This window comes from Galendromus occidentalis, unplaced genomic scaffold, assembly GCF_000255335.2.
Source record: "Galendromus occidentalis unplaced genomic scaffold, Mocc_1.1 scf7180000076820, whole genome shotgun sequence".
Taxonomy (NCBI): Eukaryota; Metazoa; Arthropoda; class Arachnida; order Mesostigmata; family Phytoseiidae; genus Galendromus; species Galendromus occidentalis.
Window position 1 is genome coordinate 48,357 of NW_003804809.1, and position 69,101 is coordinate 117,457.

At 50.9% G+C, this 69,101-nt stretch overlaps 9 protein-coding genes across 9 annotated transcripts in view; 7 read left to right on the forward strand and 2 right to left on the reverse strand.

The window, feature by feature from the left end:
* The window catches only part of dtn (transmembrane protein 132C dtn), a 3,312-nt gene extending 2,126 nt beyond the window's left edge, over positions 1–1,186 (forward strand). Inside the window, exon 1 of the mRNA XM_018638261.1 lies at positions 1–1,186. This exon is cut by the window's left edge and continues 2,126 nt beyond it. Coding sequence (XP_018493777.1) covers positions 1–1,186 — 1,186 coding nt within the window.
* A 7,435-nt stretch (positions 1,187–8,621) lies between these two features.
* LOC100900765 (cAMP-dependent protein kinase catalytic subunit 3-like) lies at positions 8,622–9,677 on the forward strand. The gene has a single exon (XM_003740189.1). It carries the CDS (start codon positions 8,622–8,624, stop codon positions 9,675–9,677), a length of 1,056 nt encoding a protein of 351 aa, XP_003740237.1.
* A 2,166-nt stretch (positions 9,678–11,843) lies between these two features.
* Positions 11,844–12,905, forward strand: LOC100900913 (cAMP-dependent protein kinase catalytic subunit gamma-like). Its single transcript, XM_003740190.1, has one exon. It carries the CDS (start codon positions 11,844–11,846, stop codon positions 12,903–12,905), a length of 1,062 nt encoding a protein of 353 aa, XP_003740238.1.
* Positions 12,906–14,315: 1,410 nt separating this feature from the next.
* On the forward strand, positions 14,316–15,236 carry LOC100901057 (spermatozoon-associated protein kinase-like). Its single transcript, XM_003740191.1, has one exon. The coding sequence runs from the start codon at positions 14,316–14,318 to the stop codon at positions 15,234–15,236; it is 921 nt and encodes a 306-aa protein (XP_003740239.1).
* A 12,364-nt stretch (positions 15,237–27,600) lies between these two features.
* RpS23 (ribosomal protein S23) lies at positions 27,601–28,640 on the reverse strand. The gene is made up of 3 exons (XM_018638263.1): positions 28,608–28,640; positions 28,018–28,175; positions 27,601–27,909 (listed from the first exon to the last, which is right to left on the reverse strand). Exons 1-3 carry the CDS (start codon positions 28,609–28,611, stop codon positions 27,640–27,642), a joined length of 432 nt encoding a protein of 143 aa, XP_018493779.1. The 5' UTR covers positions 28,612–28,640; the 3' UTR covers positions 27,601–27,639.
* A 1,447-nt stretch (positions 28,641–30,087) lies between these two features.
* On the forward strand, positions 30,088–47,206 carry Frl (formin-like protein). Its single transcript, XM_029110577.1, has 15 exons — positions 30,088–30,204; positions 40,157–40,240; positions 40,856–41,014; positions 41,311–41,382; positions 41,822–41,901; positions 42,005–42,088; positions 42,205–42,333; positions 43,124–43,253; positions 43,401–43,649; positions 43,860–44,003; positions 44,091–44,297; positions 44,426–44,849; positions 44,966–45,297; positions 45,440–45,604; positions 45,742–47,206. Exons 1-15 carry the CDS (start codon positions 30,088–30,090, stop codon positions 46,606–46,608), a joined length of 3,243 nt encoding a protein of 1,080 aa, XP_028966410.1. The 3' UTR covers positions 46,609–47,206.
* Positions 47,207–48,876: 1,670 nt separating this feature from the next.
* On the forward strand, positions 48,877–50,015 carry LOC100901339 (blood vessel epicardial substance-like). The gene has a single exon (XM_003740193.2). It carries the CDS (start codon positions 48,915–48,917, stop codon positions 49,698–49,700), a length of 786 nt encoding a protein of 261 aa, XP_003740241.1. The 5' UTR covers positions 48,877–48,914; the 3' UTR covers positions 49,701–50,015.
* LOC100901481 (uncharacterized) lies at positions 50,016–56,081 on the reverse strand. The gene is made up of 10 exons (XM_003740194.3): positions 55,917–56,081; positions 55,660–55,773; positions 55,353–55,566; positions 54,942–55,192; positions 54,333–54,824; positions 53,783–54,238; positions 52,232–53,635; positions 51,803–52,122; positions 51,355–51,563; positions 50,016–50,666 (listed from the first exon to the last, which is right to left on the reverse strand). Exons 1-10 carry the CDS (start codon positions 56,079–56,081, stop codon positions 50,479–50,481), a joined length of 3,813 nt encoding a protein of 1,270 aa, XP_003740242.2. The 3' UTR covers positions 50,016–50,478.
* A 5,067-nt stretch (positions 56,082–61,148) lies between these two features.
* On the forward strand, positions 61,149–61,631 carry LOC100900481 (nidogen-1). Its single transcript, XM_003740187.1, has 2 exons — positions 61,149–61,235; positions 61,323–61,631. Exons 1-2 carry the CDS (start codon positions 61,206–61,208, stop codon positions 61,557–61,559), a joined length of 267 nt encoding a protein of 88 aa, XP_003740235.1. The 5' UTR covers positions 61,149–61,205; the 3' UTR covers positions 61,560–61,631.
* Positions 61,632–69,101: the final 7,470 nt, after the last annotated feature.

Consider the following 69,101-nt stretch of genomic DNA (forward strand, 5'->3'; position numbering starts at 1 on the left):
CGACCTGTGCGTCAAGCGAGGAGGAGCCATCCAGGACGCTGCTGTCTACGTATCCTGCATGCCCAGCAATCCCGATAACTACCTGTACCAGGACGCTCAAGTTCCCCGTAAATACAGCGCCGCCGTCACATTCGAATTGCAGCCGCAAAGCCATAAGAACCCGCACTATCCACTGGTGAACCATCACCTGAACCATTTGAACGGAGGTCCGCTCCAAGTGGGTCTCTACACCCTGTTCGGCGTTTTCTGTATGGCGCTCCTCGCATTCGTGGCTTCGTGCAGTGTTTTCGCCGTGCACATCAAGAACACGCGTCAGCAAAACACAAAAGATAACTCTCAGGACTGGGTCTGGCTCTCCAAAGAAACCCTCGAACAGGCCGTTCGGCCGAAGAACGTCTCCAAGTTCGCGAACATCGTCGTCAATCCCATGGGCGACCTGGAAACGTCCAGGAATCTCGGCAGTTTCGTGTGCAGCGATGGCTTCGGCGCCAACATCTGCCAGAACGGAGACCTCGCTCGCAACATCGGCAACAGCAATAACGCGGGCGGTAATCTACGTCAGGAGAGCCGCATCGTGCTGCCTGGCAGGGCTCGTCCGCTGCCCAGCGAGCCGATCGACGTTCGCAACAATAACGTTCCCGCAGATAACAATAACGATCACACGAACATCGACATGAATCACCACGTTCTGGGGGGACACGCCGCCCGCAACCCCGCTGTCGATTCACTCTCGTTCAACCAGATCTTCGGTAGCGGCGCGGAAGGCACGGACAAGGCTTCCCCGTCCACCGATAGTGGGCTCGTCCAATCGCCCGGTTCGGAATCCGTCAACGAAGTTACTGTGCGCTCGAACCTGCTGGCCGAAGTCGAAGAGCTCGGCTCGGCCCGGTTTTCGGCCGGTTCACCAAGTGCCGCCAGCTGCGCTAGCGGCATCATCCCCGCCCCGGCCGTCGTGGGCAGAACCGGCAGCGGTGGTGGCAGCAGCAGCAGCAGTGCGTCTCGAAGCATCATCGTAAACCCCATCGACGAGTTGGGTGAAGACGAATTGGAACCTCCACCCGTGCCTCCGCACCGTCAGCCAGGAAGTAACGATACCCTCAACTGGCGGCGCCTCGAACGGCAATACAATAACAACAGGGAGAAACTTGCCGAATACCTCGACTCGCTACAGGAGTCGATCGCCTAAGGCAGTTCGCGTGCGTTAATGGGTCGAAGCCTCCGTCTGATTAGTCCGCCGCCATCGTCGCTGTCCGAGTGACCCACGATTTCCCTCTCCCCGCTCCCCTCTCTCTTTAGAGCATGCTCGACGTCCCGCCGAGGATATCGAACAATTTCTCGACCGTCTCCGATCATTGTCGTGTCCTCTCCAAATATCTCGGAGTATTTTCCCTCTCGAGAATATCCCTCAGACTGTGTGTCTCGCTCTCGGGGGATTCTCACAAAGGATACGATTCGATAGCTCCGAGCAATCGATTAGTTCTCTGTCCCTTCGGCGGGAAGCAGCGATGGCGGTCGGAAAGAAGGAGGCGGGAACGGAGGCACTTAGGAACTTAGGATTGGAAGTGGTCGTTTCCTCCCAAGAAACCACTGCAATATCAACGAACACGTCGACCTCGTCGTAATTAACATCCGTGAAGCACATGCAGCCACTCCCGGGCTTATTTCTCCTCACCACAATAGCACGTCCTCAGTTTGACGTACGTGTCGCGTGTACATCTTGTATTTCTTCTGTTGGCCGTCAAGTCGCTGATTCAGATATCTGTTTTTGCGTCGCCTTCATCCGGACGGGGTCTCTGTTGATATTAATATTATTTACCCTCTGAAGGACTGTACTTCTGAGTTTCGCTCTCCGTATTATCAGCCGTACATTGAGGCGTTCGGATGAGTCAGGACAATTAACCTCAATTTTTATCCGGGCTCCGACGAACTCGGGTCGAATGTGTGCACCATTCGCGTTGTATTTATCGATTTCACTCGGGTCTGAAGCCTCTGTAAATGGGACCTATGTTCATCATCACCCGAGCGGAGAGCGGCTCTTACTGATAATTTAATAGAGCGGATGAAAATTGCCATAAATGGTCAGGGTCGGGGATTATCTAGTTTGGAAGAAGATGTTGGTGAGGGGGTTTCATTCGATCATCGAAAACCGAATCAAAAGTGTTGCGAGGCGGCCCGTTCACTGTGTCCTTGTACCTCAGGTGTTTGTGGGTTTTCGACGCGCGGATCCAGTTCCGAGCTGTGGGTGAATTTTGCCCTCGACGGTTTCTGAGTTGAAGCCTTGTTCAAGTGATCCTTAGTTACGACCGATCGATGTTATGTAATATTCCGGAGCATCGACATCTTTCGATTCAATGGCAATGTCAGTCCTATTTTGGAAGGAAGAACGAAAGTCATCACGAGAAAAAAAACAGGCTGCTGTACCTCACTCGGTTTACCTAAATCACAATGTTAAGCAGTACCTACCACCCGCCTACAATTACAGTACCACGCCATGATACATAATCACAATTGTCTCACGATTTAAAGTCAGTTGTCACAACCCCCATGGATTCGATATCGAGGCATCGAGCTCCCCGCACTCCTGGTCTTCGATCCCCTTAGCCTAATTCATTCTCCACTTGGACCCTCACACAGGGTCATGAGTTGTTCCTTCACGGGGAATTTCGAACGACCCGGCGCCACGGCCGCGGTCGGACTAGGACTCGATACGGAGCTCGACGCGCCGATTCGCACGCCGCAGTTGATCGTTTTTGCGAATATATCCGTGCGTACCCAGTGCAAAACTATTCCCATGTTCCTATAAGTCACATAGTTTATTTCCTCTCAGCCAAGAGGGCGCTGTAAATATTGCTCTGGGCGGTCAGGACAGAAGCCCAGCAAGCTTCACGTCGGACAAGTCCACTCCGTCACGCGTGTAGTGCCATAGAGTCGCCCTTCGGCCGTCACCCTCCCCCGAACTGCCCCTCCCCCTGTCCGGGTTTTCTGGTTCGAGTCGCGAGATCCTCTCCAGAGATCAAGGACCTAAGCCCGGACCTGTTTCATAGGGGAGAAAACTCACCTGCTCCCTTCCCCGATTCCTATACCCAGCTCTTCTAGAGCCGTAAGCCCTCGATGACAGGAGCCGTATTCCTTGTGTGAAAACCAAGTATCCCGTTCCCATGTCGCTTCTAGAGTCTCAAGGTTAACAACAACATCCGCTGCAATAAGACTAATAATCATCATCCAAAAAAAACGAAGAGACAACGATAAGCAGAAACTATGCCGATAGAGAATTCTCTCAAGCAGAGGGACACGACGGAAAAAATGACCGGAGAATACTACGCGTCATCCGAGGCAAACATCCGGTCTTCGCCACACTAGGAAACCGGCGTCGTTTCCAGAATTTCCATCTACTCACAGGAGGACATGGAAATGTGAGCATCGACAGATGCGAGAAGTAGAAAAAGAAGAGAAAGACCTGGGAAACGAATTCCCGGGAATTTGCTGAATCGCTGCGGGCAGTCTTGAGGTAAACGTGATACATCGTGAGAAACAAATATCCAGGAGGATACATACAATACATAAATAGGCAAGTGGTGAACTGACGAAGGAGGTAAAGAATAACGACTGATAATAGTGTCCATGATCGTGATCACGTTTCTGACTCGACGGATTTGATGAAATTGTAAGAGTTGAAGGGAAAACTTCTAATTCGGATCAATATATTCCATCAGTTGTGATTATCGCTCATTGACTGTAATTGGATCATTGATGATAATGATAATATCATTTCAATGCCATGATGTCGAATCGAAAATAAACCCAGTGAACGTTTTGATCAATGAAGTGAAACAGAGCTGTCCTGCTTGTAGGTACAGACATACCGTAGAATCTCGTTTCAGCGAATCTCACGGGACCAATCGAATCTGTTCGTTTCCGTTTTATGTCTAAGGCAAGCCAGCTAACGGACAGGAAAAAAAGTTCGTCGTACTGGAAATTCACTTCAAGGCGTCTCGTTGCTACGAGCTACGAGGTCACACAGTGAAATGCGAAGCAATCATGTGGCTCCCTTGTTGATCCTCCATAATTCATATTCCCAGTTTGCAGCTGCGAGGAAGGCTATTTCCCGTGATCGGGCATTCTGTACACCTCATCTCATGAGGCTGCGGAGACCGGAAGCACGAAAAGTTATGGTCGCGGAGTTTGATGGCGCCAGGACCACTATGAGCTTCAATTCCCAGCTACTGTATGCTTGCTCGAGGGACGCAAATCTAGATAGAATGACTCATTCATGAAGGACGTGAGCGAAGCGTATCCTCTGGGGAACTTTCGGTGGAAAGTTTCACCGCGCTCTGGCTAACTCTCCAAACTTCGGGCCTGTTCCAAAGACGCAAGTCTGCTCCGGAGATTGGCTGAGCGGGGGACATCTTACGGCCGAGCACCTACAATCTCCAAGCGGATCGAGACGCCGACCGAGGATCACTGGAGGGAAGCGTGTAAGAACGCAAGCCACGGGAGGAGTTTCGATATTAAACTAGCGGTTCCTCCGCTACTCATTTGTTGGATTCCCGTTCAATGTTAGATAGACTTTCCAGAATCCGATGTGGAGCCGTATGAGCACAGTAGCGCTCCCGTGTCGACCGGAGCAGAATATTCGGAAAATTCGCTCTGGCGAGAGAACTGTATTGGAGGTCGATGGTACTCCCCGCTATCGAAGAATCGGCGATGAAGTTCCCACGCGGGTCGCTCGGCCGATCCCATACGTGCTCAAGCTGCCTAATGGCATTCCGCCGAAGATATCGAGTTATCGGCGTCTTATCTCAGCTCTAGCTTAGTCCATACCCTCGTTTGCGAAGAGACTCGAAACACGAGGCGCCAAATCCAACGCCTCCGGAGTTGGTCTCTAATCGCTGTCTGCTCCGGCATCTCGGCTCGTATCATCCGATGAATTATCTGTTCGGCCTCCACGGGTTGCCGGATCGAGCAGTCGGGACTTCGGTTGCGTAGTAACAATACTAAAATGCGAGATAGCTCTGCGGCGTTGCTCGACGACAACGGCAGATGAGGAATTCGATTCAATCGGCGACGTCTGTCCTTGTCGGGACTTGTCCGGCCGGCCACTCTATTCCTCCCAATTGATTCGAGCATCTTTCCGTACCCTATGGGAGAGAGAGCACATTTCTTTGGATCTGAGGTCGACCGCTCCCTCGAAGTTGAGGGCGGCCACGTCGCGTGTCTCTTTGCCTTCCAGCTCTGAATTGTCGCCACCGGGAAAGGCAAGCTCACCCACGAACTTCAGGGCAACCGCATCGACCCGGCTCTTCGAAGTTGTCGGCGGGAGAGGAAAGTAAGGTCGCAGGCGGTGATGGAGTTCTTGAGGTTCCGGCATCGTTGCCATGGAATAATTTCATGTGACTATTCGGTCATCACATCCGATGACGGCATCAAGAGGAGTCAAAGAAATGCCTCCTCGTCAAGATCCCAAATTCTTCTCTCGAAAGAGCCCAGATAGCACCATCCCCGAGTTCTGGGCATCGGAGGCTCTCGCAATGCAAGCGAATAGAGAGCACACTTGGTCTTCGCTTGGCGTGGCCATCCAGCAGCCAGGTCCAAGGGGGGATGCTTTGCATGGGCTTCATAGGTTCGCGTCGGAGATCATGCCGCAAATACCTCGTTTCATTCGAGTTGATGAAGGGACTCACGCTCCTGGATCTCTCCGTGAATGAACCCTGATTTCTCCATGCGGTGTCCATGCGATAGGGCAGCGAATCCTGTTGGTTTGACGCAGGGTGCCCTAATATATCTTCACTCAGCCCTACCTCCCAGCGATGAAATCAGTTCAGAACTGGAAATCGACGGGCACCCCCCCCTCCCCCCCTCCGCCGAGATCTTCTCGTGCCCCGTGGATAATTGGAGTCGGGGGTTGGATATTGCAGAAAACATAAGCAGTCCGAAATCAGGCTCCCGGGAGCCCGCATGTCTGCACGGAGGCGCTCTTTTCGTTACGTGTCTCGTCGAGGGAATGAGTATCGGGCCATCGTGGAAGGACGGGGATTTCCCGGGCAGGGAATCTATGCTCCGAAGCCCGGAGATCGGAAAACGCGGATCGGAAGTAGGCTGGGATATCTGCGAGATTTTGGGCTTCCTCGTCATTATTTATTCGTCCGAGAGGATGAGGGCCTCCGAAACCCTCATGTTTCCCTCGCATCGCGATGGTCCCGGTACAATGAAGGCGATGGGAACCCCCGAAAGAGCTGCGGTGAATCACAAAAAATTGACAATACCTCTTCATTCTATCAGAACCGTTATCTCTTCCTTAGTCCATCGAGGCTCCTCACGGAGTCCACCCCAACGACGTCGACGATACCGCCGTGCTGCGCTTCGCCGAGAGCAAAAAACAATCAGAGCGAATAAGAGGTAAGGTCGAGCAGTAGAGACAGTATCGAGAGACATCTGAGTCGCGAAGAGTCCATGGGGAGAGGTCAGAAAAAGTGTTCGCTACGAGGAAAAGATACAGGGGATCCTTGCCATAGTCCCTATGTGTCCACATTCGGAAGCGGTCCAGTCGGGCGCGAGTGACTCGTCCGCCGTGCCGGTCTCTCGGAGCGCGAGTCGTCACGCGCGGGAACCAGCCCGGCGAGACCCTTCGTTGTCAACGTAACGATCCCCGCCTGCTTCCAAGGAATCGTGCATTCTACTGAAAGGTGTCGCGAGAGTTCTTCTTCGCGAGAGTCTTCTTGGCTCCCGAACGAACGACTGAACGACCAGATGTGCGAAAATACGATAGAGCTTGAAAGCGGTAGAGTCTTCCGTCCGAATCGATTTTCGTTCTGCTCCTCGTGGAGTGGGTCAATTCGGAAAAACACATTCGCCAACGGGTTTGATCGGAGGAAGGTCGCCATCCGGAATCAATCAGATCGGTGTCTCAAACATCTTCCTCCCGTGGCACCGGGAAGGGATTGGCTTCCGGACCTTGGGGCAAGCACTCCAGACAAGCAGCGCGAAAATACGCGCGCAAGCTCCAGAGGTTCGCGGCAGAACGAAGTTGCAGCTCTCGGGACACGGATGACGAGTACAATCTATCCATATGCTCGACAAACTATACGACACGTTTCCGTCCGGAGTTCCCTTCCGGAGCTTCTCTGACTAGCTCGAGCGATCTGGCTCAGTGCTAGGATCATTCACCGCCTTAGAGTTGTCGCCTCTCTTCAGAACTAATTTCTCAAGGTGCTGCAGGTCCCGGAATCGAAACCTCAAGACGCGGGCTGTAGTCCTTTAATCCTCGCACAGCAGAGATTTGCGTCAAAAGGCTCCCGAATGACTCGCCTATGAGGAGCGAGCCTGCAGACAAGAATTTCGAATCCAGACTCGAATGGTGAGAATAAGTCGCAACTGGCTTGCGTCCTCCTGGGTCAATGGAATTCTGAGGCTCGGAGCCCGGGGGGGGAGGTCCGCAATATGTGGATGGGAATGGGTATGTACCATGCTAGATCATGGGCCTGAAGACCCTCGAGGCTCGATTCCGTTGACGACTTCTACGGGCGCTTCTGCTTCGACGAGATCGACCATGAAGAATAAGAGCGAGGAGCACAACGGGAACCAACCTCCAAAGACGCTCGCTTACCTTTATCCCCAAGATTTGGGGGGCAGCATTGAAATTCCCGAATCGAATCTACGAAGGGGTCCCAAGACTCGTGGAACTCGCAAAGGAGGAGAACATGATTCGTTCGATCACTAATACGGTCTTGGAAGCGTCTTCGCGCTGGGGAGAGCACCCGACTACTGGACACAAGAAAAGTTCAAATAACGCGTCGGGTAATGTCTTCATTTGATTGATAAGTATTTTGTTACCAGTATTGTTACCAGTTTTATTTTGAGATAGTCCTAAGAATATTTGTGAGTGAGCACGTAACGATGGAAATCGATCAAGCTTCGGACCAGTCGAAGTCTTCCCTGGCCGGGCTGGCGAACAGGTGGTATTCCGCACACTCGAGTCCCCAAAGAACGCACCGACAGCTCGACGTGATTTCGTGATATCTATCCCTTGATCCTGGAGTCTTCTAAAAGATGCCCCGGAACGAAGAAGGACGCTCAGCATGATTGTGCGGTTGACTGCCGTTTCGTCTCCTCGAGAAGGTCGAGGGGCTGCTCGGCATCGAAGATCAAGAAGAATTGGCGACGATTTGGTGCTCCGGAAAGATCGGAAGCAGAGGAAAGACACTATCGGGTCAGCGATACGATCATTTCGCCATAAGGGCTTCAGACACATCACGAAAAATTACCTAGATTCAGATTCAGACGGTCCTTCGAGAGACGAGTATTTTTGAGTTCCTGCTCAGACAATAGGAAAAATGATGCAGATATCCAGTGACCCCTGGATCCTGAACTCCAGACGGTATTTGATCAAACTACGTCCTCGATTCCAAGGAGCACTCTGGATTTCTGAAAAAGAAACGATTCTCAGGTTCCAGATGTGATGCTCATTTCTACCCAAATCCCAGAGTCGTTCCCAAATGGCTCACCCTTCACCCTACTCTCATCAAATCGAAGAGCTGCCTGTCGAGGGCGCTGAGTTCGTTAGGTTCGGGGTTTCGATGAAGTTCACCAAGCTCAATACCACATGACGCTCACCTGAAACAACGATGTCCCGCGATGGCGATGAAGACGCAATCTTCGCCTATAGGAATTCGATTCTTCACGCCGAAACCAATTTCAAGGCTAGAGTCGCAGCCAATGATTGTCCATCAACAGATGTCAAGAGCTACGAGATTCTGACGAGAGCCGCTGCTGGGAAGTACAACATCATATACAAAGCTAGGAAAGATGGCAAAATCTGCGTCATCAGACAACAGCTCAAGAAACCGTTGGGTGAAACCTCGATGATCGACCCGACGCGAATAGTTCAGGAGAAGAAATTCCTGTACGCCATGAACAGCAAGTTCATCGTGAGAATATTCGCTAAAGACAAAGACGAAATGTTCGTCTACACCATCATGGAGTACACACCTTGGGGGGACTTGAGAAGATACCTGAAGAATAGAGCCCAACCTGAGGCTCTCGCCGTCAAGATGATCGGCCAAGTTGTTCTGGCTCTTGAGTACATCCACGCATGCAACATTATTTACCGCGATTTGAAGCCAGATAATATTCTGATCTTCCCCGGCGGTCGCTTGAAAATCACCGATTTCAAGCGTGCGTGCCTGGGCAAATACTGCGGGGACAAATTCGGGGCGAATTGCCTATACGCGCCTCCGGAAATCATAAACCAGGCTCTGTACACCTGCGCGGCCGACTGGTGGGCCTGCGGTATTCTATTGTATCTCATCTTGCTCAACTCCCATCCCTTTGTTACGACCGAAATCGAGAGGAAAGCAATCTTCGACCGCGTCCTGAAGAAACGCTTGCAGGTACCCGAGGGGGATGCCATCAGTGCGGAGGCGAAAGACCTAATCAAGGCCCTCCTCGTGAAGGATCATACGAAGAGACTAGGCTCTGAGAAATTCGGTGTGGATATTGTCAAGAGGCAAGACTGGTTCAAAGACCTCGATTTCATGGCTCTTATATCCGCCGATGAGATATTCCCCCTCAATCCTCGGAGAAATCACGAGAGCAGAGAGGAACCTGCTTCGGCGGACGTATTCCAAAACACCAAGCCCGATTCTTTCGATGAAGAGCGGGAGCTATTTAAGGAATTCTGAACACTGCGAATTATCGGCGAACCGTCGAAGATGTCGATCGATGCCGTATCTGATTGAAGCTATTTGATCGAATTGATTCCAAGCGATTCCTTAGTAGAAGGACAGCACGGGAGCTGATGTTTCCCATGGCCTCCATGATCTCTAGAGAAGGTTTCCGGACGAACTTTAGGAAATACCGGGGATATTCTTATTGGAGTGCATGTCCGTCTATTCATCGATAATCCAGGAGCTGCTCATTCATCAGAGACTGCTGGTCTATTTCTTCACACCCTTGAATCACCCCATTCATCGGAGACTCCCAATCTATAATATTAGAGACCGCCCGTCTGTCCCATCTTTCCCCCGAAACCTGTCCGTCCATAGAGGACTGCTTGTGTGTATTATATATCAGTGCCAGAGGCAGCTCTCCTGCTAGATTATGTACGGTAATTGGATCAGATTAATTAATATTTGATTAGATCAGCGCCCGCCACACAAAGATCACGGCACAATATTCTCCTCTTCGTCAGTCCCGGGGAATAGGACTAGGCAGCGGTCTTCCATAGGTTCGTCGCCGCACAGTGGGCCAAATGGCCAAATTAGGTGGAAAAAATTATTTTACACTTCGAATCCCTCGCTGCTTGTCTAATTCGATGTTCCGAAGCTCGAGATACACGAATTCGAAGCTCCGCTCATTACAAACCCCGCGTATCACGGAACCGGAGCTCGTGAAACGGAATCATGCGGATGGAATACTCCCTCTCCCCCCCTTGACAAACTTCTCATATGATCTAGCTCTCGTGTTCGATGACTTGGGTCGGAGCTCGGAATTTCTCAAAAGGGAAGCCAGGAGCTGGTCTGGCGCCTTTTCGAGAAAGAGACAACAAGACACTACTGTCTGTCTCTTTTTCTATCACAACGATGAGATGCTTGCCCGGATTCATTGATGCTAAAGTATCAACGAAACAAACGAACGAGTTCATCGCGGCCTCGACGGCATTTCTTGTGCTTCTTGCGAAGCTTCGAAATAATACGACTGACTTCATGCCTCAAATCTCGTCGGTTGATCAAATGGCACTCTTCCACGCTGTCCACGCATTGCGAAAAAATTCATCGTATAAGTGAATCTGGACCGTCGTCATCCGGACACTGACGCCAAAGTGGAAATTGGAAAAATTGAACCCGCGGCACAGAAATCTCGATTCCTGAAAACAGCAAGTTAGTCTCGAAGGTCTTACGATCCCCCTGTTTGGGGCATTAGAACTCGAGAAGCGCTACGAAGCGCGGTCTCTCAACAACTTTTGTGGGAAGTTTAGAGCCGGAACTTTAAAAAAAATATATTTCAGCGAGGGGACACGGGGCGCATGTCTCGTATTGAATAATCTACTTCCTCCTGATTCTATGGAAATTAGGTTTCGAAGAAACACTCTATTTAAGACCGTAAACATCGATCGTCCGCTCTCATATCGTCTTGAATGCGGACTTAAGAAGTACTTCAACTCACGGCGTGTTCCTTTTTCCATTCCGATATCTTTGTCGATACTCTTTCGAAGCAACAAAACACAAATGAGAAAAATCGCGGGAACAAGCTCCTCTGGAATCGTATGAATCATCGACTTTGGCTGTCTCTCCACTTCATTTTGATCGAAGCGGAGTCGGAAAGGATTGTTGCCCGCGTCTTCCCATGTTCCGACGAGATTCCGACGCTATGTGGGGTGTCTCGAGCTCGACTTTTGTCCGCCTAATCCGGCCATTTGGCCCACTGTGCGCCGGCCGCCTGCAACGGAGATCCGCGTTGAGTGGCCGAAATAATCTAGGTAACCCGGCATTTTCGGAATGCGTATTTGGAGATGCAAATCTACTCCTCTAGAAAAGACACAGCGGACAAATAGCAGCGTCGTATAGGTGTGGTGAAGAGTGAAGAGCCCACATCACGGGAGGAATAAGGAGTCTCGATCCAGAGGAGAGGCACCGAAACTAAGCGCCATGCAGCATTGTGAGATCGAGGGGAGCCCTGTCCTTTTTTACTTTTGAGGGTCGGATCAGTTCGATCACGGTCGGCTTCGATTCATGGTCGGGAAGAGCTCACCGGAGGGGAACTCCTTTGCCAGGATCCAAGGAAACCAGGCTTGCTCTTCTGCCAGATCCGAATCGACGTGATGATAGAGTTCCTCGTCAAAGATAACGATGCCAACCGAAGCTGAAAAAAATCAAGCGCTCGATGAGTATTACGAAAAACTCGAAAATGCTCGCGCTGAACTACAGAGTGGGTTCGACAGAAACGAACGCAGAGTAGCCGATATCAAATCTTTTACCCCGGTGAGCGTCATCGGAAGTGGGGGATTCGGGGCAGTTCTGAAAGTTTTCCATCAAGGCCAAGGTCCTTACGCCGTGAAGGTACAGAGGAAGTCTTTCATTCGGAAGTACAAGTACCAACAAGACATTATACTCGAAAGGAAACTCTTGGCTTATATGAACAGTCCGTTCGTAGTGAGCTTATTGTCTCACTGTAAAGATGCTGTCAATGTATACTTGGTCGTGCCGTACGCCCGCTACGGGGATCTTTCGAGAATGCTGAAAAGAGCTGGTCCCGTCCCCGAAGCACGAGCCGTCAAAATTATAATTCAAGTCGTCTTGGCGCTCGAGTACATTCACGCATGCAACGTAATATACCGCGACCTGAAACCGCACAATATCTTGATTTTCGATAAGGGTCGCGTGAAGATAGGCGATTTCGGATGTTCCGCACGTTGTGATGGCGAAATTATCGGAAAGACCGGTACAACTGTCTATCGAGCACCAGAGATGATTCTTGGGGAATATTATTCTGAAGCCGTCGATTGGTGGGCGCTGGGAGTAGTCATACATGAAGTGCTACTCAATGAGTACCCTTTCTGTGGGAAGAAGGACGCCAAAGCTACACTGTATAAGAATGTGATTCTAGGATACTATCGAAACCTTAAATCACCTAATTTTAGCGAGGTGGCAGAAAATCTCGTGAAGTCACTCCTCGTAAAGCAGCCCTCCAATCGTTTGGGGGGGTCGGAGAAGCCCGGCGCTTCAGCTGTAAAAAAACATGAGTGGTTCAAGGACATCGATTTGTATAACGTGATTTTCGGAGAAGAACAGTTTCACCTTGACAACACGGAGCTTATCGCTGTGGACGAGGTTTGGGTCCCCAGAGATAAATTCATGTCATCTAGACCCGAAGCGCAAGATCCTCTACGAGCTGACTTGGAAGAATTCTGAGCCGGAGGAGCTTGAAGAGTCGAATGATGTGGCTCACCATCGGATTCGACCTCCTGATACCGAAAAATGACGGATACATGACGAATAAATTTTGAGGACTCTGAAAAGAAAGACGCGGCAGGATCCCGAGCATTATTATAATTCCTCGGAGGGGGAAGCCCCTCCGGGTATCAGGGATCAGATTCTCACAAGTCAATCGCGACAAGTATCAGTACCGATGACTCATCATCCGAGACGATACGAGATCGGGCGAGTCGATATGTCGCACTCGGGGAATTCCGCTCCAGCCGTTCGGCCACGACCGAGGAGTGGAGACGGGAGCGCTTACCGGCGATGTCCATCGACGTATTATTCGCCGAGATGGTGACGATCTCCGTCGCGTCAACGTTCCGCGCTGCCTACGGAGTGGAGTACGCAAGGAGCGCTTGTTCGCTGATCGAGCTCGACTCGGCTCTGATTTTCGCGTAAAAAATACACGACCCGTATATCCCAAAGCCTGAGCGCGGAGGGTAGCGCCTTGACAGGCATCACTTCCTTCCCTTCAGCGGTTACGCATTGGCGCTTCAATCTGTCAGCGCCCACGAGATTCCCAGACAGAGGTTTGCCTCCATCGAGTCAGCTAGACGACATTCGTAGAAAGATCATCTGATACCCTTGCGTTCAATTGCAACTTCGGTACAAGGTGAGCTTGAGGGTTAGGCACGAAACTCTCGAAGCATCCGGAGCAAAAGGGGAAAAATTATCCACATCTGGTGATTTGATTGGGCCCTCGGACTGAGTGTTCCCCGTACCGCGGCCGACCGATCTTACCTTCGATCGGTAGTACAATATTATACGATGAGGCGGGAGCGACATTCCGTTTCCCGTGAGCCTGCTCCCTCATCGAGGATCGTCTCAACATTCATGTGACTCTGCGGTGGTCTAGAGCTCTCCTGCAGGCCTCTACCGGACCAGATCTCCACCTTAGTGGAGTCAAGTGAATTCGTTCATCGCCATCTTGTCCACGTCGCGTATTATCATGCATACGAACGACCGTCCCTCTCCGAATTTCTTCGAGTTTATTTTTCTCAATCGGGTCCTCTTCATGCCCGAACTTTGGGTTGCTCGTTGCTCTTGGGTTGATCGTGGCACGGGCCACATGGCTACAGAATCGCTCATGATTGGGATGTCTAAATGAGTGATGAGTGTGTTATGGAATATCACCGCCGGTGAGCAATGGCTCTGAGGAGTGCTCCGAGTCACTCAGGACCATGTCCGCTCTCTTTAGCTGACCATCTCGAGGAGCATAGGTATCTTGGTCGAACGGATCTCAATGAATGAATGAGTTTAGCCACCCATTTCTTTCTCAGATTTCTGGATGTAGGTATTTCCGAATCAGCATGCTTACGAAATCTCATTCCAAAGATAACGATGCCCTCCGAAGCTGAAAAAGAGCTAGCGCTCGCAGAGTATTACGAGAAAATTAGGAATGCTCGAGTCAGATTACAGACCGAGTTCGATAAAAACGAACGCAAGGAAGTAGATATCAAGAATTTCACCGCGCTGAGCGTCATTGGTAGTGGAGGATTCGGGTCAGTCTATAAAGCTAGCACGAACGGCCAGGGTCCTTACGCAGTGAAAGTACAGAAGAAGTCTTTCATCCGAAAGTACGGACTCCAAAAGGAGATAATCCTCGAGCGAAAATTGATGGCTTATATGGATAGTCCGTTCGTAATGGAACTATTGTCTCACTTCAAAGACGCTGACAATCTATACTTGGTCATGCCGCTCGCCCGCTACGGGGACCTCTATAAAATGCTGAAGAGAAGTGGTGCCGTCCCCGAAGCGCGAGCAGTCAAAATCATTATTCAAGTGGTTCTGGCGCTCGAGTACTGTCACGCTTGCAGCCTCATCCACCGTGACCTGAAACCGCACAACATCTTGATTTTCGAGAGGGGTCGCGTGAAAATATCTGATTTCGGGTGTTGTGTACGCAGTGATGGTCAAGTATTCGGGATGGCGGGCACGAGTCTCTATCGAGCACCGGAGATGTTGAAAGGAGATTATTATACCGAAGCCGTCGATTGGTGGTCTTTAGGCGTTATTATACATCAAGTGCTCCTCTTGGAACTCCCTTTCTGTGGGAAGTACGACCCCAAACCTTTGGTGATTTCGAGTATACTGAACGCGTCGATTCGGACCTTCAAATCTCCGAACTATAGCGAAACGGCGGAAAATCTCGTCAGATCTCTTCTCGAGAAGAATCAAGCAAACCGTTTGGGAGCCATAAAGCCCGGCGCTTCATTTGTGAAGAACCATGACTGGTTCAAAAACGTCGATTGTACGAGCTGATTTTCGGAGAGGAACAGCTCTCCCTGGTAGACGCGGACTCCAGCGATCAGAGCGAGGTTGAAGTCGCGGGGGATAAATTCATGACATCCAGACCTGAAGAAGAAGATCCTCTACGAGGAGATTTTGCAGACTTCTGAGTCGAAAAGACTCGTAGACTCGAACGGGGTAGATTATCATCGGATCAAACTTATTTACAAAGGAAAGCGACACATGACGAATAAACTTCAGGACCCTGAAGAGACAGGTGTTCCAGGATCTCGAGGGGTCTCATCATTCCCCAAGAGGGACTCCCCCGTCCCATCTCGGGGTTGAGGTTCTTGCGAGTCGATCGCGCCGAGCATCAGAACGGGTGAGTCATCGGTGAGTCGAGCCGAGGTAATATGGAACTCGATCTAGAATACTAGTTAGTAAATATATTTTGATGAATCTCAAGTATATGCTGGCTGAAGATATGCTGGTAGATACATTGAATCGATATAGACATTTTGCTGCAGAAAAAGCACTCTGAACCTCGCATTCTAGGCTTGCAGACTACTGATCGCATCAGCACCGTTCTTTCCCAACAGATGAGGACGATCCTCCTGTGAAACGTCGCGCGGATCGGAGCCGAATCGACTCGGCTCATTTCGTGAGAATATGGTAAGTGCCGGATATTTCATAGCCTGAACGCGGAGAGTCGTTATTTTTTGCAAGCATTAAATTATTCGCTTCAGCGGTGATGCATCAGCTCTACAATCTCCCATTCTGTCAGCGCTCCGAGCTGTCCCCAACAGGAGTCCGCCTCAATTGAGTTCTCCGGGATTCGAGAATGGATCCTTTGCTACTCGGCGTGGTGTTCGGCAAGATGCAACCCGATCTTCTGAATTCTCAGTAGCATGTGTATCCCTCTGGCGATCCAGGCTCGCCCGAACCCGGCGGTGCAGGAGATCTTTCTGTGCCTCGTCTCCTCGTTTGGCCTATTCCACCTCTTGTCGTAATTTCAAAGAGGGATGATGGATCGTGGGCGACTACGGATATCGGCTTCGAAAGCCAAGGGATGAAGGAGTTCCTTAGAGGCGCCGCTTGTCTCTGCTTGGAAATCTCTCGTCAATCCCGGAATACAGCAGAATCTCCGATGTCGGGCGAGAATCCTCAGCGTCCGGGATCCCAATGCCCTCCTCCGCTGCTATGTCTCAGGGAGGAAGCGTAGGATCGAGCGACGCCCGGCTGTGCTCCCTTCTGCCAGGTGCCATTGTTTGCCGTCACGATCCCCCAGTCATCAAACATACAGACGTGGAAATTGTTCAATATCAAGACGCTGCTGATTGTAGGCTTCATGGATACATGCGCAGTGGAATTGCTCCCAGGTCGAGTTTTCGGAATCGCTGCAAGCGAATCGCATGTGATGCATTGATGCCGGGATATCCGTGAATAATAATAGAGGGGCAGAACCATTTCGACTTAAAGACATACCTGAGGAAAAGAAAGTACGAGACAACACCCACACGCGTCGAGTCGCTGTTGCCATGAAGGTCAGTGCGTAGTGGGGAGATGATTCTCTACGTGGAAAACTATGCCCCGTGAGTGAGGAATAATTCAACCCATCCCCCGTGACTCCGGCTGATTCGAAAGACAGATTCGTAACCGGTGATAGCCCCGTAATCGCTTTCGTTGCCGAGAGAAATTAGGCCGCTCAAATTTCTCGTTGACGGCGAGTCGCACGACCGAGGAGTCGTGGCGATGTCTGTTGCCCAAGTCACGGGAAGGAATGTATTTTCCAACATTTGCGATCATGTTCCTTCCCCGTAGCCGCCAACTCGATCGCATCGCTGACTGAGATATCGTGAGGAGGACACATCCTCTCAGAACGACTTGAAGGATAGAAGGATAGACCATAAAAGTATGAGATCTCCTACGATGGGAGCGCGCTCGGCTCCTCGTGTAGGCTCATAAGTCCGTCTTCTAGAAAGTTGTCAGCTTGTGATATCTGTCATATGTTTTTTAAAACATTATTATACATGATATGCTCCCAGTGCCCGTCCCATTTGAGTCAGAAGTTCGAGGGGAGGCTATCGAAATTCGTGATATTGTTCTCTTTGTTGATATTCAGTCTAGAATGAGCTCGACAAAATTGTAACCGGGAGTCTCCCCTCGCTCTCACGAAGAAGAGAGCCCGTCCAAACAGAGCCTAACTCATCTGCGACTCAGTCAGCCAAGCTCATCTGAGGGATAGCATAGATTTACCAGGCAGATGGTATCCTCACGTTACCTGACAAGCTCGACCGATCAGGAAATTGACAGAGGCGCAACGACGAGGTTTTCGGGTAGACGACGGAGGGAAGGTCGTGAGAGCATGGGAGCGCGCTGTTGCGGTCGCGAGACGCTCTGATGATCTTCACGATATACTCTCACTCTTCCTTCGGAGGCTTCGGTATCGAATAGGTTGTCAGAAAGAGGTTCGTCTATTTCCGCTCAATTTTTCGCTCCGGTTGGGTTACATCTCCAACCATGAATGACTGTGCTGCCTCATTTCTCACCCGAGGAGCTACTTCGGAGAAGACAGGTCAAATCATCCAGCATCGGGAAAATCGGCATCGAGGTAGAGGGACTCTTCGATTCCCGCCGCCGCGCCGTTTTGATCTTGAATCTCCGCATTTGATACCTCTGTTAGGAGTTGCCGGGAGCGAAGAGCAGGCGAGCGGAAAGTGCCGCGAAAAGCTCCGAAGTCACACTGAGCAGAGATCTCAAATAGATTCGATACCGCCTCGGGGCGTACAGCGGCTCACTCGTGTAAGGAGCATTATTGAATTCGCTCGATCCGACTCGGATCTGAAATTCGGAGCGAGTCTGCTACGATATTTGAACAAGTGATCATCCGGAAGCTCGAGCCGTGGCCGAGCGCTGACCGCAAATAGTAGACATCTTCCTTCTCGACCAGGCTATTTGCCCCAGAGTATTCTTCTTCCCGGCCCGCGGGATCGTTCCCTGTGTTTCGTTCCATGATCTGATTCGACTACGAGCTGAAACTAAGTCTTCGAACGTCATATTCATACAGAGCCCGTTGTCGATCCACGTCAGGGCCGGCGGAATTCCTGCGCAGAAGCTCGAGGTCTGCGGTATCGTCGATTTGTCGAGCCAGTGATGTTGAATTCATTTTTCGACGCTCGTCCTTTTCGAGGATCTCGCGCGAACGGGATGTGGCATCGAGAAATATCAATTTCCATTCCAGAAGACATCCGCTGCTCAAGAAAATAACAGATCGCATGCCGACTGAGGGTGACACGGACGTCAAGCCTGAAATTGACGGAGTCGAGTGATTCGGAGGCTTCAGAAATCCAAAGACTCCCCTGAGCGTCGATGGAATTTCTTTTCTGGATACATCGATGTCGTCTTCGTGAACCAAGTCACTCCCCTCGCGAAGTTTCACGATTTCTCTCAGCAACAATAGCGGAGGCCTTTGCGCTCCGTTTCCCTCGGATTTTCTATCCTTGACTCTCGCCAGTTCTGGGTGTGTTCTGTCAGATGGTTTGTTGGAGCGCGCAAGTCGGGCTCCTCTGGAGCGACAGCAAGAGCGCTCCGAGATATTTCACAATGTGCCCTTCTCGGTGTATCCGAATGATTCCGACCGTAGTGTCGAAGGCACTAAACCGAGGTCGCGGATATCCCCGACAGTTTTGACCTCGATATTCTCTTTCTCGAGTTCTTTCAACATGTTGACAAAATGTCTATACGCCAAAGTAAAGAGGCTCTGCTGCGTGTTCGGATCGTCTCCAAGCTCCCCGACCTTGGGACAGACGGAGCAAGTTGCCAACATCTACCTGTCAACACCTCGCTCGAGTCGAGCAGCCAGCAGCTGCCTGCTCTGGCAGCGTCGGAATTGAGATCAGGTGTATGCTTAGGTATGTCGCTCCTGTCGTGTCCGCTGATGAGCCTACAACTTCCCCCAGGGTCCCCAGGGGAGAAGTTAATATGACGTGGGCGGCTCCTGAAGTTTATCCAAAGAAGACGTCCCGTTCGGCATTCGTCTTCACGATACTATTGCGTTTCGTCCGCATCGAATCACAATAATTGTGATTATTATGTTACAATTATTGTTAGTAGACCGCAGTTCAGAGCAATGGATAGGGCTTCTCTAATCTTTTGACCTGGAACGAGATTCGAGGCAGATTTGGGGGGGGGGAGCGGTCGAAGAGGACTCTATGTCCCTGTTCACCCGGGGAGGGATTTCCTCTCATACTTTCCACGAAAAACGATCGGTACAGGTGGATCGAGGTTGTGACCCCCAACGATCGCCAGTCCTGGCTTAACTATCAATCCGCGACAGCCCCGCCGAACGTGATCATTGGTTTCGGTGAATTCCCTGCTCCGAGTTTTCCGTTGATACTGGTCGACTCGCACTCGGCGGGGTTCAGCACTGCTGCGCCGGAGGCGGGGGAAGTATCTTCGCTCGATCGGTCAGGAGGAGCATGAATTCCTCGGCTCAGCTCGAGTCCTGACTTCTGACCGATTGCTGGCCAGTTCCGCCACTCGTTGAGATATCGACTTGATTTTGCGCAGGGTTCATCGCGATGTCATTTCATATGAAATTCCCCATCGATCTCGTTCAGCCAAAGCGAGAAATACTTGGAGTTCCTTAGAGGGGAATGTCTCCTTCTGCTCTCCGAACCCGTGTCGCATATTTGTGAATTAGGTCGATCCTGAAAGGGAAACTTTCATAAGGATCCATGGATTGCTCAGCGGACACGCAGGGGTTTAAGAAGTCGAACGGGGGAAATTCCTCTTCAAATACGAACAGGAAAAGGCAGATAAGAATCAGAATACAGGAGCCCGAGACACAGTAAAATTAAAACCCTGGGAATCACTTGTAGTTTTGCCGAGAGCATCGAGACTCGATGAGATTCTCAGAGTTCACAGCCAGATCTTCCTTCGAGAGATTTCACGAATCCATGCCAGAACCAGATTCGCAAGTGCGGTCTGCTTCCGTGCAGCTCCAATTTGCTGCGTGATTTCGGGTTTTGGCTCCTTGTCACGAGTCTTTTCCAGCTCCTTGGCTCGTTTAGCGGGTGTTGAACGGGCTTGACAAGCTCGTTCCGGCTTGGGACCGCGAGGGATAATCGGGAATGATGTAGAGCCCCACCACGAGATGGAAGTGCCTTTTCAATTTCTTTTCACGATTTTTCCGAATCTCTCGTATTCGGGATTTCGGTATTGGCTGCCGGTGAGCCTCACTTTTCGTTCCTTTTCCCTTCCGACGGCTGTCAGTGTCGGCGCCGAGCAGTATTTGGACGACGACAATTCGAAACATGCGCAGACCGAGAAGAAATTCTCGATTCACCGTCTCCCTCTTTGTGCTCTGAATAGTAAAACGCGGACAGACGGGCAACTTATCGAGCCTCACAGGTTTTGTTCCCAGAGAAAATTGCCGTGGGTTGCTCGGCTCCATTTATTTGGTACCTATTTACATATCGCTCCTGCCTGGTAAGACGGCGAGGTCGGAGCGAACAATAAGCGTCAACGATAAGTTCGCAGCCATGAGGAAGATTACGTCAAAATAGCTGGGAGGGGAAAGATGAATAGGCTAGCAGCAAGGACTGTCTCCGGTATGCCATATCAAACGAAGAAGAATGCCGTTCGCGTGCCCTGGGCGACGTGATGGATTGAGATAGACTTGACTGTCCCGTTTGCGACTAGTTAACAATCCTCGGAATCGGATGATGCCGGCAGTAGAGACGAATGCCTTTCCATACGGTCATTCGCGTATCTTCTCCGAATGAGCTGACCAATAGATTTCGTTCTCTTCGTCGGATCCGCCTCAACCGATCGTATACGATTGAGTACTTTGCATCTAGCGATTCGCAAAGCCGGCCCGCCTTCTGGATGCTCGGCCCATCTGCAGAAATGTTTATCCTGGTCGACCTTCACGAAGTCCCAGTACTGTGGAACCCGCTCAAAGAGCCGATCCGGTACCGATGCGAGCTCGACGAGCCTTCAAGAGAGAGCCTCCAGGGGACGTCACAGAAGTGAGCGGGCCTTCATCCAGCGATTTTCCGTCACTGGAACGTTCGTGTGCGGTTCGGAGATTGCAGATCCCTTTAACAAGCCACAGAAGCATGAATCCCGATGGTGATCGATGATTGGGAATCAGCTAGTACTCGCATCAAGCATAGTTCGATCGCGAACGTAGAGTCTTCCATCTCACGGGATACCTGTCCGGATTTCGATTCTGCGGTGGGCGGGAAGCCTAGCCGGAGAAATAATAAATTGCTTTCTCCTCGAAAACTGTTCGGGAGCACACAAAAGAGATTCCGGTTTTCTTTTTCGCGGTGTAAGCTTGCCGGCCGACACCGGCAGCTGTATGGGTTCTCTATATGAAACTGCGTTTTTTTCTTCTTTTCAAGAAAATGATGTGTCTTGCGCCGTAGCTTACGCAGTCAGGGCCTTTCCCTCGTCCGCTTGCTATCTCCATTGTGAAAGAGGGGACTTTGTATAGATCTGGCTGGCAAAAGAATAGAATGTCCAAGTTGCGATCGCAAGCGAATCGATTTTCGCTTCGGTATGGGAGGAAGTACGAGCGAGCAGATGGGAGGTGGAATAATATATTCCTCTGTGGTAAATTGGAATTCTCGCTGCACAAATATTAGATCTATGAGAGATTGTGATCTCCTTACTACTCCATCGAAGAGCAGCTTTCACGAGCGTGAAGTAAACAGCTGCGGTAAACTCAATAGACTTCTGACTGTGTTGACTTTGCGCGCAGGAGGGCCCTCGAGGATAAAGATCCCGTGTGCCGGATCAGCTCAATGCCTGTTCCGTTCCGTGGAAAGACGATGAAGGAGGATGGTTTGAAATTATTGTAGAATCACCAATGCAGCTCATCAGAATGAATCGAGACAGATGGATCGGAATTCGTCAATGATATTTCGGACGTATCGATCAAGTTCCGGAAATACCTAGACCGCATCTTGAAAGACATGGACACGGCGACGACATCTCATGCAACCTCCGGCACGGACGCCTTGGGGTACAGTCGCATGGGCTCGATGACTGAGTACATTTCACATAGAGACTTCTCCAATCCTAGGTCCGGATTTACAGCGACACGACAGCGAGAGACATTTGAGGAGAATGCGGGGATGAGATTTCGACCTTTTCGTCGGGACTTCCCACTGCCTCCACTAAGGTTGAGGTCAAGCGAGGGACAATCGGGCAGGTGTTTCTTCGTGAAGGGATCGAATACATAGGAGAAACAGCGAGCGGTTCTCCTAACTGTGGAATCCCCCTGGGAAAGGATCGATTCCGAGAGAAATGATGAACTCATGTGCACTCCATTGGTTATGCGTCCTACCGAATATTTCTTTGCCCATACTTCTTTCCATATCGACTAAGTCAGTGAGATACCAAGATAATTCTGAAACCCCATCAATACGGTCTGGAAGCTCGAGAGACCTGACGGAGTGCGGTGGTTCCCCTCCAATGATATTGGGTGGGGGAAAAGGACGGTCCCTGCATGTCCGCATCTTTTTCGTTTCCAGCCTCAATGGGTCGCGAGTTCTCATTGATCAGAGTTTTGCATCGAGAATGCGAACTCGGTCATCCCCCAACTTAATTGCATTCGTCTCCCTCTGGACGAAACTGAATTCGACGGAGCCCCGTGGGGCTCTGGCTCGGTGGCTGCCTGACTGAAACTCCTATCTAGTGGCACACAGAGCACTGAGCATCGTCGAAATGACTCCCTCCGTAAAGTCGAAAATCCGATTGCAATGCGAATCTGGTTATCATCCGACTCTCTCTACTCATTCCGGACTTCACCGAGCGAGGAGCGCATCGTCACAGACTTATCGCCGGCGACTCAATTATTTCCTAGAAATAGCTGTCTTGAAGCCATACTCCGTGCAATATGCGTGGACATATAATACATTGAACATATAGGACGAGAGTCGCGCCGAAGTCATAAGCATTCAATCGATGAATAGGGCCGCCCATGATGGTAGTTCTTGAAGGTTCCTATTCGCCCAGAATCCGAGCGAGCCCTCCGGGAGGCAGCCGGCTGCTTGGAAGCCTCGCGGTCCCCGTCGGGGTCAGCTTTGATTCCTTCTCGATCGGTCGCCGAGAATTCGTACTCCGAATCGTCCGAGCCAGACGTGGAGTTTCCGTTGGATGAGAAGAACATGTCCGACCCTCTATTCGTCTGTGTCCTCCGCCACACATTTCCCATCTTCCCATCTTCCCGTATGTTATCGCGGCTTCTTGAAAGAAAGATGCAGACATCGCTCCCATAAGTGCGACTGCAACGTGATTCGAAATCTGCCCCGCGTTGACACGACCGCGTGACTTATTCACGACAGTAGAGGAATTTCTCTCCGCCTTCCGAGACTTGACGATTCTCAAGAGTTGTCTAGGCTTCTGTGTCCTCGTTCGTAGAGTAGGAGCTTCCCGGCCGTTCGGCCAGAGTGAAACAGACCATGAGTGAGGGACTTGGTTTTGACCGAGTCTCAGCTCCGTTTTCATTGGGGACAGTCTGCTCCGGAAATTCCACACCCGGAAGGACGCTTCCCCACAGACACCTGGCATTGTCGGAGTAGTCTGCTCCGTAGAGAGGCCGCTCTCTCTTGGTGTGTTCGCGGTGCAGCTCGTAATCCCGACCGGGAGCTGAGGTTTCCGGGACCTGCCTGCAATAGGTCTGCAGAGGCAGTCAGAACATATGGTCTCCTTCAATCGAGGCCATTGTGAAGCTGTAAGGTGACATTCTCCATCCTCAGAACTACTGTCGCAGGTCTCGAAGGTCGTGTGCGATCTCACCGACTGGAAGGGAGCCACAAATCCTTATTCATAACAAAAGCCCGAGGTCCCGCAGGTAGAACTTCCGCGCAAGCGCTTGATATAAGACCCCACGTGGAATGGCTTCAAGAAACCCGCTCGCCGTGCGGAGGCAACAATGGAGGTCTCGGCTTCATGCGAGAAAGTTTTCGCACGTCATAGGCAGCGCTTGGTATATCTCTCTGGCGAGGGAACAGCGCAACTTTTCGCTTTCGGATATACATATACGAATCTATACTGCGCTTCCCCATACGCGACTTCGTTGATTCCTGATTTCCGTTCGTTGGTGAGGAAGCTCTCCCTTGGGACTTGAATCCACCGCAGAACCCGATATTTCTCGGGGCTCAAATGGTACGGGAGCTGGTCGAGCGTGTGACCTCACGCGGAAAAAACTGAATACAGCCCCACGCGTCCCAGTGCGATTCTGAGCGTCGCGAATGGCGAAATGAGGTTCGTCAGGAGAGTTGTCAGCACGATTGCGTATCATAAAGGTCCGAACAGCTGACGAGTGCCGGTTTAGAACGCAAACAATGCGATCCGAGATTATTTACGCGGATCGCACAAGTTTGCGAAAGCTCATCGGATTTGTTTTGATGTTGTCCCAGTGATCCTCGGTTCCCAAATTCCCAAGCTCTCACGTGGAAGGTAGTGATCGGCACCGCATCTGTGAGCAGAAATACTTATGGTATCGAATATACCCCCTCCCAGAAAGTCTCCTGTGGGTTCTCCTAGGTCAGCGAGATATACCGACTCAGCAATCGGCACCGAAGCTCTGATCGGGAGCTCTCAGCCACGTCTGCTGAACTAGAGCGGGAGCAACAAAGCGCCATCCGAGCTCTGTAAATACTTCAATAGACTCCATAGCAGGAGAATAGATATCTGACATCAGCCCGTATCTCAGATGTACGAGGGTGCCCTCGAGCTCAAGTGGAACGTCTCGGACGCGAACGTTGAGCTTCGGTCCCGAGCGTAAGTCACGAAACTCGGGAGCGAATCGTGTAGTCGAACGAGCATTTCAGCGGGTATTGTCGAGCATCGAAAGAGAGGACAAAGGGCAGGAATCGGACCCGCCCCGCTGCCGAAGCAGCGCCGGAGCGCAAAGGAATTAATTGCCCAAGGACAGCCGAGCGTTCTCTCCAGTCAACGACCTCGGCGGTGCGAGGATTTCATCCGCCTCGGCTCCACGATGCCGGTATGCGGAACGGGTCTGATCAGAAATCGCGGGTGTTGCTGGCATAATACGAGTCCCGATGTTCCGGTCGACCTACGCCTGCAAAGTGAACTCTTTCTGGAAGTGTCGTCATCACAATGTATCCAGCCGCGTTCCCCTGCGTCGAAAGTTGGCTCGCCCGAACGCACAGAATCGCAGGAGGCGTCGGGGAGCGTATGCGATAGCACGTCGGCGGCTTGCGGGAGATCGTACCTACTTGCCTACAGAAGTATCTACGCAGACAAACAAAGGGACGTCTCGTCTCTTATCCATCGCATGGGAACTTCGATCAGTCCGTTCCTTCGGGAGAACGAGCGGGAAGCCGTCTCGTCGCGCTCACTGTCTACGTGACAGGCGGATAGAGCGGAGCTCGCGGTATAAATATCTGGCTGATGCCGTCGAGCAGGGGGGGGGGCGATTGATTGAAAGCCGCATGATAGGCCAATCTCTGAAGCTTTCTACTGCGAATGCTTGACGCAAGTCGCAAATTACTCCGCCGCCCCATCCTCCTATCCGCATCGGGTTCATGATTAGCATCGGGAAGAGTTGAAAATTCCGACGTCGCCGCGTAACGAATACAGAGCTGCGTTGCTTTCCGAACTTCAAAAGCTCCCGCGTCTCGGAGCTCCCGTCTTTATGAATTATGCACAGTTGGTTGCGCGCGGCGTACGTCGGGCAAGTACCGGTGGTTTCATACACCGACGGTTTCCGGGACAGACTCGGTCGAAGCTGAACCCATTCGAACACGTGCTTGCTCGCTTGAGATTGATGAGAGGATCATCGCAAGCCGCTCTGAATAGGAACAAGTCTTCATTGACCCGGACCGGAATACGAAGAGGAGCGACGAATTCTGAACTCAGTCCCATAGAGCTGTCGACTCGATGCTCTCGGGACTTCGATCCGCCTCTGACGTAGTGATTCGTCGGAGATGCGGCCGCTTCCGCCCCGCCCTTATTCTATCGATACTTCCATGGAGAATGCTCAGATGAAGTCTCTTCCCTCATTCCCCCTATTTTGGTCCCCGCCCTTGTAACCAGAAAGAGTACCAAGCAGCATCCCAACTCTGTCCAACTTTCCTCCAATCATACTGCTCAATTCGCCTCCACTTTTTTCCCCCGCACATCCCGTCTATGGAATGCCCTTCCTCCTCATGTCTTCCCTCCAACGTATGATCCGAAACTCTTCAAATCCAACACTATCCGCTCTCTGCCTTCAGGTATAGAGTTATAGGTTTTTTTAGTGGGTATTATGTACATGAGCCCCACACTCCACTTGAATTTTCCACTCTTCCGGGTAGTGCGTCAATGCATTTTTCCCTATGGCTCTTTCACCTTTTCCTCCTACCTTCCCCTCAGTCCCCTCCCCCTTTTCGCACTCGCAGTTCCTTTTGAGAATTATAGGGTCACCCCTTTGCGAGCTGCTACACCAAAAAAAAAATTATTATTATCAAAGTTGATCGGGCTGGAACGACGCCGACGCAGCGGGTATTCCGAGGGTAGCAATATTTTTGCTGAATAGTTTTGACTCTGGAATGTGATAGATGCCAGAGCTTGGCAGCGGTCCTTGCTGGGAGCACGACGGAATTTACAGCTTCCTATTCGGGGAGTCCCTCTTCTAGATGTCTGGTTCCATCTTGCTCGAGATATGCGTTTCTTTGCACGGGATCGAAACGCAGAGCTCTCTTGATCGAGAACACCGCCGCTAGACTCACTGATTATTTATTTATTCTTCCTTTGAGTTCACGCTTCGGACCGATCATGCCGAAATCCCAGGTGAGCATCGAAAAATGAGTCCCGCCGATTTTCGGTCATCGGAACATTCCCCTTATCTACGGTCGGATCCCACCGGATTCGGCCCCGGTGCGGCATGGGCTTCCTCTGTTCCACAATGAGAGCTCGAGGAAATAAACATGAGCCCCTTACGATTAAAGAAATCAAGGAGAATACCAGGATCGCCCGCGACCTCTGAGCAGTGCTTCAGATGCTTCAGAAGATGCGGAATCATCGTGAAGATGACAATGTTGAACGAAAGCCGACTCGACTTCCCGCAACGCAGATGCTGCACCCAGTTCCAGCGAAGTTCGGGGATTCAAGACGCTGCTTTCCGTCTGGAACAGCAATCCAATAGAAGGATAGACATCGACAGGACAACAGCATACATAGGAAGCTGGGCGTAGGAGCAGAAGAATTCCAGTGGACGCTAGCATCACACTTGCGTCGGTGACCTTCCAGACTCGATGTACGGAACGCGCGCGGAAAGGCCAAACGATCCCGAAAAATCTTCCATCATCAGGACAGGTGGGGAGACATACAATATTTTGAGACTTGAAACGAAGTCATCCCCTGAAGAAAGAACTCATTCTTTCGGCGTCTGCCGCCCGGCACCTTTATTGGGAACTCAAGACCTCGGTCTCTCCTTCTTCTCCTTGTACAGGGCCAGGAGCGACACATTAGCCACTTTCACCACCTTGAAACGTACTCCGGGAATATCTCCGACGGCGTGTCCTTTACGACCGAATCCGGCGACCAAAACTTCATCGTTTTCCTCGATGTAGTTCAAACAGCCGTCGTTGGGCACGAAAGCGGTGATTTTTTTTCCGTTCTTGATCAGTTGTACTCTTACGCACTTACGGATGGCAGAGTTAGGCTGCTTAGCCTCGACGCCGACCTGAGGAAAAAATGCGTTTAGTAATCCATGAATAATTTTCCTCCTCATCGGTGCGAGTCCAATAACCTCGATGATGCCTGAATGCGAGAACGTCCGTGAGCTCCTCACCTTCTCGAGCACGATGCCTTTGGCGTGTGATGCTCCTCCGAAGGGGTTGGCCTTCCAGCGGGTACCCAGATGGGCTTTTTTGTAGTCCTTATCGTGCCATCTCTGATCACGACGGTGGTTCTTATGCTTACGTGCAGTACGTATTCCACGTGGCTTCCCTGCAATGCCCCACGAGACACAAATTAGATCTCATAGAGCTCTCCAAATCGTTTCGGGTCGCTCCCCAGAGTTATTGTTTTCGAATGCTGCCCGAGAGCTGCTCAATAACCGCGGACTCCCGCCCTCTTCGAGATGACGTCCGGCAACCGCGGCTTTTCGACCCGAATTTCCGGATAATCGAAATCGCCCCCGAGAGAACCGACGTGGACGAAACTGTTAAGCAGCAAGAAGCGCCTGGTTCGACGGGTTCAACACGTGCCGGGTCGCACGTTTCGTCACTCTGTCAAAACTCCGTTGGGAAGGCAAGCGGTAAGTTTTGCGGCGGACTCGCCATCGCTCCCCGCAAAGGCGTGGCGAAAGTCGACACAATTAATCGCGTAACACAATAGGAATTACGGAAAAACTTCAGATTCCTCAACGCAAACACATACCCATGATGCGTGGCTGCGAAGAAAGGAACGGGCCAAGATGGCGGCCCAACAGCCTGCCGCAGACGCTCCCACCACAGCGTACCACCTAGGTACCACGACCGGTGAGTACAACCTGCGATATAAGAATGCGTAACTTTTTCTCCGATGCAAGGTGTCCTCCGAGGAGTCGTGACTCATGGTAATTATCAGCGAACATTGTTACGCAGATGAGTCCCCCATCTCCGTGACCGGCTCTCCTCCCGGCGCAATGGCAGTGGTACGCGCGGTACTTTCGAATTCTCATCCCACCGACGTTGCTCCGCATCTTTGGCGGTCTCTCCGGAGCTTTTATTTGTTGCCCGATTACTAACGTACTCTATTTTGAGAACTTCCGGAGCTATTCCCCGAAATTTCCGGCATTCCTCAACAGCTATGCCTCTCTCCCGGATTTAATTCGAGGGAATTCGCGTCTTCAGGGGTTCCAGAAGTACACGGAATTCGAAAGCGCGCGGATTGAAAGCTCAGCGTCTGAGTCGCAAACAGGAGGCCAAAAAGACGAGCCTACTGAGCGCGGGTGACAATCGATGGCGATGTAACGACTTCTCCGAGATTCTGATCGGGAGCGATATTGCTCTCCGATAACAGGTCCCCAGCTCGCCCAGATATTCAACGTGCATAGGGACTAACTTCTTGGATTCGTGAACTTGAGCTCTTTCCGAGGCTAGATCGCCTCTACGAACATCTTTCGTATCAATGGAATCGACGTATCGCGCAATTACTTGAGGCTTCCCGATTTTTCCCAAACATCGTTCCAGGTCGAACTATCGAAACTGCCACCTGTCCGCGAGGGCTCGGACACTGTGCGCGGGATCTCTTCTCGATCCGATGCCATCGGCGAGATGCTATCATTCGAAATCATCACGGGAAGATGCGAATGGCGATCAGTCGATACACGTACGATCGGATGTCAACTCGCGATCCGAGAAATGACCGGAGACGGTGCGAGGTGTGACTCGATTTTTTTCCCCTCGCGTGTCCCCAAGACAGACTCGATCACAGGCCACAGGAGCTTCTCCCCACCGATTAAAAATTCCACTCGAGGGGAGCGACGATGATTCCTCGATTTCGTCGAGGTTCTGCGGTCAGCGCAGTGTTCCGCTTGGCATGGAGAACCTTCCGTGTCGACCAGCTGAAAAAGTTCGTTCAAAACAGAGAAAACTCCTAGGCTGGTAGGCGGGTCTCTGAGGCGCGCCCCCTGACGGCGAAGCCGCTTTCACACAACAACGCGAATCACTCGCTGCTGCCTCGCTGCTGCCGCCGCTTGTGGATGTTGTCGTCGTCGGCGGTACCACCACTAGCCTGCTGCTGCTAGCAGAGAACTATCGGAGGTTTCATAGACGGTGCCGCTGACAGTGGTGTATCATGGTGAAGTGTTATCGCTGAAGTGTCCGTGACGAGCCTTTGGATTAATTGATTTGAAAGTGCCGCCGCCTCTGTCACGATGGGTCACGGCGTCAGCCACCATCAAGCGTCGGGCGAACGCTGGAAAAATAACGCCGAAATCAAGCAACCGATGCCCGATGAGCCCACGGTGGAGAAACGCTTCAACGAAGTTCTGGTCAGTTGATGGACATACAAGCGAGTAGTAGATCCCAAATAAGAAGAATTCAAATATCCGACTTTTCCCTCCGCCGAGTTTCTTGTTCTCTGAGTGGGTCACTGAGAACATTGATGAAATAGTGAAAGCAATCTGCGCGGAGTCGTCGATTTCCCCGTCTTGGGCGAAACGGACTGCCTTGAAATCTTTGGCTAGCCGCGGTCACCAGACACTTCAGAGTACACAGAGCAAACTGGCGTGGAATGACAGTCCTCTGGAATCATTTTCATCGTTGAACCATAGTGTCACGCGATTTGCTGGCGGAGATTCCCGGCACAGGCAGGACTCTTTGCTTTTCCGAGAATTTACTCCCCCGGAAGCTTAATGAGTGGAAAAAGAGTGACGTGTTCTTCGACTATGCGTCGGCCTAATAAGTCAACTAGATGGACTCGCTAGTATGGATAGAAGCCAACCATGTGATTCTCCTGGAGGTCCGGTGTCATTGAATTCCACTGGATCTATCCGTAACGCACACGATCAGGATATTCCACGAAGAAAAGGTGCAGGATGAAACACCTTCAATTCGAATTCGAATTGTTCTGATGGGTATTGCACGCCGCGTATCTCGGCATGGATTCCTTGGATATTGACCCGGTGCCCCAAGGCCGCTGTAAGTCTGTGGAATCTCCAGGGAGTGTCGAAGCAGTGAGAGAGCCGGTGAAATACAAATTCGTCTCGAGACATTTGATCACTGTCGTTTCGATGGAGTCTATGGGCGTCACTTTGTGGCTTAGGACAATCTATTGGAACATTCTCCCGTAGTGTCGGATAGATATCTCGAGTCGATGTCCGCTTCCCCACAAATTCTTCTCGGATGAATCTATTCACTGCGGGACTTTGGGGAATCGTTTTCACTCAATATATGGAGCGTCGTTCAATCTTAAGGGTCACACTTGTCTCTCGGCTCTCGGCGTACTCACCGGGGCTCTAGTCAGGAGGAGTTCCTCTTCGGCGGAGACTCTCGAACACCCCGTCACAGTCTGCCCATTCAGGAAAATAATTTCGTGATTGAGCTTTCCCGAGCGGAGTGCTGCTCATGATTATTTGTATCAGAAAAGTGTCCTTTGGATCATTCATGATCAATGACCACTTTCGTTGAGAGGGAATTATCCGGACGGACTGGGCGGAAACTTCCAAAACAACAGCTCGAGTGGACTGTTCGCTTTTTTTTGTTTCCTGTTCACCAACAGAGTCCCCCATACGCAGAGCAGCGAGCTTCACGTTGTCGAATTCGAAAATTCGGGTGGCTGTGCATATGTTCACGCGATATCGACTTCTAGAGAGGTTTGAAGATCAACGAGCGTGACATTCGACTGGTTGTGGCCGTCTGCCTCCCTCGCTCCCTCCCTCTGTGAGTTTTGTCGACTACGACGACCGCCACACCAGAGCGACCAGAGTCATCGGAGCCACTAACAACGCCCTCATACAACCGTCAATTTCACAGACATAAGCGCGCGTTACCGGATATCTTTCCTGTATTTGCGACGTCGCCGTCGTGGTCTTCTGTTTACATGAATACTCTGTATCAAGGATGGAGATCATAAATATCCGTCGAGCGCCTCCTAATGAAATTCGTGGACTATCAAAATGTTTCGAGAGGAACCTCTCCGTTCGGGAAGACCACCGTTCCGTCCCTCTGACTCGTTTATTCCCGTGGACTTCTTTCCGGGCTCCTCCGCTTCTTCTATGGATCGCTCCTCCCTCCAAATGATCCCTCGCTTGTGATGAATTAGATAACGGCCTTATCAAGACGCTTGCCTATTACGGCGCGGCGGTCCTATCACGGTCATCGGAACCGAAAGAGCGGCTTGGACAGCGGAACGTCTTGTGTCAGTCAGCTCTCCGCGCGCTATCAAGTTCCACAAGCTTCGAATCGTCATACAAAGGCGTCCCGGGACGCTGGTGGACTTAATCAATGACAGGCTTGTCTCTGTCGCGACGAAAGATCCGTGTAAATCGTGGTCTTCCTCTAGACGCGAAACAAGCTCACGACGTCTTTCCGGAGCCTGCGAATTCGGGGAAGTCTCGTGATCACGAGAAATCGAAAGCAAAGTCTCCTCTGGTTTGGGTCTCGAGTCAACTGCATGTCTTCCGGGAACATCCCGAATCGGAGGTTTTTTCGTTCCCAGCTGAACTGACCAGAGCCAATGGAGCCTTTCTGTAGGGGACGGCATAGCTGACGCTTGTGTTTGATGCCGACCACGTTGGAGGGAATCGCTCAAAGTCATAGAGAAGGTATCGATTTTTTCAATTACTGAGGGTCGGATCGGTGAGCGGACATTTTCGAAGGCGACATTTCCGAGCCTGAATATCGAGAGCGGATGGGCTCTCACACGGAAAATCGCTCCGGTGGGAGGAGAAAATTCTCTAAGGTCGTCTCTCGTTGTCGTGGCTGCGCTCGCTGCTCTTGTTGTCGTCGTTGTCGTGACGACTATTGTTGTGCTTTCCATTTTTCCACAATGAAGTGACGCGGAGGTTGTAGCGGATCGACACACGTGAACTGTCACAGGCTCTCATGGCTTCGGACCGGGTCGCGTACGAAGTCAGTCGGCATGTCGCCAGTCAGTCAGAAAGAGTTCAGATGCTCGGAAAAAAGCGACGAATTCGGAATGAAAAAAAAAGAATGAGGCTTTCTTCTCTGCGACTGATCCAGATCCGCGGGAAGCACCGACGTCAAACCACGGCTCCTTCATCCGCTTTTCCATATTCCTTCCACAGCTTATCATCGAGTCGACGAGACGCGTCCTAGGCAGCTCAAATTTTCCATTGGCGATTCCGCGCTTGTTTGTGGACTCAGTCAGTCTCCCTCAGTGACCTCTGGAAGGATACTGCGATATAGTCCGGCAACGTCCATCATTCACGCTCGATTGATCGATAATGCCGAATCGGATCCCTCGATACATCGAGTGAGATTCTCTTGTCTATGGCGTGGCGTTCTGCCGTGCCCTATAGGCCGCTACCCGGGTCGAGTTCTAATTGAAGCCAATGGTGTTTTTGGATTCTCGACCTGAGTAGCGGAGCGTCGAGACATGTTGACTGACCCGTCCACCCAAGGGCTCTCGGTCGAGTCGGAATCTCCGTCACGGCTTCGTACGAGTCGCAGGTCGCAGTGTCTCCTGTCAGCAGATAGTTTTGATAACCTTTGGGCTTAGAAGATATTCGCTCGCGGGGTACGCCTGAATTTAGCGCAGTGTGGAAGATCGGATCGTACGTCCGGTCATCAATTGGAACTGGAACACCCTGAAAGCACGAACATTCTCTTGTATCTAGTTCCATGGAACCCTCTAATGATCGATCAGTGGTCAATGAATATACCCACTACGATCGGTGAAGGCTCTGAACGCCGTCGCTGGGATCGTTTGCTGAACCGCTGGCGATACGGACGACCAGCCCGTCGAAATATTCTTGTCAGATCGTCCGGAATCGCGCCAAACGTTCCTAGTAACCCGCCCTGTTGAAACACGATGGCCCAGGAGACAAACGCTGAATCATCGTGTGAGATCATCTTCCTTCCAATAACCTTGACGTGCACCGGACACAGCGAGTAAGCGGACCTCGTCCAGTGCAAGATCGCTCGCTGTTTGACGGTCGGGGATAACATTGCCGTCAAGAAGATGGGCTTGAACGTAGGGAAACACCGGAGCGTTGCCGTATATTCAATGAAGATGATGAAGAGTTTTGTTGACGTCGCCACGTCGAAGCATGATCGAACGTCGCTCAATAAGGCAATCGAAAAAAATCGTACATATCTTCCATGAGATCTTTCTCTGGATCCCCTCGAAAGAATTAAGCTAAGCTATATCCGAGGAGAATTCGGAATTCGATTCTCTTTATGATATCGGAATTAGAAAGTCATCTCGTCGTGAATAGCCGCATGCTGTCGAGAGGTTTGTCGAAAATTGTGTGCGCATCCGCGTTTTGGTCTCTCCGGTGATACTTCGGATTTGTTTTCCTATTTGTGACGTCGTTTGGTCGAATCAACGTTTCCATTCATGAACGTTCCATTCCGACTGTCGATTTCGAAGCTCAGCATGACTCACGCTCGTGACTATTTTGAAGGAGTCCTCTTCGCTCTCATCATTGTAGTGTTCGCCTTCCTAAAATAATGTCACGCTCCGAATGGTCGATAGGAGCTGCATGTACCCACAACATAGTTTGCATAGGAGGACTGAGCAATTCACATTGATTTGATTCTCACGAGAGCTTGACAATTCTCCGTCGTAGTACATATTCTGATTTCGGAACAGCATTCCGAATGGAGAGAAGCCACCGTGGATTTCTCAGCTCTCGCGGATTCGGACGAATAGTTCCTCAGAAAGACATCATCCCCTAGCAATCGAATCGGTCTCTTGTGAAGGACGAGCGGGCCTGCGTTCGTGTGGAGCTCTTCACGTATTTTTTTCATTTTTTTGGCGTTAGTTAGGTACTCGATTTCCGTAGGGATCTTGTTTCGCGGTGTTCGCCATTGAAGTTCCGGTCAGCATAAGGAGTGAATGTCCCGGGCCTCTTTGCTTCCATTTGGTTTGACGTCGAACGCCTTTCGAGCCATAGACTTAAGCGACTACCGGCCGACGTAAAGTTAGACAGTGTCTGATTTCTGAGTGATGCTCGCCACAACAATGACTTGGTTCAAGGTACCAGAATTCCGAGAAGCTTGTCGACCGAGAAAACTTCCACTCTCATTGGGCGCGTGCGTGTTTTGCATTGCTCTGGGCAGAATCGAAGTCTACAGAAAGACACGAGCGCTCCACTCCACGGCGTGGATTCCCGAGATGAAAACGAAAAATGCCGCTCCCCGCCAGAATCAGGCACTGCCACTTTTAGGTCGCGGGCTTCCTGTGGAATTCAACCCATTATCGCTGCAGAGGTTCGAGACCAAAGGGAGGGCTCTCCACGCGCAAGAATGATCATCTCGCCTCCGGGCGACCGTGCGAAAACGATCGAGTCTCGAGCCCCATCGAGAAGATTAGTCTTAGAACCTTCAAGGTTTCCGATGAAATGTTGGAAATCGATGTGTTCTCTTTAATCAGATCACGTGATCTGGACGCGTGATGCCGACATCGTCGCCGGACCGTGAACGTGAACGCCGCGAACATCAATAACAGAATACAAGTGAAATCGAACAACTATCATACGCAATTCGTGCCTCTAGCACAATTTTGTGTAGCAACGCTCTGGATCTTTGTGGTACCGATCGCCGCCTCCTACCTGAGACGGGATCGTACACAATATGTTTGTTGCGTCGTTGGCTTAACATCCCCCCTCCGACAATAGCAAGCGGTGAAGGACCTTCACGATAGGCTCCCAAGAGGTATACACACTTATATGTACGGGAGAGCTGACTATCTTAAAGCCAAGGATTCGGTTTGACTACATGGGCCGATCGGCTCCCACCGTTGAAGAGTTCATATCCGGTGACTTATTTCCCCCGATCTGGAGGGAATCATTTACCGGAGAACCGGGAGGGATTGCCGGGTATAACTCGCTGGAGCGAACGAGTCGGCTAAGAGCCGACGGGATCGCTTCCGCGCTTCGCGGTTGAAAAATGTCTGCCGCTAGTCAAGCGGGTCACGTGAAAATTCCGACTGATGCCATGCATTGAGAACATGAGCTTCCATCACGAGCTCATCCGTTTCGTTTTTTCCATACTCATCTCCCTCGTCTTTTTTTTCGACTCGAACCGAAAGTGGGTTATGAAATTTCCCGATGGATCCCGGGACGTTTTTCTTCCGCCCCCGCCTCGGGAAATGTATCTGGAGCTTGGTGCCGGGTGAACTCGATCGGAAATCATCTCCATTCATCTCATCGAATTATTCCGAAGAGATATGGCTTGACGGGATCGTCAGGATCAATATGGACGAAAGTCGGAGGCTCAGATCCCGCTTTCTAAGCCCGAGGAAAGTTCCATTACGCTAGCATATGCATCGACGCCGACGTTCGAAAAGTTTGGGATGCCCCTCCCCGCATGTAGTGGAGCGCAACGGATTGATGTGTCAACATTTGTTTTCCGATTGCGGGTTTGTGTTGACTTGGCTTGCCTTGCGGTGAAGCTCCACGCAAGAGACGCAACTAGTCTCGCGGCTGTCAAGCGGCTTATTTTCAGTGACCGAAAATCCTTTACGTGGATCTGGCGAGCGACGGAAACAGCGTCAGGTGAAAGTGTAGACGGGAGCGAGATTATTGATATGATCACGGGTTTTCGGGGAGTATAAATAAACGGAACACTGCCTCGAAAGCTGCCGACGAAACAAGCGTACATCGGACGCTTCTCGGGTTTGTGCCCGGGTTCGCTCGCACATTCTTCTCAGACATTCGTTGCTCAGATTCCTTTGCGTTCCGATTTGTCGCCTCATCCAAATAAGGACGCGCCATGATTCGAACTCTCACCCCCAGCATATTCATACCGAAAGCATACACCGATAGCGCTTCCAGAGTATTACCTATATATGCCGCGACTTAACGATCGAGGCCGATTTCGGGTGAATATCTTCCTGAAAGAGGATTCCCGCGCCTCAGCCACACCGACGCCGCCATTGGGAATAGGTGCTCGAGTCCAGCCTCTCTGAACCCCAATAGAGCCTAACTTTCGAAAAATACCCACGACGACGTTCGTCGGGAAGGCCAAGGGACTGATGTTTTCCACTCTCTGGGGACTCCCAGACATTCCTTATCGCGTTCCGGCGCGTTCTCAAAAGTAATAGCCGGCTACAATGACCGCCGGTCATTGGACTCGCAGGTTGACGAAAAATGCAGGCTCGTCTTTGGTTCCGGCTTGTTTCAGTCTTGTATTGATGTTTACAGAACGAGCTCTCCCATCAAAACCCGACTCTTGCTTCGGTCACGCCGACAGTCCGGTGATTCGGCCCCCATCGAACGTCTCCCCGCGGAGATGTCTGTCTTGTGGTCTCAATGTGATTGGTTCTCGATTTCTAGATTTTTGTGCTCGGAACGTCACCCCATTCCCTCATCCCTTCTCGTTTAAGTCTTCCGCCACGAGAAAATCATTCACAGATGATAGCTACAAACATCATGGGTCTGCCGTTCTTGCGCGATTGTGCGAGACTCGAACTCTCCCTTCAAATAATTATCCTCACATCGAGCATCTGATGATGCATTCTGCTCCAAGGAAAGTTTTCCCCGCAAGTAATCATAACCAATCCTCATCTGACCGAAATCACAAATCTTTAGCAAATCAGACTTCCTATGAATGGACGGCGAAAATCTCTCAAACATCACGAGCTTCGCATCGCGGAGAATTCGTGATTTTTCACTCGATGCAAAATCTCCTCCGAAAACTGGTGCCCATTCTCGATTGACCCTCCATTTAAAGAGTCAGCCAATCATGGATTGGCCCGGATCAGTGAGATGCAGTCTCCGGCGACGCTCCTTACGAGAAAAAGTCACTTCATGGCTTCCCCTGGAAAGAGGGCGTTGCCTCCATTTCCAAATCTCCCTGCAGCGGTGATGTACCACACGGCGACCGCAGTGTTCACTTTCGGGAACTTCGGGAGCCTCGGGATCCGTTTCCTCGACCCTTTTCGACTCCAAGGTTTTCTCCGTCGCCTGGGTCTTCCGCGTAGCGCAGCATGATATTAGATGCCGGAGACCACTCACAATACCCGAAGCACAGGCGATGCTGAAGTCGAAATTTCCCCAAATGAAACGGTCCCAGCGATCGGGTAACGCTCTCGTCTGTGCAGAACCATGACACGTTCTTCGAGCAGATAATTTCGAATGACGACAAGGAGAGAATTCACTTTTCATCAGGAACGCTCCGAAAATTCGCGGACCTTGGGCACGGGACGAAATCGTCTTGGAAGCGTGGTGAAAACGGATTATTGCTTCAGAGGACGGACAGCTACAGAAATCAGAACGACGCTTGCTGTCGGTGTCACCAGTTTGTTGCATCGCGACGTCAAGTAGAATCGATTCCGAAAAGACGGCCGCATTAACGGGCAAGTGATTCCGGAGTCGCCGGGGAAATCCTTACAGGAGGACCTGAAAATGTTATAAGACAGTCGAGCGGATCGCCGGGGCCTGTAACGACTCGCCTCCGATCGAGCAGGTTCCTTTCGTGGGAGGAATTCTGCCAAGCCGGACAGAAGCAATTGAGAATCTGCTCGGAAAGCAAACAAAAGAAAAAACGCAAAAAAGCGGTCGCCCATCAACCACCGGCGCCGCCGCTCGCGATCGACCGACCCAACGGGTTGTTGTTGTCAGCGTTGCCACAGACAATCAATCTGCGCACCAGAGGCGATGGTAGGCTCGGCGAACGCTCGAAGCAAGCGGAAAACTAGAGTCATAACGGCAATGATAAAACGTTGTCGTACGTGGATTACGCAACACCCACAATCCAGTATCCCCGTTCATTCATCCCCTAATAGTCGGATACGGTCTGAAATCGCTGCTGATCATCTGGCACCCTGGAGGCACGAAATTCGGATTGTGTGTCAATTCGAGACCCGGGGGCGGTCCAAGATGCGATTCATCCATCACCCGATTCCTCGAAAAAATCAATTTGTCTCATCTCCGGAACCTTACCGTTGAAATTCCCTCATCGAGAACTCTCGAACGAAATTCTTCACAGAGCGCGTTCGGAGACTGAATCATCTCGCTGAGCACCCAGGTGTTGCGGAGCATCGGGCTCATGGAAGCGAGATCTAACGAGCAATCATGAATCTCGGAGACGCTTCACCTGCTCGCGATGAGTCAACGCCGTGAAAAGCATTTCAGTATTATAGAGGGCAAGCTATCCTTCCGAGTCACGCCGTCGGTCGAATTTCCCCTCGTATTCCCTGCGGCCAGCTCCGAAACATCTGAAATGGAATAGTTTTCTGAAATTGGGCCAGTGGTTGCTGTTCTGTGGTGGTTTATGGCGTCGACTGCGAGCTAATATCTCTCGGCTCCGGAGCCAGACTGGCTCGGACGTTGCAGAAGGAAAACGATAAGGGAAAAGGATATTCTCCGGGATCTGACCAAAACTCCTGGGACACATTCAGAGATCTCGGAATCCGGAACGCGCGAGAGGATGCACGCAGACGTCAAGATGTTAATTGAAGCGATAAATCAGCTTCCTCTTACCCTCACCTGCCGTTTATTACGCCGACTAGCTCCTTGTGTGGAGTCAGCTTCGTGACCTTGAATCATCCCAACGTCCTAACCGCTTTGCCGGATAAGGCAAGTCAGGGCGCCGAAGTTCGTGATAACACTCTAATTACCAAAGATGCTCTCGAAAACTACAAGATATCCTTATGCGAAAACGCACGCCCCAAACGTAAATCAACCGAGCTGAAGAAACCCCGACGATGCTCGTATACCTTAGCGTAATCACGTAATTCTGGATTTGATTGAAAGTTGAAATTTTCCGTCTCCGCTACCGGACTGCTCGATCAACCGTGCTACAGACTGTCGGAGACCTTCCAACCTTCGAGAATTTCACACTACGGGACCCGACCATCAAACTGATATTCTTTGATAGGACCACGCACCTCTAGGATATGAAGGTTTAAAATAATAATCAAAGATGATCCTGCGACTAGCTGGAAGATGAGATTTAGAAATCGGAGAAACAACCGAATTTTGCGCTGGAAAGAATCAACGATTCTTCACTCCCCTCCGTTGATAGCCGTCGGATGAGGGGACCAGTCCGCATACGGCCGAGGCCCGGACATCGGGATAAAGCGGCTGAGCTGAAAGCGGCCGTCGTGTGCATTTCCTCGAAGAACTGCCCCATTTATGACCTTAGAAAAGCCCTTGTGTGTGCGGGTCCAAGTCGAACAGAGGAGAGCCCGACAGAATTGCACAGCCAACAAGAAAGCTCGCCCGGCTCGATTCGACCGTTTCCAAATGACTTCGCCGTCGAGCGGAATCACTATTATCTCTTTTCTCATTCCCGCTCTTTTCTGTCTTGCAGAACTTGATGGACCTACCCCCGGATAAAGCGAAAGTTTTGAAGAACTACGATTCGCAGAAGAAATGGGAGATCGTATGCGACCAGGTAGGCAGTTTTTCCATAGATGAATTATTACCTCGGTGTTCATCGTCCCTTGGACCCGAGCCCGGACTGATGAGGATCTCGGTTATTCGTCATGATCCTCACATTACAAAAGGGGGATGAGGGGCATCGAAAAGAGGTCGACTCAGATTCTCGCTCAGGGATCACCCTGGTATCGCTCTGAGTCCCTCGTTTCGTTTCGGATCGAAGCGAAAAAATGCGCATTGGTGACCATTTTGAAAGCTAAGAGGAGTAGACGATTGGGGAGTCATTCAGCGTAGAAAATTCAGTACGCTTCCACGCTGCAGCCGGTCGTTGCGCAGCGCTCCCGGGGTCAAGGTTGCCTAGATGCCTATCGGAGCTGAGCGATTGTCGATATATACGATGAAGAATCCCGTTGGATTTTCGAAGCCGATTGACTTCGACTCGTTCAATTCTTCACTCTGTCATCAGTTGAGGTTCCGCTGACGCAAAAGTCGGTTCCCGCCCTTCGGGAGGAATATCCCGGGGTTCTACATCATGTATATATGGGAATCTTTCAGTCTGAAAAAACTCGTCTGGAATGACCGCCTTCTCTGGGTTATACATTCCAGCTCATGGCCTACGATTCTTTCACAGGAAAAAATGACAGCGAAACAGGCTCCGTCCTTTTATCTTTCGAAGCTCACCACATACTTAGATCCAAAAGCGCCTAGATCAACCAAGGTAACAACGTGTCTGGAATCTTCACCGGCCGCACCTTTCGCTGAAGCTTTCTACTCTTTCTTTCATGCTCAGGTATTTCCGTCTTGCTTGCTTTCTGTCTATCATCTGCGGGTTTGGTCGAACGAGAGTGAGAGTTCGTCTGTTTCGCGTGTGTGGCAGATCCTTTCGGTGTCCCCGATGACATGTTCTAGACTAGAGACAGAGACTAACTTCGCGTCGTTGAAGAGGGGAGCGATTCAAAAAGGGGAGACCCCGGTCGAATTCGACCGACTGCTGAGTCCTCGCTCCCCGATTGAGAATCCTGATGTCTTGATAACTTTGATTGGCCGTTCCTTTTCGCTGCGTGGAACGTCTTTGTCGAAATACAGTGTCGCGTCGTATACCTGACAATCGGCGACGAGTGTTTCGTGCCAATGATGCAGTACGCTCCGGAAACTCTGGTGAGAAGATGTAGTAGCCTTTGTAGGAAGCTTCGCTGGTAATTCACGGCCTGTTGTTCTCTCGTGAATGGTGAAGCTGCCGAGGCGGTGACACAGCGTCCGCGCGTGCATCTACAATGACTGCTTCCTTGCCTGTGGATTTCGAGATGTGGCGATGTCCGCATGTGATGTCGAATTCTAATCCCTTGTGTTATGCCCCTTGAACGGCATGCCTCTTGTATGAAGGCTTTCGGATCCTCCGCATGCTATCAGTCCTGAACCCAAGCACGATAATCCCTGATCTAGATTTCCATGTGAATGGTGGGAAATTTACCTGAATACCCTTGAGGAATCTCGCTTGTTTCTCGAAGAGTCCCAGCAAGAGTTTTGGGAGGAAAGAATCGATCCTGAATAATTATTGTAGTCCGACGATTTGACAAACCTCTTGCCTGATATGTAGCGTCGACGAACTCTCGGCAACTCAAAGTCAACTCAGATTCTGCGAGACCTAGAGATCTCATTGCGGACCAACAATATCGAGTGAGTTGTTGTCGAAACCCTCTTATTCCGAGCCTGAATTGGAACATGGATCTCAAGGGATGCTCCCTTTTACCAATCGCTAATTCCTCCTCTGCTTCCCTAGATGGGTCAGGGAGTTCCTGAATGAGGATAATAAGGGTCTCGAAGTTCTCATAGATTACCTAAGTTTCCAGCTGGAGATTCTCAAGTATGTATGCGTGGTTCAACTCCATCGAGCTCGAATGATTATTATTCGCGTTCGCGAGAGATGATCCTGAATTTTTCTGGGAACAGTACTGATTTCTTCCCTCATTCTCTGTGAAGGTTCGACCTGGGGAGAGGTGACACGTTGACGGGCGATGACGGACCTCAATCCCTCGGATACTCATCGGTGATAACAACTCAGAGTGCGCCTTCTCTCCAGAGAACGAAGTCTCTCGGACCGTACGACAGGTGAGTTTCCAGTGCACCTGCCGTCGACCTTCACGCGGTTTCATGAACCTTGATTAGGCTTCATGGATGAGTTCGATCAGGCACATCACTTCGGACTGAATTCGAAACACACGGGGGAAATCCCCGCTGCGAAGGATACGCACCCGTGTATCTTCTAGCGCCCATACATGCTTGAATTGACTTACCCTGTCTTCGTCTGAACCTTGTTTGCGAACGGACGGGTCTTCCCGATGGGGTCCCGGGTGTTGGGTTCATCGGATCGGTATTATCGAGTATAGGGATCATGGAACCGTTTGACATGAACAAATCGCTCGCTATGAAGGCTTCGCCGATTTCACTATCATGTATTTAGAAGGGCGACGACTTCGCGGTGTACGTTCCGTCGAATGCCCCCAAAAAGCTTCAATGTACTCAAGTTATTTTGTATCAGCTCCTTGTCCGATCCAATGTGTCAATGCCACCGCATGCGGCGCATCCCCGCAAGACCCGTGTTGTGCGGGCCACCCTTCCGAGTGTTCCGAGTTGCATCCTCGTCACCTGTTGAGTTTCAAGCTTTTGCCTTTTAGAGATCTCTAATATCTCCCTAGTCCAAGACTCACCAGTCTAGTCGATATGGGGATTTATTCGACCGTCAGAGAATCTAGGAGGCTTTGTTGCGAGTGAGAAATTCGTGGCTTCAGGATGGCGAGGACTCATGAGGAAAACGTTGACATCGACGGGTCCTCGGCTCTCTTTTCTGCCCAGGTGGTTATCGTCGCCTAATTCTCAACTTGCACGATGTTAATTTCAGTCCGACCTCAGGCACTCCGAAGTTGAAGCGAAGACCTACGCACAAGCAACTCAGCCGGCTGAACATGGGAGAGGCTGAAGACGATATTCACGTTTGCATCATGTGTTTGAGAGCCATTATGAACAACAAGGTACTTTTCGTCCGATCTAGCCTGGGGATGTCGCGTGACCTCCGCGAACCCGAAGAATGATCATGAAATTCATCAGTGAGCCCATGCGATCCGCGTAGAGTGACGGAATCGATCTGGGAGGACTAATCTGATGGATATTTCCCGCAGTATGGATTCAACATGGTCATCGAGCATACGCAAGCCATAAACTGCATCGCTTTATCTCTGAATCATAAGAGTCTCCGCACGAAAGCGCTAGTCCTCGAGCTCTTGGCTGCCATTTGCCTCGTGAAAGGCGGTCATCCCATAATCCTCTCGGCTTTCGACAACTTCAAAGTTGTGTGTGGCGAACAATTCCGCTTCCAGACGCTCATGGAGTACTTCAGAGATTACACCGAATTCAACATCGATTTCATGGTAAATCACCATCCGAATAGACCTCTTCCTCCCTAATCGGTCTCGAATCAATGTCAGCTATAATTGATCAGAACACAGATTGAGCCCTACTCAATTACTAATAAACATTGCGCGCAACGAGAATCGGTAGTTTCATAGGCACCGATGGAACCTACAGACATGCTCATAGGCTTGAGTATCTCCATCGCAACTCTCTCTCTCTGTTCGCAGGTCGCCTGTATGCAATTCATAAATATCGTCGTGCACTCCGTCGAAGATATGAACTTCCGAGTTTACCTACAATATGAATTCACTCAGTTGGGCTTGGAGAATTATTTGGACAAAATCGGACAAACGGAATCGGAAGAGCTGCAGGTAAGCTTGTCGCGAGCACTTCCGAGCTCGAATCCCCCCCATGTCATGAGTTTGATGAAACGATCAACCCTCCCCGTCTGTTCGTAGGTGCAAATCAGCGCGTATTGGGACAACTTCTTCGATGTTCACTCATTGATGGAGGACAGTGAGACGAAAGCGATCGCTCTTGACCGCGTTGCGGAACTCGAGCATCTGATAAGCAGATCTCATGAGATCGAAAACGAGCTCATGGCGAAACTTGTCGATCTGGAGACGGAAAATGTCAACGTGCGTCGAGAAAACGAAGACTTGCTGGTGAGTTCTCCTATCCGTTGAAGAAAGCGCGTTCCGCATCGCTCGGAGCCGTCACGATGAAGTGATTTATCGGATGTTTGTACTCGCTGACTGTCATCCAACGAGCTGATGTTTCTTGCTCGTTACAGACGCTGCGGGAGAAATCCACAGAGGAGATAAATACTTTGCGGAAAAAAATCCATGACAAAGATAAAGAATACACCAAAAGACAATCCGTGCTCGAGAGCAAATTACAGCAGTTGGAGAACGGCAGCATAAGCGGAGGTTCGTCGACCTCGTCGCCGGTTCCTCCCCCTGGAGCGACGACGACACTGCCAGCACCTGCCCCCCCTCCTCCTCCCCCTCCACCGCCGCCGATGTCGGCTCCGGCTCCCCCACCACCCCCAATGCCAACAATGGCTCCAGGGGGTATGTTCGTTCCCCCACCCCCGCCGCCGATGGCTGGGAACGCTTTGGCGCCGCACGGAGCCGTCACGATAAGGCGAACAATAAAGACCAAGCATAAGCTACCGACATTGAACTGGGTCGCATTGAGGCCGACCGAGGTCAATGGTTAGTACCTTTGTGGAAAATTAGCTGAACCCGCACGAGGAGAATCTGCTATTCTAAGCGAGCTCATCCGAGCATCCCTCATCTCTTCACTCGTTCTCATGATGATTTCTCCAAAGGGACCGTCTTTAAGAACTTGGACGACGACAAGCTGTATACAAAACTCGCCAAACGTCTAGATCGCTTCGAGGAGCTTTTCAAACTCGGACCTATCAACGGTTCCGGTGGGAGCGACAGAGTTGATCGGGGCGAGGACACTTCCTCGAGGAAGCTCAAGCCTGAAAAAGTCACAAAACTCGGCCATAAGAGATTACAGAACATGGCGATCTGTAGGAGAAAGTTCGACTTACCCTCGGACGCCGTAGTCAAGCTGATCAATAATCTTGATCCGAAGGCTCTTTCGGTCGATCAAATCGAAACCCTGCTGAGAATGATGCCTACGGAGACTGAAGTGAGTTCGAGAAATTCGTTCGCGAATTCCTCATGAGTACACATCGTTGTGTTGAACGTTCTCCGTCTGGGCTTGCTCCCTCCCGAATCGATTAGTCTGAGATGTATCCATCATAATTAAGTTTTATCACTATCCTCAATAGGCGAAGGACCTGAAGCAGTACGAGCGGGAGCACAAAACGATCGACGAGCTCGAAGACGAGGACAAGTTCTTGTTACAGTTAACGAAGGTCGAAAGATTGGAGCAGAAACTCAGCATCATGTTGTATATGACGACCTTCCAAGAAACGCTCAATACAATGACGCCGGTGAGTGAATTTGACAAGAGTCTTACGCGAGTCTTTCATGGGATCTATCAGCGGCACATGGACTCCTTCATACTTTCGGCCGCGTCCTAGTGCCCCGAGTCCGATTCAACGTATTCATTCCGAGTCGTCCTTTCCAGCAAATCCACGCGATAACTCTGGCCGCACGTACGGTCAAGAGCTCGAAGAGGATGTCGCAACTCCTCGAATTGATTCTGCTTCTGGGCAACATGATGAACGGTGCCAAACGAGGACACGCGTACGGCTTCAAGCTGCAGTCGCTCGACATCTTGCCGGAAACGAAGACCGCCGACAAAAAAATGTCCCTGCTGCACTACATCATGGAATTCAAAGACGAGTTCCCCGAGATCGTCGGAGTCGAGCAAGAGCTCCGGGTGGTTGAGAAAGCTGCACAAGTTCCCTTGGAGAACCTCATTGTCGACCAGGTCGAGCTAGAGAAAGGCATGGAGCGCTGTCGTAAAGAGTTCGCCCTGCGGAAGGACAACTTGGTCCTTAGAGACTTCCTCGCTCAAAACGAGGAGAAGCTCCAGAAATTGCTCAGTGACGTCAGTATTGCCAAAGAAGCGTACGCAGCATGCGTCGAATATTTTGGGGAGAGCGCCCGGACCGTTCCTTCGAACACGTTCTTTGCGACTTTGCTCCGGTTCCTGAAAAACGCCAAACAGGCCGAGCTTGACAACGAGCGCCGTCGGGTCCTCGAAGAGACTCAGCGAGCGAAGTCTCTGCAGAACAACAACAACAATAATGTCCAGGACTCAAAACGAAACCAAGAAGCCGTAATCAACGAGCTGAAGAGTCGAACGAAACAAGTCAAGGAGAAGAAGAAGTTGCCGCAGGACGAGGTGTATCACGGAGCCTTAGAGGACATCCTGAACAACCTCAAGAGCGAACCTTACGTCCGGGCTGACGCTTTACGTAGAAGTCAGCGTCGGAAGTACGACACGTCAAGCATCGTACCGAACCACGATGGTACGATGAACATTTGATGAGGGAATGTTCGGCTGAGTCCAGTAGGTTCTGGTCAAGAGGTATTACTACGTTATTGAAGTTCCTGAACGCTCTCGACGTTTGATGACAATAAGTTTCTGCGCTTGATTCTCCATTCTCATTCCTGATGAGGAATCCTTAGAAAGGCGGCGAGAGCGACTTTACGGTGTGCCTCCCGTAGAAATCCGGAAGGAACCCCGAAACTGTACCGACCTCGGTGCCTTGAATTCCGTAGACCGCCTCGGGAGCGGAGGCGCTCGGATTTCGGAGATAGAACAGAACAGAGCTCGGATTAATTATACAATGGGGAATTTTGAATGAAGGGTTCCGACCCTGGGAGGGAGATTTTTGAAATGACAGGACTCTTATTTATAGGTTTTCAACCTCTTTTTCCGAGAGGTGAAATCTGCTCAATGGTTTTCGGACCTCAATCATGAAACGAATAAATTCGGCTTCAGCTTTCGCTCTGAGTTGTATATCTCTTGCATCATAGCATTTCAGAATCGAGAATTACGTTTTGAATTTTCCCGTCCTTTTACCCCCTTTGCGGCGGAACACGCGGTTGGAATATATATCATACATACCCATATATAAATTGACAGAGGGAGGCAACCAGAATGCCTCGGATTACATTTGGCCATTGACAGATGGATGTAATCACAAATGTACAGCAAATAAATGTTCAGTCATCGTTGTGCGTGGCTTTGGACGAAACCTAACGGATAGGCAAATTCATTCATGGAGTTGGTGAGTCGTCCCCGAGACCCGAGCAGCCTCTGAGACTCTGAGGGTCTGAGACAATAATTTGTTCCTAAATCCATACTCGCGGTCAGAATCCTCGACTCCAGAAGAAAATGCTGGATTAATATGGCTTGGAAAAATCTACCGGCTCTGGCGACCTGGGCTTCGAAAAGTAGTTCACGTCGCTCATGACTGGAGAAGCGTGAATCATTCCTATCACACATGGATCCGGTTTTCTAATTGCTTCTCTGCGGAACGAGCACCAGAGGCTCCCAGTGACTATCGTTCATTTAACTTCGGAGAAAGTCTCAAGCGATCGCTCATCAACCGATTGGGAAAGCTTGAGCTGGCCCCCCTCTGGAATTCTTCCTCCCTGTAGGGAAATGCTCGCCCTGCGCCCCCTGCCGACCGCCGCATTCAGAGCCCGCCCTTTCCATATCAATACCCAGGGTTAGGGCGGGAAATTAGCGCGGTTGCGCCGGAAGCCGTGAATTTTCTCGGTGTTCCCAGGCGATCCTTTAGAGGAAGTCAATGTGGGTGAAAATTGACGCGTATTTTCGAAAAAAATGCCGTGAATGATTCCCAGCCTTAGCAAGCGTATATGCAGATACTCATGACCTCCAAGTGCCTCTGGAAGATCATTCTCGGTGCTCTCGTCGCCTCTGGGAGCTCGCAAAGTTCCGTGCTAGAGCATGACAGAAGGATCCGGGCCTGGGAGATATTTTTCGCCGAAGCGAGAGCGAACCATCTCCGGGTCGTCATGACTCATGACGCGTCGAGAGCATCGCACATCCGGGTATTCAGCTGCGCTCCCAGAATCGGTAGACAAGTCCTGGAGCCTTCGCGATCTCTCGAGGAGGAGTCATCAATCGAAACGGGCTTGATGGCCTAGGAGTCATGACGAGTGGACATGAATCCTTATCAGTGACCGACATACTCTCTCGTCTTTGGGTGATGTTACAAAGGACTCATGGAGCAATGGCACAAATCGAGCTATCGAACACGGCCTATAAGTAAGAGGAGAACGATGAGGTCTCATGGGGAATTCGTCCTCAACAATACGCTGAGGGACACCCACATCCTGACGCTCGAGGAGTCCGTGTACTCGGCGCCTTGCACGGAGGACATCAGCTTGCAATTGACAACCTTCGGACCGATCCCGATTTCTCGAAGGTCACCCGAAGAAGCGAAAAATTCATCGTCCATCGGGAACGATATTAGGGAGTTCCCCGGTTCACTCCGTTTCGTGAGATTCCCGTTGCAACACTAGAACTTAGAGTGAATGAATCACCCACAGCGCATTGCGTTCCCAGCTCAGCATTGCGTTCCCAGCTCAGCATTGCGTCGCGCGACGTTCGCGAACTCGACTTATAACACTGATGCCGAGTGCTGCCGTTTGTTTCTTTTCTTGCTCTTTAGTTTGATCTCGAGATACCGGAACGTGGCTCTTCTCATGACGGTTCCCTCTCCATTTGGAACGCTTGTACGTCTTGAGTTGCGCTCGCCGGTTTCTTGGCCACAGAACAGACCTGAGTCCTCTCAGTTGGCTTTTCTCGCGGCTGATATGGGTCTGTTGGAGTCGTTACCGTGTCAAGCTGGATGGCTCCCCACGAATCACTTGCTCTTCCATTTCGCCAACGTGTGCCTCTTCCTATCGTACTGCGTTCCACCGGGCTTGAAAGGTCTGCTGTTTCTACGGATAGTTCTCTTCTTCGCATGTTTGTTCTTCGCTCTGTGGGGTTGGCTGGTGCTGTGTGCGTTGGACACGTTCATGTGGAACGCGATCTTCACCATCATGAACCTCGTCCAGTCCTATCTCGCGTACAACATGATCCCGAAAACCACCAGGCTCCCGAAAGCTGTAGAAAACCTCTACTCGAAACTGCTCGAGCCGCTGCGGATCTCCAGACAGGAATTCGAGTTCGTGTACAACGCCGCCCGCGAGGTGATGTATCTGGAATCCGGTCAAGTTTTCGACGTCAACCATCTCGGCGACAACATCAGTCTCGTAATCCGCGGCAGATTGGGCATACTGAGTCGCGACGGAAAGCCTATCACGGAGTACTTCCAGTTCGAATTCGTGGATCCCGCGAAATGCTTCGGTAGAGAGGTGGACCAGAACGTCGAGTTCACGGCGATCGATACCGAAACCGTCGTGCTGATATGGCGACGACCGGACCTTCAGAACGTGTTCCGGAGGGATCCGCATCTGAAGATGGTGTTCGACTGTCTAGCGGCGCGACAACTGCTCCCGGTTCGGAGCAAAGCCAAATCCGAAGCGAACAATTTTCCCATGGTCGAAGCACCGCCGAACGATGGGCGAATCTCCGTGAATGAAGGGGAATCATGATCCTGAAGACATTCCTGTCCGAGCGGAAGGAATGTCTTGGGAGAGAGCGCAATCGGAGGGCAAAAGCTGCGAAGTTTCCGATGATCGTATAAATCTGTAAATACCGTCAGGTCGTCCCTTTGTGTCCTTTGGATCTCCCATCGAGTCCTCGGAACCGAGGGATCTTTCGATGGCCAGCGTGACCTGGAAAAACTCTGTACAGTTTCTCAGATCTCTTCTGAATATAAATACTAAAAACCTAACCGCTACTTATTAGGTTACAATACCGAAAGGAACTTGGTCCAGCTAATACTTTAGTGAATAAAAGATCGAGTCGGTGGATTGGATGATTTATTCAGCAATAGATCAAGTAGTCGGACTTTACGGTGACTGTTCTCATTATCATTGTTCGTTTGCTTCTTTATTTGCATGTTCTTCAGCTGCGTATATTACATCGATTGTACAATAGAAGACGGTAGTCGTTTGAAAATGACTCATTCGCTTGGCAAAATGCGCGGAGAAGGTCTTCGTGTATTGGGATTCGGGGTGGGCATTCCTAATTGGAAACGAGATTACGATCCATGGGAAAGACCATTTGCATCCGTGATCGTCCGGTCAGTAGCATGCAATTCCCACATAGCTCGTCCGATCGATGACCCTGTAGGAATTACGAGCAGAGTCCCCGGATGAACGAGCTGCTCGCTCGTACTCCGTATCCTTAAGGGCATTCATGATAAGCTACCTAATGATCTTTGGCTCTTTCGCATTGTGTCGTGGACGCCATTCGTTGACGATGCTGTCAATGATGATCGGTACCCGGGTTTTTCGCTGACTTTTTTTCTTGCTGAGATTGTTGCTGAGACAGTTTAGCTGCTTCTTGAAGATCTTTTCTTGCCAACAGTTCAGCCTCGAGCTTGGCCTGTATCCCCATGCATTCAGCCTTCTTCGAAACCGGAATCTTCTTCTCCCAGGCTTCCTCGGTGATCCCTGGAAGGGTCTCTTAGTTCAAGAATGGAGCGTGGCAGTCCCGAATGCTCCTCAACATAATTCAGACAAGCTCGAGCATCGAATCGTCTTCGGGACACTCCTAACAATATCAAGACGATAAGATTCTTGAGATGTCCGAATGTCACAGCGCGGCCAGTAACCTGGAGGACCGCATAGTTCGCGACCTTGTTGGAACGAGACACGAGTCATCAATCATGATGTAATTACAGAGTCTGCTCCGAGACGGTTTGGGGGAACGTTCTCTAGTGAGGTCGAGCCGCCAAGGCACACAACGTTCGGCGGAGATTAGGGAACGGGACATTTAGAATTCAGACACTTGGGCAAGAATTCGATTCCTGGATGACAGAGTAATTTCCGCATAGTTTCTCAAAATGCTAAATCATCTACAAGGCCGAACTATTGCGATGATAATTTTTGTCATCCATGGTTTCCGGTCAGTCACTCGACACCTCTGAGCCGTTAAAAGCCCTGGCATGGACGCATGCCGAATGAAATCGTCCGAATATTCGACACAACTCCTATTGCGGCTAAGCGAAAGCAATAAAATTCACCGCAACAACAATCATTCCAGAGCGTACCTATTTGTCGATTCAGCGAGAGGAAAACTATTAACGCATCCCTCCTCGCCTTGATAAGGTTATCAATGCCGATCACGGGTTCTACTTACCGGTGAGGTTTAGAATATCTAGGATCTCGTGATGCTTGCTCCTCTGATGAGAATACAGTTTACATCTGACTGTGTATTGACTCGGACACCACGGACACTTTACATAAGTAGATCTCACTGAAGCGGCCATGGTTTTATAGCTCTGTGGAATCTCTTGATCCGGGTGTTTCTTCAGAATATGCTGCTTCCTTTTCGTGCTCGACTTATAGCTGAAATGCGGAAGAATATTCCCTTTATCCCAGGACGTCGGTGACATCTGGGATCCATGCGCTCTTCAGTCGGCATTTCCCGACTATATGACGATTTCTTAGCCTCCACGATCCCTTCCAACAGTCTTCCTCATGAAGTGAGAAATTTCCCCCTGTTGCCATTGGAATTTGATTCGAGGAATGTGGATTCGCCATATAGAGGCACTATACACGAGATACGACTGGAGACGCTCGCCTACCTTTTGTCACAATAAGGACACGGAAATTCGGTGATGACTTTTTCGAACTCATCGTTCAGGGACGTGTTTTCCAATGAGACCTCCGGATGACCCTTAGCGTAGTGCTGGGCAAGCATCCCCCGTTTCCGGAAGGCCCTTGGACATTTGTCACATTGGAAACTCTCCTTCTTGATCCCGGTGCCCTCGATTTTCAGGCGGCACCGGCTAACACCATTTTTCTTCTGATTTTCATCGGTGACTTCCTGACCCGAGGGAAATGTCGGTTGTGTGGAGTCGGGGCTCGCTTTCGGACTCGAGTCGAGTCCATTCCGGTGTTCTGTCTGCGAGGGAGAAAGGGATGCTGAATCAGAACCCAGAGGTACGGAAGTCGATGATAATTCGAATACTTGAACGATCCTAACTCGAAAGGTCGGATGTCACGTAACTCACCTGTTGCGCCTCCGATTTGTCCGAGAAGTGCACCTTCTTCATGTGATTCGCCAATTTGTCCTTGCGGCTGAGTATTTTACCACACTGCTGGCACTTGAACTTCTTATCGCCAGTCTCATGGACCCTTATGTGACGCTGAAATTTGTCGGTGTGGCAGAAGGTTTTCCCGCAGACGTCGCATCGGAATGATTTTGTTGTGGGGTAGATGTGATAGAGCTTTATGTGACGTCGAATCATCATATAGTCCTTTAGAACTCTCGGACACAAGGTGCATTTGAAGCCCTCGGGTGTGCTGTGTTGCTCCGAATGTTCTTTCAACATGATACGACAGTAGAATTCTGCGTCGCAGAGCAAACACGGGAAGGTTCGTTTCTCGTCCTTGCGCGTCTCTTCTAATTCCTTCTCGGCCGGCGACTCGATCGATTCGCTGCATCCAGCCGAGGTGATCTCGGCGTTCTGCACCTCGAGATGCGTCGCAGAATCCGTCGTTGGCTGTTTATCTTGATTGGACATCTGATATTCCTCGGGAATGAGTTTAGGGAGTTTTTTCTTGAGAGGCGTCATGAAGGTGGCTTTCGGACTCGGTGGTTTTTCCGCCTCGGTCGGTGCCGCGGCAGCGAGTTCGTCGCAGATATCGGCGCTCTCCTCCGATTCGGGCAATGGGGAATCGATTTCCACGATGTTGCTGTCGGCTCTAACGTAGTGTTTGTTCTTGATGTTTTTGATCAGTCGTTTCGGCGGAGGAGGTTCTTCCGAAAGCACCGAGGATCGAGACGAGTCCGAAGTGGAGCTGGAACTTTCGTCGGACCGATAGCTCGAGGACGAGTCGGACTGTGAGCTCGTGTCTGGACTCCGGCTCGACTCTTCATTGTGGCGCTGATAGAATTTCGATATTTTACTTGGCACGGTCCTGGGTTCCTCGGCGACCGCTTCGGGCTCCTCCTGATTATGGAGCATCGGGGCGTTGCTGTTATCGACTTTGAGACGCTCCCGGATTGTGGCATCGGTCTTCCTCTTCTTGCAGGTGTAGTAGAGCGTGTCGTCGAATTCTTCGGCATTCGGAACCTCTTGCATGATCGATCCCTCGGGCCGTTTCTCGATCTCGCGAGTCTCTTCCTCTGGATACTCGGTGCGAACATTGAAGAACGCTTCCGGCTCCTTCAGTTGCGTCACGTGTTGATTTTGCAGGGACAGATAATTGTTGGGAATCATGTCGGTGGATAGATTTCCGGCACAATCGGCACCGATCGCTTGGGTTATATGCTCGATGATCTCGACCGAATCCATGCTTTTTTCCGCATTGTAAGGAAGGAGTTCCTGATTGCATGGCTGACGCGGGTTGATCGCGCGTTTACCTTTCCTCTGTACCTGGTTCTCGACCGGCTCACAGAACACGTTTGACAACTGAAATACGCGGATGAGACCGATTAGAAAAGCAGAAAGACTCTGAGGGATGAAGACCCTACAGCTCCCTTTGCCCCCATCCCTCTGCAATCGACTACAATCGATGATTAGTCATTGATCGCATCAGGACGCTCTCGACAGTCGTACCTCTCCCGGCGAAGGTGCCTGCGCGATGTTCATCAGGTGCTGAGGGGAGAGTTGCCTTGACATCGAGCCTTCGTTCCATTGGCTCCCGCTCGGATATCGATGCATTTTCGGTTTTCTGAGAGCTTCTTGCGAAGCCGGGCTGTCGTTGTGCTCGCTCATTATGTGGTGGAGCAACATATCCGTGTGGGGGAATTGCAGGTCGCAGTCGAAGCAAACATAAAATTCCTGAGGTAGCCAGAGTCGATAGCGCTGGGAGTAACCCTCCGAGTACCAAACCCTGAGCTCGGTCTTCGACTCTATCGGCACGATTGACTTGAAGAAAATCTGGGATCCCTGCTGGAAAAGGGCGAGATTCTGTTCTACTGGCGAACTTGCATAGCGGACGAAACGCATCCAGTTCGAACGCTCGTCATCCTTCGTGTCCAGGAGGACGCATCCGTCTTTATCTTCGGAAATCTGGAACGACGATAAGATGGCGGCGGAATTAGATGATATGGCGAATTCATGACGCGTGTTGTGGAAAACTCCGGAAAATGCAAACTCTACTCACGTAAATCGGGAAAGGCATATTCGACTTGTGGGTCACCTGCACTCGAACGCCCTCCATGGGTCCGAAAACAGTTCTGTTGGGTATGGGTTTCTTGCTGAACACTCCGAACACAGGCTCAGAAGCGTTCGATGAGAGGTTTTGAATCGATAGATGGTTGGAGGGTAACGAAGCGAAGGCTCTCGGCTGGACCATCTGATCCTCTATCACCATGATTCGATGCATCAAACATTCCTTGTCGTAGAAAAGACCGCACTCATCACAGAAGATCCCACAAGCTTCTTTCGGCGGCGATCGTTGGAAACGATCTTTCTTAGGCGGTCGGGATACGGTCGGATAATCTTGACGATTGACTATTTGGGAGGGTATGCGGTTTTGTGGGCATAATGAAGTATTTGCATGACTCTTCGATAATGAAAGGTCAACGCCCACAATCGTTCCTTCGAGAAGATCGGTCGGATTGTCGTCTTTGTTCATCTGCTGCTGTTGCTGCTGCTGTTGTTGCTGTTGCTGCTGCTGTTGTTGCATAGGGTCCTGCGGAGTATTTAGGTTGATGGACAGGGTCCTGGCAGAATTACTGAGCGCGTTGAGTACTTTCAAGATCTTACTTACCGGACCAAGGAAAAGTTGATGCAGTGCTGCGGTCGGATCGTTGGTGTCCATTCCAGCATGGACCATGTGGCAGAAGGCACTGTTCTGGAGTTCTTCAGCCGCATATTTCTGAGCCAACATCTGCTTGTGATTAATCGGATAGTTTTGATTACCGGCTTGCTGACTACTGCACGCAGCGGCTGCTGATTGGACCAACGGCAGCGACGGATAACTGTAGTTTTCGAGACAGAACGGTAACGATGCTTGAGAGGCTGGAACGCAATGGAAGATCAGATCACTCTCAGAGAAATTATGGGTCCGGATTTTATTCTCGGTGGAAAGAAGTCTAGCCCCAGCGGGGGTCCAGTGTTGGGACCTGTGCCACCGCCATGCGTCCTTCGGGAGAGTCTTCATTCCTTCATTAGGACAAACCTGAATGTGATGTGCTCTGAGTCTGCGCCTCGAGGTATCTGGAACCCGGTGGTCTCTCTGATTGAGGCGCCTGGAGGAAGTCGAGAATCGTGTTCTTGTCGAGATGCAAGACCGGCAATCCTGCGAATGGATCCTGGGACGAGACCAAAACCAACGATCCTGGATCCACGTCTTGGGAGCACGGGATAGTATTCCGATGAGGGAGCGGATTATGCTGATAACGAAGATGAGATCGATCAGGTTAATCCTAATCACATATCTATTCGATACATTCCGATTCATCGATTGAGCTTGCTTTCTGGCTTACCAAATCGAGCACCTCCGGCAGATCTGGCATTTCACCGTCGACAGCGATTTCATCAACGATGTTCAACTGCGATGGCTGGAAACGGGCAGCCAGACTGACTGCTGCCGCGTAGGCCTACGGAAAATGTTTCGGCTATGAGGACTGAGGCTCGGTGGGCTTTTCTCTAAAAACGAGCTCTGAATCGGCGTCACTGAGACGGATGGTTCTCCTCAGGAGAGCTCCGGTAGATTAGAATCTCACTGGTCGATCCAACTCACCTGGGCGAATTCGTGAGAGCCCTGACGGTCCTGCAACCCGTGCCCGACCTGCTGGTTCTGGTCGAAGGCTTGAACCATGATCTCGCCTGGACCTGCACGCTCCTCGTAATAATCGAACTCCCCTGGCGCGACGTGCGGCCAGGGGACCATATCTTGGCATGACATCGGGACTCCTGTACGAGACTCTTGCCCGAGAAATCGCTCACAGCTCACAGCGTCGTGAGCTTGGTCGTGAGCTGGAGTGCATCTTTGCCGATACACAAGCTATGCACAACCGAGCGGTAGTCGGAGTGCCGAACTCTCGACTCAGGGCTACACAGAATCACGGGTGAATATATCCAACGCACACAGAGACATCGCTTACGATCTGGAGTCGCTCAGCTCCAGCCTGACCGACCATCACTCCTTTCAGTGAACGTAAACAAATGTGACATTGATCCCCTGTGGTGTAGCAGCGCGCAGGGTTTTCGAAAGGAGGACGGCCACAATGCCGAAGCATGATGGCGCAGCACCAGACGAACATCTGGACATAGAGGAGGAGAGATCTTTGGAGAGGTCTCAGCCAATCAAACGGTGCCCAGCCGTTTAAATGTCCGTGAGCTCTCTGCGGCGTTCGGTGGATGAGCGAGCATACGCAGGAGGACGAGATATTGACAGAAATAATTGTTGTGGTATGCATTTCGTAGTAAGAAGTTTGGCAGTCGCGAGACCCGGGTATGAGAGCAATGATAACACCTTCATTGAGAGTGAAGGGGAAGGATATGCCTCTGATATTGATTGGGTTGGGAAGAACAGATACCAGCTGGGAAACCAGCTATCTCCGAGCACCGATTAGAATAGGGGATGCTGTGACGTCCTCGGTACCTATGGCTCGTTATTCCCTGTATGCCGTCAATGAGCCTCCGATGGGATAGATTCCATGATTCGGAGACTGGAGGGCCCCAGATTCGGAGAGTTCGGTGAGTCTCGAGAGATGCGGACGCCGCTCTCGTCTTTAGGGAATTGCGGGACGGAAATCAGGAACCAGTCGCGGATCCAGGGGGGCAGGGGCCCCGACTCCCGCTAAGATCTCTTGCCGGTCCATAGGGCTCCATGTTAAGGTCCAGCATCAGCATTCGCCCCTACCAAGACAATGGCTCAGCCCCCTGCCCCAAGAAAAAGCTCGCGGAGCAGGTTAGGGTCTGGTTGCGCTCAATTTCCGAGACAAAATCCCTCCGTCAAGATTGCTTGTTCTCAAGTACCGTGAATAATCCCCAACCCGTCAATTATCTACGATGGGTTTGCAATAAAACATACAAGAATGGGAGTCAAGAGATGCATCTCCCTTCAGCCGAGAGCCGGGGGATCACAAGTGGAAGACTCACGCAGCTGAGGAAGGCTTACAGAAACCCTTCATGGAGCAACACTGGCAGCCCGGTTCGAACTGATTCGAGCGAAAAATCAGTCCGAGCGCATGCTTTCGCACTTCAGTGCACACTTCATTCATCATGGAATGGGCATCCGAGTAATACGAGAACAGGACTTCTCAGGTTTATCTATGGAAAACCTGTACCTCGGATAGTAGAGAAACCGGATATTAGAGACCATTTGCAATTCCCCGAGAGGTCTTTTATGAGCGGGTTCGACAGTACCTCGAGTTTCAGAAGTCACGAGAAATCAAGCTTCCTGATGTTTCGGCTTCCTAATCACCGTCATCCCACAACCGCGCGTAGAATCATGAGGAGCTCCCCTGTAATAGGAGCCCCCTCTCCGAAGGGCTTTGGAATGATGGAAGCCCGGGCCTGGGAATATTTACGAAGATTTACTAGACGGCCGAACCGCCGTTCTACCGCACCGCCTCAGATTCAAGTTTGGTCCACATATCAACTCTGCGCTGTAATGAGCTCGTCTCGGGTTCATGTCGGCGGGACGGTGCCTTCAGATTCACGCCCTGAGTTCCGAATCTCCTCCGCCCCTCCCCTCCTCGTTGGCGAGAGCTCTGCCGAGAGAAAAGGGGTAGGAATTCTCTGTGGAGTCGCATTCCGAATATGGAGAGGCCAGCGCTAGGTCTCGATGCCAGAGGAGCCAGAATGACGATACCGGAGATAAGACCGATGGCCTTCTTGGCTGATTCCGTGATCAGTTCCTCTTGATACGTCTCCGCGGAATCCATTAGGGCCTTTGGACTGGTGTAGTCCTGCTGATGCTGAGAATCTCACAGAGCCCCTCCGCGAGCTGATGTAGCGCGAGTGAATGTGGAGTCCGGAACGCTCCACGGCTCCAGGTCCGGGAGACCCACACCTTTGGGGAAGCGTCGGAAAATCGCCTAATCTCTCCTTGAGCATCTCTATCCTCACCATGAATGCTTCTCGGAGCGTTCGAAAAAGCTAGAAGGAGTCCGAACGGAATCATTTCACCAGATCGGCCCGCGCCCTCTCTCTGCTGCTTTCGCAACGAGCTCTCCCGCGTAACTCTTTCAACGAGCCACTCGGGTAGCACCAAGCGACCGCTCCGAATCTTCGTTGTCAGAGTTGGCTCGGCTCAAGGAAGGCAAATACCCAGGCATCGCTTATTGACAGTTGTAAAGCACTCGATACTACAATCATCTTCCCATCGGAGAGAGATGACTGCTCGAATTGTATAGACGGAGCAGTCAACTTGATCGACTCTAGCTCGAGCACCAAGATGTGAAGGACGCGCGCGCTTCGACGGTATAAGAGAGCGATGCGCTCCCCTTATGCACGAGCGGAGGATGCTCTACCTGCTATGGGGCTTCAAACGGAACTCACAGTAGTTTATGAACCATGCCCTAGGGAAAGTCCCCGGACCATTTGCAGAAAGTGCACTCCGTAAGGGAGCAATCCTACCACGTGCCCGCATTGACAGTGTAGCGGAGTTGTGGTAGGACCTGGTTGCAGCGCAGATATGCAGGTGGCTCTCACAGGAGGAGGCTTACTCAATGGGGCTCATACAGTATCCTACGCAATATTTTTGGATCTATCTGATATGGATTCGCATTCGATCCCCTTGAAGAAATCTGAATATGAGGGGGAAGCCCAGGTGCGGCCGAAAGTCGCCATTAACCCGTGTGAGAGAGACGAATCTTCAGAATTCCTGGCCTGTGTTGCATCGTATCGACAGCGATGTGGGGGGAGCCAGTTTACATCACGCGGGGAAAAACGTCCCGCTGTTAAATCGAGCGAACGAGTGAGGCCCCTGAGGTCTGTTCGGAAAAGAGCATTTCGGCTCCATTCTTACAGAAGATCCGGTGGACTCCTATGAGAGACCTTGCTGGTCCTGAAAATCGGCGCTCTTCGCCGCAGACAGGCCTCATCACGATTTCCATTCCCTGCTTCGAGTCTATGGTGAAGACAGTCCTCTCTGCCCTCCATCATCTCATACCCAAGTGATTCATCATCCAGTGAAGTCGCATCGATTCATATCAACGATGGCCGATGGTTTGATAATCCGCGGTTTCCTCTTCCTACCCGTCAGGTATGGCCGACACGTGCCCAACTAGAAGAATCGTCGAAGGCGTTCGTATACGCAGGTGTCTCCGTATCGGAGGGGATACGGCATGAGTAGGCTACAGGTACCAATGGTAATTTGGCCCCGCATTGTCCGGAGTTCAGTCGCTGCCAAGGTTTATGGTCGTACCTAGGTCAAGCGTAAGCTCAGATGCGAACCATTGTTCCACGATTCATTGCACTATTGCTCGAGATAGAAGACGAGCGCGGTATTTATTCAAGGCTTATACCTCGCTTGCGGTTGAAGTCGGCGCGAATTCGCTTGTTCAATGATGACTCTCTACACCCTCCGAACATTTCTATAGAGCCTTCAATGAAGATGAGGTTAGCGATATTCGTTTCATTTCCGGGAGGTTCCCGAACAACGATGGCATGAGTCACTCTGAGCGGATTGTTTTTTCATCGAGCTCTCCACGATGAGGGTCAAGGATCGAGAAACTCGCGAAGTGTGCGAAAAGACTTCCGTTCCCTTGGGGGATGCCTCTGTCGATATGATTTTAATGCCTCTGGTGTTCAAGACCTATTCCGAAGTTCACGAGCCGTCGGCGTCGGATACCAGGAAGCGCCTATCTAATCGGGCTGGCAAAGGGTAGGGCCGCGTTCCTTCAGAGGTTGAATAACCGAGGCTTTTCATCACCGATCTGGCACCCGAAGAACATTCGGAGCCGAATCTTCGTGAAATATCCGAGACGCATCGCATCATAAGGCATTAGGACGCTTCAGAATCCTGTATTATTCTGGCAAGGTGAGGACGGATATCATCTCAACATGAACATGGTAGAGCCATGAACCGGTGGTGGAGGCGAAAAGAAAGTCAGCGCTATGAACTATTATTATCGGATAATCATATTGCGGTGTCGGCAATCGTTTCATAAATATTCGGTCGATAAGTGGTACCTATGTTCGCCGAATTGAAACCGAGCGTCTCCTATTCATCCGACTGATCCGAACAAAGTTGCGCTCTGTAGAATTTATTCCTCTACGCGTTGCGATGGAAAACGATGGGAACGTCGATCCCGATGATCTCGGTGAGATAGTGGTTGTACCAGCATCATTTACGGGAGGTCCAAGACACACGCATGAGTATGCTCAAGATTCGATGACTATGTATATGTGATATATGGGAGGCACGATAGCACGTCTGGATATTGCGTGGTCTGATTGCGTGGTCCACCTGATGTCTGTTCTACTCCGTGAATTTTCTCAATGAGGTAGTAGCCTGCTTCTCGGACTGGCCTCTCTGACGGTGCTCCCAGGAGGTGAACAGCCTGGTCTGTTGAGCTAGGGAAAGAGCCTTTTTGCATCATGTGTTCCTCGTCCGTCTCTGTCACTAGGATCTGAACTAGAAGCAGCAGGTGTCGGCGCGGTCACTGTTCCGGAGAGTGATCGTACAAAACATCTCTCGTATCGGAGAGCGGCTTCAATGGAAGGACAACATAGCGCCGCTGATTTTCCCGCTTTGTTGTCGAAGTGGCCTCGTTCACACCGTGACTCAGTTTCCTAGAATAATGCTCAACGATGAGCTCATCACCTCCGTGAACGGGGAAAAAGAGAACAGCAAGTGCACAAGAATTCTAAGCTTTTTTTCGGCGCGAACCAAAAATGACGTCATCTTGCAAGCGTTCGGAACTCCGGTCTCGAGACCACCGCAGCTCTTTCATCACACTCTTTCTCTGGGTGTGCCTTCGGTGGGATAAAAGCTCTGACTGAACGGATAATCGAGGAAAGCTCACCGCATCGTGCACGAGTGTCTTTCTCGCTCGAGTGTCATCCGGAGAGCACCATGAGGTTCAGCGTACCCTTAGTTGTACTGGTGAGTTCCGGTCGGAAAGAAAGCTTCCCAAGCGTTTGCGTCGAGCCGATTTGCGCCTGATGAAGCTGAACGTTTTCTCTGTTGCAGGTCGCTCTGATGGCTTTTTCTGAAGTCGCTCAAGCCCAAGTGGGACCCTGTACCAGAGCCAACATGAAGCAGCCCACCCTCCTGGGCCAGGAGACGTGGCAGTGCGATAGCGAAGGCTTGTTCCTCCGAGTGCAGTGTCATCCAAAAACCGGTTTCTGCTGCTGTGTCGAACCCCGGAACGGAAAGTGCTTGAAAAACACCGAAAAAGCTCCTGGAACTGGGCTTCCGCAATGTTGATGAACTGTGCCTTGGGGTTCAGTATCACAGCGGGAGGATCTCATTTCAATTCTGTACATAGGGTCGAGAGAGCCATCTCGTCCGTCGAATGTCTATCCGCAGTATATTCAATGGCATCATTATGAATAAAATTATTTATGTTTATTACACAACACTGTCTGAGGTTTCATCCTCGGTCGGAAGTTGAAAGGGATTGTATTTTATTCTCATGGGTTCCTTGTGTTCTCATTATCGTCGAGATCCCACTCTTCCGATCGGCGCAAAAGACTTTCTTTGGGACATTCTCGAGTCCGGATAGAGAACACGGAGTCTCGATATTCTTCCGTCCCGGTGTTCCGATGAGCCAAAGTTCGGAGGGAGTATGTATCTATCTATTGTACTGCTCATCGGTACGGCGATCCAGAACTGCATTTGGGACTGACGAACCCGCACCGATTTCTTTGCAAGCCTGGCTCCTCGACAGATGTTCCTTCCTGGACTTGCAGTATTCACGTAGCCAGCACTTAAGTCTACGTGGATTCGGACGGGGCTCCTCATTCTGTCATCGAGAGCTCCACCTGGCTTGGAGGGTCTCTTTTACCCACTTGGATCAACTTTTAGGAAATGCCCCTCCAATCTTCCGAATTGACTCGAAGCCTCTAATAAGACATGTGCACGGAATCAAGCCCCCGAAGGAGTTCAGGATATTGTGTCCTCGTGACTATCAATCGGGTGTTCTGCCCGCGGCCCATGGAGCCATCGAGACCACGGAATCGCTTCAGGCCGCGCAGTCTGGCCGATCATTCTGGGAAGTCAATGCAAATCGATGGATTCAAACCCCGAACCTTTCTCACGACCGGCTCCGACGGCCCGCACTCGTAAGCTATCGCGCGCGACACGCCGAAGGCCGATTGTGTCGATCCATGTCCGATTAGGGAATCGGAAATGATCTACGACGATTCTCACGAGGTTTGAAGCTCCTGTGCAGCTTCTCGATCATTAACGGGATATCTGCGTAGCCCAAGGTTTCCTAGACCACCTCTGTGATTCTTTTCCCTGGCCAAGATCAGAGTGCATGAACTCCATTCTAGGGAGATGATTATTCTGCCTATCATCCGTATACGGATATACGAAAGCATCATCCCGAAGATATCGTGCTTGTATATCCGATATAACCCGGGATGTTCAGGCATTCGCACTCGGAACAGCTCTTAGCAGGGCTGGGTGCCTCGATTATTTCTCGAACAAAGCGAAAGGAACGCGGTACAGCCCATCGGCTAATGACCAGCGATGATCGACAAAAATGTTGAGGTTGACTACAGGCGTCCAAGGTCAGTAGAGATGCAGATAGCTCGGCTTCGACATGCCGGATGCTGATTGACATTCGCTGAGAGGAGTCTATCGAAATCTCCCCTTTGTTGAATTGTTGACAGTCTTGGTGGGTGGTGAGCGGTGACCACTGAGGGCATCAACAGCATTGTCTTCGGAGACAAACTCGGTCGAGCCAATGAATTTCCCTCATTTCCGAACGCTCAGTGTTTCGTCCGTCGCGTCCTTGGGAGTCGCATCCCCACGACACTTTCGGCCGCCAGAGCAGGGAAAAATGGCGCTATAGACGATTCGATCCACGCGATTCATATTCGCTACGAGAGAAGGAGTTTCCTGCTCACGGGGATAAACCGAGACAGCGAACTTCCCTCAAAACCGATGCGACGCTCGTAGAACCCAGTGTTCATCCAGTATAAGAATGCGGAATCTTGACTTTGTCGGAGGCTCCGTCCTCGGAGGGATATTTTCGCACTCAGGATAAAAGCTGAAGGAACAGACCGATGATATATTCGTTGAGAGCAGCGCTACTCTTTTCCAACCAAGGTGTTTATTCGACTCTCTCTACAACTTGAGTAAAATTAGTCGTAATATGCACGCCTAAACATTTCATATATTCAGCAGGAGGCAGCCAATCTCTATGTCTTGGCCCTGTAACATCATCAGAGTCCAACGGATGTACACCAATCAATTACCGGAACTTTCTTTCATTCCGTCCACTTTCGGGCCGCGATTCGCCTGTCACTGTGTATTTACACCCTGAAGGGAATCGTTCACGCACATATATAATTTACACGTAAAAACTTGCGTACCATAGAATATACAGCTCGACTCAGTTATCCCCTCGACCAGAAGAAGTCGGCGGCAACAAGCTGATTTCCTTGAGGTTTCCAGAGCTCTATCGTTTTAAATACCTTCGTTTTATACATCGTGTTCATCTCGGAAAATCTGGAGATGACGCCGACTCAGCTCTATCGAGAGAATCTGATTGACAGCCATCCGATGGACTGCGACCTCGTTCAAGACAGCAGATCGCCTCGGTCCTGCTTCTTTCCTGTTGTCTGGAGAGGAATAATGATCATGTCCGCTATGTAGTGACCTATCCAATGGTGGAAACTACTCAAAAATCCACGTAAGTAGGTAGGGTCAATGATAAAATGCCGTGTTGAGGGCTCTGTCGTTCCGCGCTCCGAATAACCTTTCACTCGGAGCAAATTTCAATAGGTTTTGGGATTCACCGTTTTGTTATCTTGTGACGTGATATTCGCGAATCCCTTGCTCCCCGTATGCGTCTTGGCGTCGCGGGGAAGCTCACATTATGATAAGTCTCGATTGAACCGCCAAGACCACCGCTAATGTGAAAGCCTCATAGAGATCAAGCTTGGAACTTTGGAGGCGGAGCGAAATGAGCGGGATAAACTGAGAGAAATCTCATTCCGGCGCGACGCATGGATTGGGCAGTGATGGACGCTAATTCGACGCGCAAGAACACTACAATACAAAATAGAGCTCGCATCCGCTCGAGCCTAGTTCGAAGAATAAATAAAACATGGTTCCGCGTTACGGAGTTGATCGATAGCTCGATCACGGTGAGAAGACTCCTCCACGGAACGTCTAACATCGCATTTCCGAATCCAATTCCGCTTGGTAAAAAAATTGCATCACCTTCGTATTCAATTGCATATCCTAAAAGCTGAATTCTTTCGTGTATGTATCTCGAAAGTGATCGACAGACGTGAATTCGTTAATCTCGAACGATAACGCGGGATGACAATTCGGGCGCGGTTTCATGGAAAATGCATAAAAGAGCGTAAACGATGGTCTCTGCCTTGATAAATGCAGGTATGCTCCCGGAACAAACTCTTAGGAAATCGAAAGGGAATTTTTGTTACCCCCCCGCCCCCGACCGTTTTTCCGCGGACTCGTTTTCTGAAACGCACTGATGTCCTCTCCGATGAGCTCATTCGGGCTACGGTCCGGATGCGAGGCCACTCGGGAATCCGCGATTCGAGCTAATCTCGCACCCAGCCGTGCGTCTTTTGCGTGGGACTCCTACCGGACGAATTCGCATGTGCTCCTGCCTCTTTTGATTGGTTCGCAGGTTCAGTCTCAAGCTTGACCAATGCCATGACGGAGCCATCAGGCATTGTTCTGAATCTGACGAGTCGTCCCGCATAGGCAACTTCCATGAGACTCCACTCGCCGGTGAACGGGACGTATTTCTTCTCGGCTCGAGGTTTGTCGTTTCCAGTCTGCTCTGGACCGTTTTGTGATTCGTCGTTAGTTTCGGCATCCTCCGGAACGGAGAATTTGGTCGACGGCTGCTCGCTCGCGTCGTTCGTGTCGTGGGCGTCATTGGACGATGCGTCAGCTTGGATTGAGTTGTTTTTCGCTGATTGGCGACGTCTTGTGCGTCTGAATATAGCCGTCCCGTCCTCCTTGATAATCTACGAACAAGAGAAGGTCAGTCCCCAGCTAGGTTGCTATTCAACATGGTGGGTCTCATTAAGAAAGGTCGCATTGAGAAATGATGAAGCTCTCCAGGAACGTACCAAATCTTTCGGTTGAACTATATATTTCTTCGTTATTTTCGGAACCTCCATCTGAATGATATTGGGACGTGTCGGCGGGGATGCATCCTCCCAAAAGGGATGATTTGGTCCCTCAAAATTTTCTGGGAGCGGGATCCCCATCAAGGACCATTCCATCGTCGGTAGCCGTTCCAACGGATCGATCTCCGCCTGAAAGAGCGACTGGACTCGATAAGATCTCCTCCGCAACGGGCATACTTCCTCCTCCATGAAATACTACTTATACGCTCAGGCTCGGGGAGAATTCATGGGATTTCCCGGGATCGGCGTTCGTTTGATCTCCCGATCCAGAACTCACCTTTTGTGCGAATCTTCTATTTGGCTTCTTACTTCTCGGTCGGCATACTTGCTGAACGCATGCTGTTCGTGGCCGTAGCCGCCCTTTGTAACTTTCTCTGGCAGGGGCTGAAGGGCCCGCTTCCGTCTCCATGGCAGTTTCATCGTTCGCTAGCCCGTTCGCGCATGGGGCGGCCCGGTCCGAGTTTATGGGTCCCTGATTCGTGTCACCGGAGGGGCTACTGGAAGAACACCCTGTAGTTTCCAAGGTTCCCGCAACAGTCGTCGCGGATACTTTCTTCGAGGGCGCGGTTACAGACGTCGACGGGAGTGCGTCGTCCGTTTCGGCGGCGGTGTCCTCGTCGGACGCTCCGTGGTTTGCTATCGCCTCCCTTGCCAACTGAGTGATGTTTTTCGCGAAGGAGCTCCCGGTTCCAGAGGTTACGGTCGGCTCGTGGTCCATCGATTCTGCGCCGAGCGATGCGATCGACGTCGCCGAGGATGATAACGATTCTCTGTCGGACTCTAAATCCACGATCTCCTCGGTTTCCGCCAGGATTTCCGCTGACGACCTCGGTCGCTTCTTCGGCGTCGAACAGCTTCCCGAGTCTTCGGATACATCGCCGTCGAGCCCTCTTTTCATCGAGCGAGTGATCGCCATTTCGAGATCTTCAAAATCTGAATCCTCGTCTTCAACCCTGGAAATACGCGTGAACGTGAGAATCGTCCGGAGGACCAGAGCACTCCATGGTTCTAGAAAGCTCGGTCGTTAAGGACGGGGTCCTCTGGCCGTGGAAGTCGGAAGCCGCGAGCCTGGGCGCTCGATGCCACTCGAGGAAATTTTCTTCCCTCTTCCCGTCGGTCCCTGTCCGAGAATAGCAATCATGGATGGATTGTCCTGCTCCCTCGGACTTCGGAATATTTGTCATCAGGAGGTAATCTCGATAGCCAACGACGAGGACAAAGGAGTCCGAGCAAGAAAAAGCAGCCACTCATCGTGAAGGCCAGAAGGAAAATTCGGGATGCGGCCAGAGCAACGACGGTGATCGATCCGAGGGAGCTTCCGGAAAAAACGGAAACTCCGAATACGTGGCTTACTGCTGGAAACTACCTATCACATCAAATGAGAACGAGTTGGAAAACCTGTGCTCGAAACAGCTGATGCCATCTGATCGCCACATCCGTTCCGACAACATGAAGCGATCCGAGACCATAGACGCTCATCGGCTCCAAAGGTCAACACGTCGAGCTTTATGGCCGTCGGCTGGATCCCGATTCCCGAGCCCATTGAACACCAGCGCGATTGACACGAGGGTTCACAGCGAAAAGATCCACTCGGTACTCGGTAGTACTGCTTCCGTGCTTTAGCACTTGACACAATTCTCCAGTGAGGAGCTCTTCCGAGCATTAGGCTTTCGCACTTACAGGGTTCCGTTGATTAGCAGCCAATGCTGGGCTGAGAGCGCGGGCACTTGTTGCGGGTCCACCATTCTGAATGCGGGACCGCCCGGGCCACCCAGACTAGCGAGAGTATACCTTGTGCTCATGTGCTTCAAACAATATAGAACATGACTGTGTCGCTCCTCCGGAGAACACGCATCGAGCTGCAAAAGATCAGCGCGGTCAGATCTAGCGACGGATGTGCGTTTTATTCGAGCTTCGACAGAGCCCCGAGAATGATCCGCCGGTCAGGCTGAAGTTTCGGATCGTGTCGTGCTCGGATAGGAGGACTCACCTCAATCGGAACTTGTAACAGACTCCAGATCGAGTCCAAATAAGGGAAAATCTCAGAGTTGGTTTCAAAGGCTTCGCTGTCTGGCCGGGTTAGATGCAACTGATACATGACGATATCAGTCACATCCACCCAAGACAGTGGTAGTCTGGTAAGGTATTCCGCTCCTTCAGTACAGACGGAACAGCGGAAATTGTAGAAGAAATCGCCCGCCAGGAGGGGCCACGCCAAAGAAGAAACACATTCTGTAATGAGCGGAAGAAATACGAGTCTGAATAAGAATCTGCCGGAAGAAACGACTTATCGAGGCGGATGAACCTCGCACGCAGATCAGAGTGAACAGAACGACGTATCGCAGGACGAAACAACACAGAGATCTCGCGGCATTGCAGCGGATTTTCCTGGACCGGCCCGGAATATGCCGTCTAGATCGGTGCTCCCCGGACTAAATTTCGAATACCATCTATAACTCACTTTCATGGTACCATACAAGGCATTTCCGACATTGGAGCATCTTGTCATTCCATACACCAGTTTTTCCACAATAGCAAGAGCTATCTGCTGAATTTTCAGTATCGTGTGCGGCATAGGTTCCCAGTTTGGTTGGGGAAAATGGTAGAATTGTCGTTTTGTAGAGCAAACGAGTGTTTGCCTTGAAGTTTTTCGCGCTTTTCTGAAATTAAGCGAGAAGCTTCCATCAGTCAGGACTAGCGACCGTGGTTATTCGTTGAAATCGCAAGAATTTACTGCGGAAAGGGGCTGAGCTCTAGAATCCATACAGTACAGCACTCACCCGGACCGACCCTTGTGGTACACAGTCTCTACACTTCCAGGATTTTGATGCGTCATCGACAAATAGTTGAGATATTCTTGGAAAGTGGCAGGTCTGATGGTAAGCTTTTCTACATTGATCACAGACGACCACCATTCGACGTTCTGAAGCATTTTCTCCACAACCACTGCAGGGCAATAGTAGTCTCAACGAGAAGCAGGTTTCCTCTTCGGTAGCGCTACTGCTATCAGAGTTTTGGGTGCTTTGACTTCGGGGACTATCAGTTGTCATGGAGTTCTTCGAATGTAGACTTCCTCGTCGAGGGTTCGGTGGTCGACCTCGTTTACGTTTAGCTCCCATGCCTTCCATCTTCCCTTGACGCAATCCCCGGGTTCAAAAAATGAACGGGGATGTGTCCGAAGATCAGAAAACCATCGGTCTGAAAAAGCAAAGCCTCCTTGAAAAATTGCAAGCATATCATTCATCACTCACATCGCACTGGCCTAATAAACCTTGAGATCTTCTGAAGAAACGCCTGATAGAGGAAGATCTCTTTGCGGGGGTCAGATCGCCAAGTTCCGCCTCACTCGCAGGTGCCTCCTCTCCTGTTTTCGATTTCAGAGAGTTTCACCCGATCTCGATCTGACAGATTCTCTTCCAAGTTACCCGAACGAGCTTCGAGTTCCTCCAACATTCAACCAATGAACGTCCGACTTCGAGATTCGGCAGGGTTTCTGGAGCACCAACGACGGTCGATACGAGGAGGATTCGACGATACCAGATGGGAGATAGCACGCCGAAAAGCCTCTCAAGTTGACCCGAATAATGGGGGAATCACTTTTCTTTTTTGCCTTTCCTCGTGCCCT

What these genes read in the sequence shown, in the direction of transcription:
- Frl (XM_029110577.1), top strand. Translation starts at nt 30,088, where the DNA reads ATGGGTCACGGCGTCAGCCACCATCAAGCGTCGGGCGAACGCTGGAAA. An exon ending in ACTCTTTCTTTCATGCTCAG is followed by an intron (nt 41,015 to 41,310) that starts GTATTTCCGTCT and finishes GTCGAAATACAG; the next exon opens with TGTCGCGTCGTATACCTGAC. An exon ending in TTCCAGCTGGAGATTCTCAA is followed by an intron (nt 42,089 to 42,204) that starts GTATGTATGCGT and finishes TTCTCTGTGAAG; the next exon opens with GTTCGACCTGGGGAGAGGTG.
- LOC100901339 (XM_003740193.2), top strand. Translation starts at nt 48,915, where the DNA reads ATGGGTCTGTTGGAGTCGTTACCGTGTCAAGCTGGATGGCTCCCCACG.
- LOC100900765 (XM_003740189.1), top strand. Translation starts at nt 8,622, where the DNA reads ATGTCCCGCGATGGCGATGAAGACGCAATCTTCGCCTATAGGAATTCG.
- LOC100900481 (XM_003740187.1), top strand. Translation starts at nt 61,206, where the DNA reads ATGAGGTTCAGCGTACCCTTAGTTGTACTG. An exon ending in GCGTACCCTTAGTTGTACTG is followed by an intron (nt 61,236 to 61,322) that starts GTGAGTTCCGGT and finishes TCTCTGTTGCAG; the next exon opens with GTCGCTCTGATGGCTTTTTC.
- LOC100901481 (XM_003740194.3), bottom strand. Translation starts at nt 56,081, where the DNA reads ATGTCATGCCAAGATATGGTCCCCTGGCCGCACGTCGCGCCAGGGGAG. An exon ending in GCTCTCACGAATTCGCCCAG is followed by an intron (nt 55,774 to 55,916) that starts GTGAGTTGGATC and finishes CATTTTCCGTAG; the next exon opens with GCCTACGCGGCAGCAGTCAG. An exon ending in TGCCGGAGGTGCTCGATTTG is followed by an intron (nt 55,567 to 55,659) that starts GTAAGCCAGAAA and finishes CTTCGTTATCAG; the next exon opens with CATAATCCGCTCCCTCATCG.
- LOC100900913 (XM_003740190.1), top strand. Translation starts at nt 11,844, where the DNA reads ATGCCAACCGAAGCTGAAAAAAATCAAGCGCTCGATGAGTATTACGAA.
- RpS23 (XM_018638263.1), bottom strand. An exon ending in AAGGCATCGTGCTCGAGAAG is followed by an intron (nt 27,910 to 28,017) that starts GTGAGGAGCTCA and finishes TTTTTTCCTCAG; the next exon opens with GTCGGCGTCGAGGCTAAGCA.
- LOC100901057 (XM_003740191.1), top strand. Translation starts at nt 14,316, where the DNA reads ATGCCCTCCGAAGCTGAAAAAGAGCTAGCGCTCGCAGAGTATTACGAG.